Source organism: Glycine soja, chromosome 16 (genome assembly GCF_004193775.1).
Source record: "Glycine soja cultivar W05 chromosome 16, ASM419377v2, whole genome shotgun sequence".
In the NCBI taxonomy this organism is placed as follows: Eukaryota; Viridiplantae; Streptophyta; class Magnoliopsida; order Fabales; family Fabaceae; genus Glycine; species Glycine soja.
Window position 1 is genome coordinate 10,518,274 of NC_041017.1, and position 72,089 is coordinate 10,590,362.

General features: G+C 35.0%; 1 protein-coding gene and 1 long non-coding RNA gene across 7 annotated transcripts; both read left to right on the forward strand.

The window, feature by feature from the left end:
- The first annotated feature begins 602 nt into the window (after positions 1-602).
- On the forward strand, positions 603-7,606 carry LOC114390272. Of its 6 annotated transcripts, XR_003661862.1 has the most exons (13): positions 603-794; positions 2,626-2,709; positions 3,601-4,138; positions 4,507-4,544; positions 4,807-5,485; positions 5,576-5,706; positions 5,804-5,917; positions 5,996-6,264; positions 6,376-6,513; positions 6,613-6,733; positions 6,868-7,032; positions 7,111-7,179; positions 7,280-7,606. It is a non-coding gene; the product is annotated as an uncharacterized LOC114390272 (long non-coding RNA). The 6 variants fall into 6 exon arrangements; XR_003661861.1 differs by having other exon boundaries at positions 5,996-6,540; XR_003661859.1 differs by having other exon boundaries at positions 5,996-6,513.
- An 8,742-nt stretch (positions 7,607-16,348) lies between these two features.
- On the forward strand, positions 16,349-59,258 carry LOC114389763. The gene is made up of 3 exons (XM_028350503.1): positions 16,349-16,903; positions 56,136-56,205; positions 58,996-59,258. The coding sequence occupies exons 1-3, from the start codon at positions 16,349-16,351 to the stop codon at positions 59,256-59,258; spliced, it is 888 nt and encodes a 295-aa protein (XP_028206304.1).
- Positions 59,259-72,089: the final 12,831 nt, after the last annotated feature.

Consider the following 72,089-nt stretch of genomic DNA (forward strand, 5'->3'; position numbering starts at 1 on the left):
TCACCAATTTTTTTAATTCTTGTAAATTAATTAAAGCAATCTTATAGAAAGAAGAAGGTAATAAATATATAGTTGAAGAATTTAAGTAGAATACATGGGTTAAAATTTTTTTATGTTGTTATTTAATTATGATAGTCATATATTATAAAATTACTATCTTTTATATTAATTAATTTAATACTTATATTTAAATAATTTCTTTTTGAAGACTGACTTTATTACGCAAGTGTTTATCATGCATACATGATGTATCTCCCTCTTTGATATTCTTTTCATTGGTAATACTTGTCGAAACATGGGAATGATGTTCAATTGCAATTACTGGAAATTTTAAATTGATTTTTTCTTGAATTTTCACTTACTTTTTTTTTTTTACATTTCTCAAAGAATAAATATTTTTTAGAATAAATAAAAGTTATGGTAAATTCATTCTTGTTAACTCGGTTGATTAAATATAATATATAAATGTTAAAAATCTCTTCATAATTCGTATTATGTTTAATTTATAAAAAAAATATTTCTAGTAGGTTTTTATTTCCTCCTTCCTCGATGGAATAAAAATAGATTACTAACCTTGTTAGGGTTAGTCATATAAAACAGAATTAGGGTTTATATCGCGCATAGTGTGGTAGCAGCAGCTGAGTTTGTTTCCGTTGCTGCTTCACCCACCTCGCTTTGACGGACAAAGGAGATTTGGTGGTGACTATGATGGATACCGTGGAGGTCCACGCGGACCTAGTGGTGATTTCGGTGACAAGGGTGGAGCTCCTGGTGACTACAGGCCTTCTTTTGGAGTAAGCTTTTTGTAATATATCAATTAACATTATTTGCTATTATTCTATATCAATCAATATTATTGTGTTTCTATTTGTTTATTTATTGTTTGCTATTATTCTATATATGTTCAGTATCTTTTCTTCAACCACAGATCCACGTCTAATTCGAAGCAAGTTTATAAATTGAGTTTTTATATGATTTTGAACTGAAAATTAAAAAATATGCACGTTCTAAACTTGAAACGCACCAAAAATCTTTGATGTGATGTTGAATCAAACAGTCACTTTTGATTGCATGTTCCACGTTTGGGCTAAAGCATAACAAGTTATGGCTTCTGTTCATTTCTTGATGATTAACCTGGAAATTTGGCAAAACTTGAGTCATAAACTTGTGTCCAAACATAGTTAATGTGTTTGAGTGAGAGATAGATAGAATGCTAAAAACAACATTCTCTTTATTAAATTATAAAAATGCATTTTAAGAAGTCCAATTCTATTTTTTTAATGTTGACTGGAGATTGCTAATATACACTATTACACCTATTAAAAAATTAGAAGATGGATCTTAGAATTCACCAATTTTTCTTAAAATACAAAAATATATTACTCAATTCTTTAAAATAAAAATTAGGTGAAAATTCAGGTAATTCTCGTGTATTAATCAATCTTAATTCTCATCATTATTTTTTTTTGCTATCATGTTGTTGGTATAGAAAATTCATTAATTTTGTTGACTATTAATCTTTGTCCAAAAAACTGACGGACTATAATTAATGAAATTATTTTCTTTTAATCATGTTTTTTCATTTAAAAGGTTTGAATCAAGACTTTACTTAAAAGAGATTGTACTACTCGGACCAATCATTTATTGATTTCTCATATCCAACTTATGCATTCAAACTCAGCATCGAATGCCTTGACAAGAGTCAAGCTGTTGAATGTTAATTAATCATATAGAGGAATTCTCTGCATTAGAACTTTTTTTACTTAAATGAAATTTCTTGCATTGTAACTGAAATTAAAGATAATGTGATAATCGGCCCTACCCGAGGACGACGGTTATATTATATCATGCTCGTATTTTTTTCACACTTGCTATTAGCATCCCCATTTTTTTACAACTCCTCCCTTCTCTATATTTTTTATACCAATTATACCTTTTATTTATTAAAACATAGTTTTGGAAATTATTTTTGGAACAAATAGAAACAATAAATAATAGCAAAAAAAAAATATATAGCTTTTTGCTATTATTGAATGAAAATGATTTTCATTCATTCATTTACCAGAGGGCACTACATAGGTATTTATACATAGGAAGGAGTAATTTTAACTGCTTTTCCTTATTGAATAACTGAATGTGCTGACATAGTACATTCAGTTTTTGATTACACGGAACCTGTTACTACCAGTATACTAGCCATACTATACCCTTATACTTACTGAAGTGTTTATTCAAAACAAGCTTGTCACATGTGAGCTATGTTATAAGTGCTGAGTTCAATAGCTTGATAAGTTTTACCATAAAGCTTATTAAATAAGTTAAGTAGAGCTTATATGATGATCACTAACCTCACACCTTCAATTTTCAAATTCAGTCTTTATATGATAAGATAACCCAAATAAACTTCATAGGAGCTTTTCCAAAAGCACACATAGTCATTTTATAAGATCTATATGGTGCCATTTTCTATTTATTGATTGATATGTTACTTTTCCATCCCTACTCCCATTCTTGATCTTCTTTCTCTTTATAGTGTTACATTGTGTGCATGTAATTGTAGATTTCATCCTCATTCCACAAATTTGTTCTAAATGGATAGCTTTTTTAATCATTGTCCATGTATAGGGAAGAGGCTAAAGACTTAGAATCACGACATCAAAAAAGTGAAATTCCACTTACTTCTGGTGATATTCCTGTTGGCATTAAGAGGTACATCCTTACATTTGGCTTTGAAGACTTGGATGAATTCCCATCTTGTTTTGTTTGACATCTTGTATGAGATTAAACTTTTTTTGTTAAATGATATGTCTTGGCTTTAAAGGCTTAGATCAAATGCTTTTTTTGTCTTGTTTGATGTCTTCTGTGAGATTAACATTTTTTGTTCAATGATTTGCCTCCACTGAAACTTTTTCAGGGATCTTTTGTATTGAAAAATTTATAATTTATTTACTTTCTCTTTAATGTGCTTTAAGATTGTTAATTTTAGTAAATATCTTTATTGTAGTAAATGCCAACCGTATTAAGATCCTTTGCAGTAATGTGGTGTCTGTGTCTTGGCATTATTTTTCTTTTGTATCCCATCCTTTGGGTTCTAGGAATGAATTGTTAACATAATTACTTCTGAAAATTTGTTTAGCTTAGTGATTTCTTTGGCAAAGAAAACATGGTTCTTTTGATAAAGTTCCACCAAGGATTTTAATTCAGAAATAAGACTACTATAGATCTAAACACTCAACTACCATCACCCTTCTATCCGAACACAAGGTTTGAGGATGTGGTCATGGGTGACAAATTTAATGTTTATATATTTGCATGCATCTTATTGTGGCATTTTTTTTACAACTAACAATCATGATACCTTGAAGTCTTGAGAACTGGAGTTCTATTTCAGTTGCAAAGATTTATATTTTAACCCAATATAAATATAGAAAGAGAAGAAAAAATAGCAATGAATAACAATTATGGGATTCACTGCTATTAGTTCGCTGCCATTTTGGCCTTATTGAAGTTGTAAAATTGCGTATGGAATGCTGGCCTTGTTTTGTAATCTTAATTTCTAGCATGATATCAGATTAATAGTAAGGTTTTTTCTTTTATCAGAAAAATAGATCGGTCTTACCAAGAGTTGGAAGCAAGGAGGGGTAGACTTAGCCAACTAGAGAAAATCTACATGGATATGACAATGCAGAAGGATAACTGATGGAGGTCGTACCCGAATCAAATCATCTATCATTATACAAACAAGGCCCTGAATGGCCTACGTGTCGCGCTGTGGTTAATCTACTTTCCCGCCCAAAAATGTCATATCCTGCTACAGTGCATGGCCTACAAAATGATGCGTTCCCAATTCCAAGTGTTTCCAATAGTTTCCAATAAACCATTTGTATACCGATGCATTTCCATTACCCATGCTTTTCGAATACCAATGCTTCTTGAATACCGACAATAATTATGACCACTTGACAAGACGTTTACTTTTGCAGATTGCAGATGAATGAAGGGTTTTGGTTATACGCTTTGTTTCTTTTGTTTTATTTTCATCCTCTGTTTTTGGTTATACGTTTGGTTTCCTTGCATTTGGCTCCTACTTTACACAGGTGCATTTGAAGAAGAAAGGTTCATTTGAACAAAAACAAAGGTGCATTTTTTCTACTTTCCATGTGTTAGATTAACACGTATACGCTTTTTTTTTTTTTTTTGCTTCGACTTTACCTGTGAAAAAAGAAATTTGTTGCTGCATGTGTATGATTTCGTGTTTTGTTTTTGCTTCTTCTTTGTTCTTTGGTTTTTTTTCCTACTTTGCACAGGTGTATTTCAAGAAGAAAGGTTCATTTGAACAAGAAATGTGTGTTTTTTTCTACTTGCCATGTGTTACATTAACACGTATTGGTTTTTTTTTTGCTTCGCCTTTACCTGTGAAAAAAAGATTTAGTTGGTGCATGCGTATGATTCCGTGTTTTATTTTTGTTTCTTGGTTATTTGTTTTTTTTTTCGTACTTTACACAGGTGCATTTGAAGAAGAAAGGTTCATTTGAACAAAAAAGGTGCATTTTTTTCTACTTTCCATGTGTTAGATTAACACGTATTCATTTTTTTTTTGTTTTTTTTGCTTCATCTTTTGGTTTTGGTTGTTTTGGTTCTTCGTTTTCTTTTGTTTTGTCCGTTACCTGTCTATCATTTTCTTATTTGTCTATGTATTTTTTTTTTGTTTCCATGTGTTTATTGGTCTCTTTTATACTATTTTTTAAAAAAACTTCAATGCTCTGTTTGATGCGCTGTTCATGTTGTTTCTTTGTGACATTGTAGCGATGTCTCGAAAAGAAAATCTTATATCTGAATTGCATCCAAGGAAAGGGACATGGAAGATAGCAGTGCGTATAACCGATATGTGGGATGTTAAGAAGCACAATGGGAGACAAGCGATTGACATGGTCTTCATAGACCAAACGATAATTGTTATGTTATTTGCTTTCATTCTACTATGTAGTTAGTGAAGAGGGTATTTGTAGTTATGGATTGTTTATAACTTTCAGGGTGTAAAGATTGAGGCAACGCTATGGCAAGAGTTGTTCCCTGAATTTCAACCGAAGTTAGCTTTAGGTTGTTCCTATTTGATCCAAAACATCAAAGTTGTGGACAATCAATCTGAATATAAAGTAAGTCCAATTTCATATTTGCTTTACTTTGTGAAAACAACATCTGTGAAGGAGGTTGAAAGACCTGAAATTCTTGCTAATGTACACGTGATAACTGAAATTGCTGATATTATTTCTGGCATTGCACCATGACATACTTTAGTTGGTAAGTATATTATAATGTTTTCCATTACATATTAGTTTATATATTCAACCTATGTTCAACACAACTTAATTCTATTCATTTATGTTGGTTTGAAAATAGATGTCGTGGGTGTTGTCGCTAAAGTTATTGAACAAAAAATAGTGAATCCTGCATACAAGGTTACGGTGAAGTTGAGAGATAATAGGTTATTTTCATTATATTTTTAAATATTTAGAAAAACCATAATAAAATATATTAAATCACAAATTAGTATGTATGTGTTATGTTCTGTTAGTGATGCTGAGATCCTCATGACACTGTGGGAGGATTATGCTCTTCAGCTAGATGATGCTATTGAAAAAAACCATTTTGTTAGGGAGCCGTTGGTGCTTATGTTAACATTGACTAAGATCAAAGATGCCAAAGGTGAATATAATGTATTTTTTTATTACTTCTTACATTTGCGAATCAATCTTATGTGGCATTGCATATTATTTCATGTACCTATAATGTTTTTTTGCAGACAAGTATCCCCTCAGTGTCCAAAATATAAAAAATGGTTCCAAGTTGTATGTAAACTCCGATGATATTGCTGAGATAAGGATGATATTGCTGAGATAAGGAAATTCCTTGATAGGTATGATAACTGCAAACAATTTAAGTTATATATTTTGTTTATAATAATACTCTAATGTCATGACCTTCCTCATTGCAGTTTTTGTGTTCCATTTTATGTTGGTGGATTAACAGAAGAAGGGAGTGGTTTGCAATCCCAGTATACCAGTAATTCACAAAGAGGTGATCGTGATAAGTTCTTGCATAATGCTCAGATGGTCAACTTAGGTGACATAAGCAGACTGAGAGACGTAACAACAAAAAATTTTAAATGAAACACCATTTGTATTGGATATGGTGTGGTTCCCGAATTGGATTTGGTGTGGTTGCCGGCTGTTTATGGTGAAAGTATTGTTGTTGTTGTTGTGTGTATGATTTTTTTTCATACCTTTTAAATGTCGTTTTACAATTTTTGCCCGTTTAATTTTTTTTTTGTTTGATCTGTCCACTTTCATTTGTTATATATTTTAATTCAATTAGGACTGTTTCTGTTTGACCGTTGCTACGGTGGATGATGTCCTGATTGATACACCATGGAGTTATGATAGCTTTCCAAATTGCACTACAACGTTTGATCCATTATAAATAGTGGGTGCCTGCCGTTCGTGCCAGAACCAAGTTAGTCATATGGTTCCCAAGTAAAATGTATTTATTCCCAAATGAGTTATAATGTACTTAACATTCGAGTCTTTATTCACATGGATATTGTTGTGTTAGGTATAAATTAGTTGTGAAAATGGAACACAATGGAGAGAAAGCTAACTTTCATTTTTGGGATGCAACGTGTATCAAAATGTTCGGTAAGACAGCCGAGGAATGTTGACATGAATTGATTGCGGTATGTATTGTAACATACCCTGATGGATGACATGACAATTCAATATGAATTTACTATATTGCATTTAAATTTATTTGTTTAAATTTATTCATAATAATTAAATTTATTTGTTTAAATTTATTCATAATTATTAGGGTGGTGACAAGATCAAAGTGTCCCCTGAGTGTGTGGATGATTTGGTTGGTAAGACATTGGCGCTCAGGTTCAAGTACCGTGTAAACATGCGCCAGTCATCTGTGATGGATGTTAGCCAAGAAGAACATCATATCCAGACATTGACTTTCAAAATTGGTCTACAGGTAATAGTTAACTTATCGTAAGGGTGTATACGAAAATTTAAAAACATTTGATGTTGCCTCTGAATGTGGTATATGCAGGATGAACAAACTATAGGGAAGTCACCCGCATCGTGTGCTGAGACTTCATCAAGGGATTACCATCCGACGGTATGTAAATTTGTTACACCTTTCATTAAGTAATTAAGTACAAATTTGGTCTAAATATGTTATTGGGGCGTCATAATAATACTTTATATTTGTTTTGCAGCCTTCATTGTCCCAGTCAACTGACTATGACCCTGGGAACACTGCCTTCATCACCCCTGCCAAAAGATTGAGCGGTCAACAAGCCACAAATGAATTTGATTCTAAGGATACTACTGCGTATGAGCTATCCACAAACAAACATATTAAAACTGAGTAATCAGTTGACAATTTAATTATATATTGTATGCTTAAATTTTATATACGTTTGTTGGGTTATTTTGGTTTACGTTTGTTGGGCTATTTTTTGGTGATGTTGTACCCACTCAATTAGTCATGTATGGACAATGAATTCTATCGACATTATTTCGTATGGTTAAATTTGATATCAGTAATCGTTGTCCATTTAAGATCGTGATGGGAACTATATTGTTAATGATTAAAACGGTGTCTTCGAATTAAAATCCAGACAAATAACATACGACTAAATTTTGTCACCAACGGACATATATTTATGTCTTTGAATTTGAAATTATCAATTGAAAGAAAACAAAGTTTTTATCAATTCTTTAAACCATATTATGTATGTTTACTTAAGGTACATTGTAATTGTTGTTTTGTACACATGCGTAATTAGTGGGGTTAATTTGCTAAATCCAAATAATGTCATTTGTATTTGTGAAAAAGTAAAACAATTGTATTTTGTAATTAAATGATAACATTTAGTACGATTTCCTGCAGGTTGACAAGCCAGGATCAGCTTCTGGACTTACGACGGATTTAGTACGATACATTGTAATTATCATTTGAATTTGTAATTTCGTCTTTCAATTTGTAATTATCAATTGAAAGAAAACAAAAGTTTTATGAATTCTTTAAACCATTTTATGCATATTTCCATAACGTACATTGTAATTATTGTTTTATACACGTGCCAAATTAGTGGGGTTAACTTGCTTAATGCAATTAATTTCTTTTGCATTCGTAAAAAAGTAGAACAGTTGTATTTTCTAATATAATGATAACATTGTGTACGATTTTGTTGTAGGTGGACAAGTCAATATAAGCTTATGGACTAATGATGCCCTTATGACGGTAACGTATAGACTTATACAAAATCACTGCCATATAAATTGTTGGAATTGGTGCCAAAGCAGGTACTATTTAACCTAATACTTTATAGTATATTATTTGCCATATTAGTGTTAGGTTATACTGTGGAGTACCTTTCACATATAATACAAGTATATATTAGGTATTAGACGTGACCTGACCTGCATATTCCCAATACCCGGTACATCGAAAAAATTCATATGTGATTGAAAGGAGGAAAGTAATGTATGATTGAAAGGATTTCACCAAAATTTTAATATATGAATAATTAATATCTAATGCATTTAATTAAGGGTTACCGGAAGAGTAAAAGGGTGTCCATTAATATACATAGTATTCGAGTATATGTTACATGCAATTTCCAATACCAAGTAATTGCTACGGCAGTTACATTAACTACTCATTACCTATTTTTGTTAAAATAATTGAATCATTATCAATTGCAATATATATACAATTTGTATGTGGTAATTACAAAATCTTCATTTGTCTCTCCTTCTCTTTCTCCTCTCAACATGAGTACAGAAACATCTACAGGCTCCAATGTTGTAAGTTTGTCTACTTTCGCTTTCTTCTTCTTTTGCTTTTTATATGTGAATGTTGAATGTAGTTTGATCATTCATCTTGGTGATTGTCATGCTCTCAAGTATCATGTTGATGCTTATCTGTGTCATATTTCCAACATGTCATTATGTTATACTTTTCCAAAGTTTACACTATTGGGAACTTGCAATGTATATGTATGGAATGCTTTCAACATTGAACTTCATATTTGTCATGACAATCTGGGATGACATATTTGTGTTTTTGTCTTCATCTCATTTTTGCGTTGTAAGTTTGTCTACTTTTGCTTTGAGGATTTTTTGTTTTTTATATGTTAATGTTGAATGTAGTTTGATCATTCATCTTGGTGATTGTCATCCTCTTGGCTATGATATTGTTCGTACTTTCATCATTTTTTCAACATCTAAGACTGTTATACTTTTCCAAATTTTACACTATTGGGAACTTGGAAATGTATATGTTTGGAATACTTTCGACATTTTTGTGTTTTTGCCTTTATCTCATTCATAATTCTATGAAAAGGGTATAATTTATAATATTTATTTGGGGAAATTTTTTCATTCAGGCCCCACCTAAATTCTTGGGATGCACAGTTATATATCAATTTTAGGCTGCATTCCATGTTGATAGAGTAAGTGTTTCCCCACGTAATTATTTTATCATTCCTGTAATTTATATTGCTATTGTGATATTGCTGAATCTTTAATTGCAGAACTACATTGAGATACCCTCAAAATATCATCAGCAATGGGCTCCTGATTACCCACCAAATGTTCTCTTTGATTACAACGGCCACAAACACATTATACAGATTAGAAAAGATAATAACATATACTATTTTGCTGATGGGCTTAAACAATTTAGAAGAGAGTTCGATATATATGAAGGTGTCATGGTTCACTTTATGGAACCCAACAATAATACAACTTTTCATCTCCATTTCACTCCACCACTGGAAAGATAGACATGTGGAAGGCCTCATAGATCCACCAGAAATTATGTGTTAACCATAGACATTACCCAACCTATGATCTCAAATGCTACCCCATTGGTACGACTTTATTGATATCATAAATGTTTGTTTTATTTATTAATATCATAAACCATATATGCTTGTTTTTTTTATTAATTAATAATGACCTTGCAATCATTAGTGACTACTTTGCTTTAAATGTAGTTGCTGCCCCCCGAGGCTCTCAATTTGGTTGGGCCATCATCACTATATATGACTATTCAGCATAGTAGTGGGCGTCGTTTAATATGGACGATGTCAGTGGATAATGGCGTTCGATGTCTGGCTGCACCTTGGTACCGGTTTTTAATGGACAATAACGTAATGACTAGAGATGAGGTCGCCTTCTATTTCCGGCCCAACCAACATGTATGGGAACTTATCTTGAGGAAGCAACTCATATGGGATGATCAAGGCCAGTCCCATTGAACAATCCAGTCCACAGTCCAATATAATTTATTTGCCCTTTTTTGTTAAACTTATTTTATTTTGTAAGTTTTGATCAACCCGAATAATGTAACTTAATCACCATGGGTGATTAAACAATATTTAATTACATTCGAATATTAGACAATATATAGATTGGGAGTGTTTTATTTTCATCCATGTTACCATAGTAAAATGATCAAATGCCAAGGGTGTTAACCAAAATTTGGATTATTACACAACGCATTTTCTAAATTCACTACTCTAAAATATATTGGTGTACACAATTCAATACCAGTGAAGCGTAACTATTTAGAATATCAAAATTCTAAATCATTTTCCACTTATTTAATAACAACAGAAATACAATAAATATATATAATCAATAGTTTAAACAATTTGGCTTTTGTGAATGTAACTTCAGAAATATGGAGCTTATTATTCTTTCAATGACCACACGTGGTTATAAAAAGCTGCCAACGCATTTAATGAACACAATTAATAATGTGTACTTGCAGGCACTATAGCCAAAAGTGAAGCAATGCAAAGTGCCACCCAGTGTCGAATCAACAACTTGGGCTGAAAGAAAACACAAGGCAATGCACGAGAAGGGCTTCTTCTTCACTTTTAGTAGGTTCTCTTAATCGGAATCAATTTGATAATGTTGTTTTTCTATCATCATCACCATTGAATCAAATTCACAACAAACAACATGCAGAACAACTTAAACGCTGAACCAAAACGCAAGCTGGGAAGCTACATTGAGACAACAACACAACATTGGCAAGAGACAACTAACCCTCAAGTGAAGTTTCTTTGCTTATTTTTTTTGTTGGTGAAAAATAAGTTTTAACTCATTGTACAATACTACATGCACTATCAATTTTACATGTTGCAATTTTGATATGTTTATCTTAAATTGTTATTTGCAAAGACTTACTCAATAATGTAGACTTTATTCACAAGTAGAGTTTGAAATGGAAAATTCTGTCGAACGGAGGAAACGTAGAAAAAACATATTGCAAGAGAGAAGACAAAGTGATGACTGTCAAAATAATTATGTACCTAACGGTAAAAATGTATATCAAAGCACATTTCATTTATGCTTATGTTTTATAAATGCTAACACAAATATAACAATTGTTATTGCAGAAAAGCGTAAACGTATGTCACCATGTGATACACAATTTAAAGGGCATATTCCCATAGTACATACGCAGTGTACACCATTATCAAACATCATGTTGTCTACATATCAATGTGAGCACAATCATGCAAGAGAATCTGCTATTCGGCCGAGGCATTCATTCAACCAACGTACCATCGATGCTTCAACTATCCAGACGAATCTAATGTCAAAGTTTGGAAAAGAAAATTTAACTCCATCGATGTTGAATCATCATGCAAATTGTCCAATACATACAATCTCAGATGTTGATCCCATTCACACTCCCTCAACAACTCAGCATATACATTCAGGAAGATATACAATACAGAAATCCAGACTAATAGAGCACATCTCAGATGACAGTGATGAAGAAATCAACAAAACAGAGGGGGTCATTGATACAGGTCAAATGTTGTTGTTGTGTTTAATCAAAGAAACTTTATTTGAATGTTGTTGTTGTGTTTAAATTATGTCAACTTCCCAGTCATTATATTTAACTTACAATGTATTTGAGTTACTTTTTTAGGCAGACACAATTTATTTTAGATTAAGCAAACAATTTTGGTGTCATATAGATTACTCATTTGACGACCCACCAACAGAGGATGATGTAGAAACTGATAAAAATGGGAATTTGGACATACCATATGAAAATCAAAATACAGGTTTAGGCAATCAACTTTCCACTTTGATGGTGTTTTGTTTAATTCCTTTTGGTTGATGGTTGAATGTAAACTTACACATTAATGTACACGTATAGGTTACAAAGATGTTGGAGATCTAGTTTGGCAATGCAGACACTATAAAGCTATGATGTGGTATGATGAGAGGATTAACAAAGACAAACAAACCAAAAACCCAAAGTTTGCATTATGTTGCGGTGATGGAAAAATACAACTGCTTGTGTTAGAAGATGCTCCACAACCGTTGAGGCAACTACTCTTTGATTCTAAAGACTCTCAAGCTAAGAACTTCTAGCAAAACATTCGATCATATAATGTAATGTTTACATTCACATCACTTGGTCTCCAACTTGACATAACGTATAATACAGGAAGAGGGCCTCCTACATTTTGCATACATGGTCAAGGTCATCATCTTATTGGAAGCCTCCTACCTTTGGCAAATAAGTCACCTAAGTTTGCACAACTATATATTTATGATACAGACAACGAAGTTAACAACAGGCTTTTGCAAAACCCGTAAGTGTTACAATCCAACCAATAAATGTTACATTACATATTTTTAAATTATCTTTTAACAATGTATACCATTACCACTTGCTTTTTCTCCTTCATCAATGTACAACAACAAAGATGTTCTTGATGAAGACATTATCATTGCCATGAAGAATATGCTAGATAACAACAACCATTATGCGCAGAAGTTTAGAATGACAAGGGATAAACTACAATCTTCAATAGTCTCTGACCTAAAGCTTAAACTGGTTTATGATAGGCAGTCAGTCAGATGGAAGATTATGCAATTTGCCAAATACTACTGAAGTTGCTGCTTTTATTGTTGGTGACGAGCACACAGGTAACCACAGGGATATCATAATAGAAAAGCAAACAGGATTGTTGAAAATAATCAATGAACTTCATCCTGCATATTTGTCGTTGCAATATCCCCTGTTGTACCCTAGAGGGGAAGATGGCTATAGGCCAGATATTCCTCATAAGGATAATCCAAATATCCATGCAGCAAAGAGAAAAAAGGTTACCATGCGTGAATATTTTTGTTACAGACTGCGATCAAGGAACAATGAAGCCCAAACAATACTGCATTCAAGAAGATTGTTTCAGCAATGAATTGTTGATGGTTACTGTATGATTGAGTCGCAAAAACTAAATTATGTTAGGCAACATCAACAACAACTCAGAGTTGACAAATACATCAATTTGAATGTCTGTAACAATGCCCCTGAAACACTTGGCAATGAAAAAGGTAAGAAACTTATACTACCCAACTCCTTTCTTGGTAGTTAGAGGTATATGGAACAACTGTATTTTGATGGCATAGAAATTTGTGGTCATATCGGATTTCCAGACCTATTTTTGACATTAACGTGTAATCCCACATGGCCTGAAATACAAAGAAAGGTTAGGAAATCCAATCTCACACCTCATGACTGCCCTGATGTTGTCTCAAGGATATTTAAAATGAAGTTAAATCAATTGATGAATGATCTCAAACGTGGACATGTCTTTGGTCCTATTCTGGGATGTAAGTAATTACCATTTCTATCAATGTGTTCTTACAATTGCAATGTTAAACTATAATTACAATTATTCATTATTAATGTGGCTACTAATATTTTATGTTCATTGCAATTATTTACACTATTGAGTGGCAAAAAAGAGGATTGCCTCATGCTTATATTTTAATATTTTTGCAACCTGCAAACAAGTATTCAAATCCAGAAGACATTGATAAAATTATTTCTGCAGAGATACCAAATAAGTACATAGATCCAGAATTGTACGAAATTGTCTCCAAACATATGATTCATGGTCCATGTGGACTCCCAAATAGAAGTGCACCATGTATGGCTGATGGGAAGTGTATTAGATTTTTCCCTAAGAAATTCAACGAAGCCACAATTGTAGACCAAGATGGATTTCTAGTATACAGGAGAACAAATGATAGGCGTACGGTTCAGAAGCATGGTATTGAACTTGATAATCGCTTTGTTATACCATACAATCCACAATTGCTACTCAAATACAGGACACACCTGAATGTCGAATGGTGCAATCAGAGCACATCCATCAAATACCTATTTAAGTACATCAACAAAGGTTATGATCGAATTACAACATCTATTGTTAATGTGCAGAACCAAAACAGCAGACAACATCAGCAGACAACATCAGGTTGACGATGAAATTAAACAGTATCTTGATTGCCGGTATGTGTCAAACATATATTCTTAAATGCATAACATTCATCTACACACAACACACCCTTCGTTTATGCTTTTCATTGTCTGGATAGTCTTTTTTTGATTTTTATATGTTCAACTTCCATATTTTTGTGTTTTTGTCTTTATCTCATATTATGGTGTTCTCTGAAAGGGTATAAATTATTATATTTAATTCAGGACATTTTTGTCTTTATCTGTCAACTTCAACATTACTCGGTAGAAATTATAATATCAACCATATGTTCATTAAATGCATAACATTGACCTATACACAACACACCCTTTATTATTACATTAATTGACCTACTTCTTATGTGTTTATGTTTTACTAATCATCCTCTAGGTATGTCTCGCCCCCTGAAGCATGTTGGAAGATTTTTGCATTCCCTATGCATGGACGTGCACCAGCAGTTGAGCGTCTTTATTTCCACCTTGAAAATCAACAGCCAATTTACTGGACAAACAACCAACAAATTGGGACAATACTATCTAAGAGTACCATCAAAGAATCAATGTTTACAGCTTGGATGCATTCAAATAAAATATACCATGACAGAAGGGATCTTACTTATCCTGAATATGTGTCCAAATTCGTTTATGTTGCACACAAGAGATGCCGGCAGCCAAGAAAACAAGGAAATACAATAGGGAGGCTGATATGGGTATCGCCTTTAACTGGAGAGTTGTTTTACATGAGGATGATGCTTTCCTCTGCTAAAGGCTCACAATCTTTCAAAGATATCAGAACAGTAGACAATGTTGTCTACCATACTTTTAGAGAAGCATGCTTTGCAAAAGGTTTCCTAGGAAGTGATCAAGAATTTGTTGGTGCTTTGCGAGAGGCTAACACTTGGGGAACTCCACACTTCCTTCGAAAGTTATTTGTCAACCTGCTATTTATGAATACAATGGAGAGACCAGAATATGTGTGGCAACAAACTTGGCGGTGGATGGCAGATGATATTGTATTTAATCATATAAGTCAAGGTAATTTCGTAAATCCTAAATAACTATATACCATTCATTCATAGGAAACAATGTACTTGCTAACAATGTGATTATTTGACTATTCATAGGCATTCAACTCACTGACAAAGAAACAATGCATATTTGTTTGACTCAAATTGAAAACATGCTACAAGCCAATAGAAAAAGTCTACGAGATTTCCCTTCAATGCCATATCCTATAGGCTATGCTGCCAACCCACACCAAAATAAGCTCATCTACAATGAAATGGCTTATGACAAGTTTTGGCTGGCAAATTTAACAGATGTTATCACTCAATGACAGGTATGTACACCCCATTTCAGTTTTAGCTGACAAAATATTCATTCCTAGCAATCCTTACTGTTAATTATGATTTTTACATTACTAATTTTAGATGAGTAGGCTTCTATTTTTTATAATATTATGCGTGTTGTTGCAAGTCAATTAGGGGGAGTTTATTTTCTCTATGGATATGGTGGGATTGGCAAGACATTTATGTGGAAAACTTTATCATCTGTTGTGCGCTCTAATGGAGGTATTGTTTTAACTGTTGCTTCCAGTGGGATTGCTTCATTATTATTGCCCGGAGGTAGAACAACACATTCTAAGTTTGCCATACCTGTGCCTGCAACACAAAATTCAACATGCAATATTCATCAGGGGAGTGACTTGGTTGAATTGTTGCAGAGGACAAAGTTAATAATTTGGGACGAAGCTCTAATGTGTCACAAATTTAGTTTTGAGGCACTTGACAAAAACTTAAAAGACATCATGCACAACGACAAACCTTTTGGGGGAAAGGTTATTGTTTTTGGTGGTGATTTTTGACAAATATTACATGTTGTTCCAAGAGTTAATCACTCTGATATTGTCCATGCATCTCTAAATGCATCATACATTTGGGATCATTGTCAAATTCTAAAATTGACAAAAAATATGTGCTTGCAATCCAATCCTTCTAACCATAGCAGCACTTATGAACTCAAACAGTTTTCTGATTGGTTACTAGACATAGGTGATGGCAAACTTGGCCAACCTAACGATGGACATTGCAAAATCATCATCCCAGATGAGTTTCTTATAATGGATTTTGAGGATCCTATCCAAGCAATTGTTGATGCAACATATCCAGATTTATTACAAAACTACAACAACGCAAATTTCTTGCAAAAGAGAGCTATCCTAGCCTCAACAAAAGATGTTGTTGACAAAATAAATGACTATGTCCTGTGTTTGATTCCTGGTGATGAGAAAGAGTATTGTAGTGTTGATAGTGTTGACAAATCTGATGAACTACTCAATCCTGCTTTTGGAGTACTAACACTTGAGTTTCTTAACACCTTGAAAACATCAGGGATACCTAATCACAAGCTAAGAATCAAGATTGGTACTCCCATCATGCTACTCCGAAATTTGGACCAGGCAGATGGTTTATGCAATGGAACTCGGCTAATTGTCACCAAACTTGGAACCAATGTAGTTGAAGCAGAGGTAATAACTGGACCCAATGTAGGTCATAGGACATACATACCAAGAATGAATATGTCTCCTTCCGATTCTCCATGGCCATTCAAATTAATTAGAAGACAATTTTCATTCATCGTTTCATTTGCAATGACTATAAACAAGTCTCAAGGACAGTCCTTGGCACATGTTAGATTGTATTTGCCAAACCCAGTATTTTGTCATGGCCAACTATATGTTGCACTTTCACGAGTGCAAAGTAAAAAAGGACTATGTATTCTTATTCATGATAAACAAGGAATTGCAAAAAATACTACCATTAATGTGGTATACAAAAAAGTATTTGCAAACTTATAAGCAGGTGTGCTTACCAAATTGTTATACTTACAAGTCCTACATCTTTTGTTGTTTTTTTCTAAACATATGTCAACATTATTATCATTCAAATAAACATCGTTATTGAACTTTGCATATGTGTTGGTAATATTGAAATAGGAGTATAGCTCGAGCGCCGGCACGGGCAAAACACTAGTAAACATTAAAAATGCAGTATCTAGGAAGTGATCCTAGGTCGTCTCCCAACGAGCAATGGTCAACCAACGTTCATAATAGATAGTGATAAAACAATAACGAATTGGGGGGGTTGTTTGTTTTTGTAATTTAAACAGCGAGCAATTTTTAATTAGAAAATAACAGAATTAAAACATGTTGTTTTCCCTTGATTCACAAGCAAGTCTCTTATCCTAGGTTACGAGGATTTATCCCTAACTTGTTCAACCACTTAATCCAATCCTAAATTTAATTACTGAGTGAAAATTAACATAAGGCTGTCATTATGTGATTAAGCAATACATACACCAATTAATCATGAACGAAATTGATCATTAAGCATGAACGTAAATTAAGTGCAGAGACAATTAATCAAGCACTAAGCATGCATGGATTAATAGCAACAAATATAGAGTAATTGGTGAAGAGGAAAAACTGATCAGAATTCAATAGTAATAACAAAACCTCAAAGAGAGTTGTGCTTGATCCTCAAGAGAAAACAACGCTGGAGACTTAGTCTTCCATTAATCAGCTGAAAATGAAATTGTAGATTGAAGTAGAAACGAAATTGCAGAAAACGAATTTTATTCTACGTGAACAGTGTGCATGAACAGTAAAAACTGGAATTCTAAAACCCTAGAATTATTCTCCTCCCCCAAAAAAACCTCTCAAAACTAAAACCCTGGTGCTGTTATATAGGTCCTCAGCCCCAAAGCTTACAAATCTATTTTAAGTCCAAGCCCATAAACGAAATAAAATAAAATCTGGACAAGATAAGATAAGATTGGATGAAATAAAATCTGGACGAAATAAAATCTAGATGAAATAAAATTTGGATAAGATAAGATTTGATAAAATAAAATTGTCTGTTCTCTTCAAGTCCAAGCCCAATTCCGGATTCAAGCCCAATTGCTTATAATTCTCCTGAAATTAAATTAAAAACACAAAATTAGTCAAGTAGGCCCAAATGATAAAACTGCATAATTAATTTGACAATTAAAGCTAATCAGTAATTAAAATGGTGACAAAAAAGGTTAAGAAATAGGAGAAAATAATGACACATCAATAACAAAAAAAAAAATAGTAACAAAAAAAAAATTAATAACAAAAAAAAAACAAAAGAAAAACTAAGGCGGTTATAAATGACCGTCGTAGTATGCTTGAGATTCTAAGACGGCGGTTATAAGTATAACCGTTGTAGAAAGTCAAGCTCAAATGACCGTCTTAAAATCTCAAACATACTACGATGGTCATTTTTAACCGATTTAGAATGTTTAACTTTTTAAGACGATTATTGAATAACCATCTTAAATTTTGCATGCTGTGGATGCCATTTTAAGACGGGTGGACTGAGAAATGCCTTAGTATCTATTGGATTCTAAGACGGTTGTTCACATAACCGTCTTAGAAAATGCTACTATCTACAACGGTTGAAAAACTGATTTAGAAAGCACAACACCAAATTATGACGCCGCTTTCTAAGACGGTGCAAAACCATTTTAGAAGGTCATATAGGACCGACTTAAAAGACACTTTTTGTAGTAGTGAATGACTAATCTTGGATTTGTATTACTATCTTTGCCATATTATTTGTATATATTATAAAGGCTTGAAATTGATTCACATAAGGATTAGGGAATCTATATTAGTGTTTTATTTACACGTAGTAAGTATATATCCTTGTTTGTTTTATTCATATTTTGGAATGTACTTATATTATTTTATATTATATATATTTGTATACTACCATGTTATATATATATATATAAAAGCTTTGAAGTTAGATATATTTTTATTATTATAATACAATGTTTATCTATTTGTTAAGTATATTATGTATATAGAGGTTGAAGTGTGCTTGGAGGCAATGGATACTAGACATGATCAGAGATGTGAATTACTTCCTTGGATACCTCTCTTATACGCGAACGTTTGTTGACCTATGCCTTTTTGCTTGCATTGGGTTAGGCATTATAGATGATTACTCTGAGTGTAGAACCTTTTTATTTTATATGTATTTGATCTGAGTGGATCTATGCTTTAGGACTTTAGTTTATGTATGTATTTCGTTCATCTACTTTGTCACCATATGAAGTTGTATTTGTACTTGAGGTTATACTCACCACCTTTATTCTGGAAAACACTTATGCATATTTATATATATTGTAGTTTGATATGTTCTATTTATTTAATTCCGCTTTAATTGTTTTGAATAAAATGTTTTATCTACTACGAGTTATCAACCTTAGAAAGCAACTAATGAAAGGTTTAAAAAGAGGTCACTAAAATTCCAATTCAAGTTTTCTTAACTTTAAAGGATCGTGAAATTAAATTGACTAACATGCATTAACAAATAAAGAAGTAGAATAATCAAAGCATAATTACAGTCTTAGAGATTAAGGTATTACATACTATCACTATTTGAAAATACACTTTCAACATCGGTTATTTACGACATTTTACATTGGTTTTAAAACCGATGTTGAAAGTACCGATGTTGAATGTATTATTGTTAACATCGGTTTTTAAAAATCGATGTTAACATAAAAATGCTGACATCGATTTTCTAAATAACTGATGCTATATATAAAGAACTACAACAAAATAAGTGTATACATGATGAACGTTGACATCAGTTTTGATATAAAACTGATGTTAACTAATAAATTAACATCGATTTTTTATGTATGACCGATGTGAACGTCCATCATCTTTACATTTATTTTGTTGTAGTTAGTTATATATAATATCGGTTATTTATAAATAACTAATGTTAACGTTTGTATATTAACATCGGTTATGTATAAATAACTGATGTTAACGTTTGTATATTAACATCAGTTATGTATAAATAACCGATGTTATTAGAAATAACCAACATCGATTTATTGAAAAATCGATGTTAAGGTGTATGTTGACATCGATTTTTCTAAATAACCGATGTTGTTTACTATATTAACATTGATTTTTGTTAATAACCGATGTTGTTTTCAAGTTTTTTTTTATATAAACTTTCTGTTTTTACAATCTACCCAAAATTGTACCTATAAAATGCAATTTCAGACCCAATTCACAGCAAATAAACATTTTATTCTACTTTCAAGCAGTTTTAATCACAATAAACAATGAATAATTTATTTATTATTAACAACTATCAACAAATGAATTCAATGTTCAAATAACATAGGAAATGGCAAAAATGTTAAACCAAAGTAAACTAAGCTAAACTTAATGTCCCTAAATCCTAGCTTTGAGCTCTAACTCGGAGATAATACTGTGCTCACTGGATCCGAAGCGCCTTTAATCTCTCTGGCTCCAATGGTCTAGGATCGTTAAAATACTACATGATGAAATAAATGATAAGTTAATTATGTAATACAAATTATAAAAAAATCAAATTTGTTTGAGATAAACGTACCGCTTCCCAGTTATTCCTGAAACTTCCTAATATGATGGTGGACATCTAATGCATGACATAATAGCCGCACTTAGTGTTTCCTTTTTGTCTATTACACTAAATACATAATGAAATTTGGATATTAATTAAACAATTAGTGTACACACACATAAGAAGTATATATAAGTGGAAGTTTTATGTAAATGACGTACCTTGACGACAATCCACTTAGCAGCAGCCTTTGATTTAGGCTGGGGAGCATCATCAAGACCTTTTAAAGCATTGTTCCAGATTAGTAACAATTAAAAACTGGTATTGTTGAGGTATTTCAATGCAAACGTATTGAAAAGAACACTAACCTGTTAATTATCCCCTTAAGGTAGTTGTCCGGCCTGTTATGCAATGAACAAAATCAGACAACTAGGTGTTCCTTGGGCAGGATGACCACCATCTGCTAGTGTCCACTGCAGTGGAGATGAATATGGGTTAGTATATTAGTAAACATTAATTAAATTCAGTTATTTTGTATGACTTACCCATTCAGGTAGGCTCCAAGGTAGACATCATGTTTTGAACTCTACATCCAACTCTTTATGTAACTTTCAACCTCAAACTGCGATTGCCTAGACCTCTGAATGGACTGTTGCTTGAGGAATCCATACAGATTAGAATTCCCTGCTTGCATACTTGTTTCAATCAGATGCCTATTTATGTTAAGTCAAAGTTAAATATTTATGAATTGAAAACAATAACTTAGGTAATTAAAAGTAATCTAAAATGACTTACAGAATCCACAACTGTAACACTGATATGCTGAGACATTGACCACCATGTGCGATTTCAGAGAGGTCTTTGTGCTTTATGTAAAGTGAGAAGTCTGGATTAAAGACCCCGAACACGGTGACATCCCATGTAACCTGGTAAGGCCTCAAGAAAAGCTCTGGGATGGTCAATGTCATCAGATAAAGTGGATCATCGACCTCCATATCTGGCTTTTGAGGTGGTTTTGCCAGAGACACAACTATTTGCTCATGAAACAAAGTTAAATGGCCTAATTTGAGGCACACTGAATGAATTAATTGAAAAAGAAGAAACATATAGTAAGAGTAAAGTACCTGGTATGATAAAGGCTTGACCAGATGTGTCGACCAAGCAAGGAAGGTGTGAATTGTCTGCCCCACTAAGGAAACCTCATCAGTGGGTACAGGAACGGGAGCATCTAGATCTTTAACCTCCTCCACACCTACCTTTACATGGTCAGACAACAAATGAGTGTTATGAACAACAGTGGATCCCTCATAAACTCTTCCAAGGGCAACTAGGCGGGCAAGATTTGCTTCGATGTAAAAGCCGCACCTGTTTGAGTCACCCGTCTCAGGATCGTTTCCTGAGGGATCAACAAAACTCTCCTTTGTGCTTACTCGAGGACCTGAGGGACCAACCAGAGGCTCTAGAGGTAGTGCAAGTCCCTGAGATTGCATCAGGGACTGAAATTGGGACTGCATCTGGCTGAATGATGCCATGAGCTACTGAGTCACTTTTTCTGTGATCGACTCCTCTAGCTAGTCCCTGATTTGCTGGGTCAGCTGTTGTAATTCTTCAAGAGGCAGCGAGGAAGAGCTGCGGGACATCCGTGGAGCTAATCCGAAGTATTTCTTGATGGTGACACCGACTCCAGCAGCATGGACACGTCCAGGGTGCTCTGGATGTCCAATAGCAGCGGTGAGAACATCCGGACGTCCATGGGGGACGAAGGATCCATGTGACGCCTGTTCCTCAAAGGAATCATGCACAAAAAAGACACATTTGTACATGGCATTGACAAAATAAAGAAATATAATTCTAATGATTAGTTGAAAATGACTTACGATCTTCTCAGTGATTTCCTTTGCGGCCTCAGTCGTCATCTCCCTTGTTTTCTTGGTGTAGGCCATCTTCCACTTCACGTGGTGTCTGACAGGGGATGGAGGGTCGATGATGCCATCAATGCTTCCTGATTGTGCAGCTTCCTCCAGCTTTTTCTTCGTCTTCTCAGCCAGGAGCTTCTGCTCCAAATATTCATAACCCCCACGAGACAAAATATGGGGGGCAGTGTTCTATTTCTAGATGGCCTATTCCTTTTCCGCACATCCTGAAAAAATAAAACAATAATCTTTCAAATTGCTAGAATGAATTATAACAAGTTAATGTTTTTTGAAAAACAACTTAAATGGCAAGGTACATACCTCCCAAGAAAGGTCTCTGCAAGTGGAAAAACTGGGCCCATTTTTCCTTGCTTATTTCGTATTTCTCACAGATAGTGTCGTCCACACCATCCTGATTGGCTGCAAGGGCCCATTTCCTCGTGAGGTCTAATTTAAACTTCTTCCATCTCTCGTCGACAGTCTAAAGTAGCTTCTTTTTCGTCCTACTGTCAGAAGCCTCTAGGATTTCAAATTTCGCCTGACAATAACAAATAAGGTTTATTTGTTACAATAATGTATTTTTTGGCTATTAATTAAAGAACATCAAATAAGAAAAGAAAAATACCTGAATATCCTCCCAAATCAAGTCCTTCTGAGCAGTAGGGACCTCCTTCTAGTTCTCGTACGTGACGTACACCTTATCACGCGCCACAATCCCCAAATATGTTTTTAATTTCTTCCTGTGGGGATCGTCAGCCTTGCCGGTAGTAGGATCAACATGGACCACTGGTCTCTCAGCACCAGGTGGTCTAGTAGACAAGGATCGTAGACGTGAGGCTTTGTGTGTCTACTTCACGGCAGACGGCAAAGCACATGTGTCTGAAGGAGGAGGAGGAGGAAGAGGCGAGCCAGGTGGAGAAGCCATGATCCTTTATACAAAAAAATTAGGGTTAATAAACATTACAAAAAATAATTGTATGACTTATGTAAATCAATCTAGCAAAATCAAATATATAAATAGAAAATTACATTAGATGATGTTAATTAATTCTCCTTCATCATGATCATTACGATTAGCATAATCGTCGTCAGCTTCTTCTTCTCCGACAATGTTAGGAGTGATTTGTGTGGAGAAAGGACTAACATAGGTGTCCATGTATGAATCATCATCTTCTACATTAACACCAATTGTTTTGCCCTGTAGAACCACGCACCACCTTTCATCACAAGGGTCTTGCACATAAAATACTTGTCTAGCATGTTCTGCCCTGATGAAAGGGTCATTGTGGTAACCAAGTTTCTTTAGGTCTACCAACATAAATCCTATATCATCGATGCGCACGCCGGTGTTGTTGTCAACCCATTTACATTTGAAAACACAAACAATAAATTTCACATAGTTAAGCTCCCAAATTTCATCAATGAACTCAAAGTAAGGGATGTAATCTATGTAGAAGCAAGGCTTCATGGTGAATGTGATTCAAATGTGTTTTGATGATAACAATGATGACAACAAAAGATGATGACAAAGGTGATGAACAAAAAGCTCAAAGATCAAAGAACATTTCAAGTGAATCAAGAACAAGTCAAGAGTTCAAGAATCAAGGAAAATTCAAGACTCAAGAAGAAAGCTTAGAATCAAGAATCAAGATTCAAGATCTCAAGAATCAAGATCAAGATTCAAGACTCAAGATTCAAGAATGAAGAAAAGACTCAATCAAGATAAGTATTAAAAAAAATTTTCAAAACTTTGAATAGCACTTGAGTTTTTGAAAAAACCTTTACCAAAGAGTTTTTACTCTCTGGTAATCGATTACCAGTAGCAAAATGAGTTTGAAAAAGTTTTCAAACTGAATTTACAACGTTCCAATTATTTTCAAAAGGCAGTAATCGATTACAATGTTTTGGTAATCGATTACCAGTGCCCTTGAACGTTGAAACTCAAATTTAAATGTGAAAGAGTCACATCCTTTCACTCAAAAGCTTTGTGTAATCGATTACACTTATTTGGTAATCGATTACCAGTGACTGTTTCTGAAAAATCAAAAGATGTAACTCTTCAAAAAGGTTTTGACTTTTTCAAATGGGTTTTAAGTTTTTCTAAAAGTTATAACTCTTCTGAATGGTCTTCTTGACCAGACATGGAGAGTCTATAAAAGCAAGGCTTTGTTTTACATTTCAATAATCTTGAATACTTTTGCTTTTCCAATCAATCCTTTACAAGCCTTGAAATCTCTTTGAACTTCTTCTTCTTCTTCTTTGTACCAAAAGCTTTATGAAGTTTTCTGGTTTTCCAAACCTTGAAAACTTGTGCTATTCATCCTTTTCATTTTCTTCTTCCTTTGCCAAAAAGAATTTGCCAAGGACTAACCGCCTGAATTCTTTTTGTGTCTCTCTTCTCCCTTTTCCAAAAGAACAAAGGACTAACCGCCTGAATTCTTTTATGTCTCCCTTCTCCCTTGTCAAAGAATTCAAAATGACATAGTCTGAGAATTCTTTTGATTCTTCCCTTTCCCTAATACAAAAGTGTTCAAAGGACTAACCGCCTGAGAATTCTTTTGTATCCCCATTCACAAAGTATCAAAGGTTTAACAGCCTGAGATCTTTGTCTCAACACATTGGAGGGTACATCCTTTGTGGTACAAGTAGAGGGTACATCTACTTGGGTTTGACTGAGAACAAGAGAGGGTACATCTCTTGTGGATCAGTTCTAGTGGATGTTACATCCACTAGGTTCAAAGAGAACAAGGGAGGGTACATCCCTTGTGGATCTTTTCTTGTAAAATAATTTTTACAAGGTTGAAAGAAATCTCAAGGACCGCAGGTCGCTTGGGGACTGGATGTAGGCACGGGTTGTTGTCGAACCAGTATAAAAACTCTTGTGTGTTTGTTTCCTTCTTCCCTACTCTTTTACTTTCCGCTGTGCATTTAATTTCCGCTTTTACTTTCTGTTAAGTTTTCTCTTCTACTCCTCATTCTCTTAACAATTTAGTAAAAGCCTTAAAAGAGTAATTTTTAATTAGTAAAGGTTTAGAAATAATTAATTCAACCCCCCCCCCTTCTTAATTATTCTGAGGCCACTCGATCCAACAATCTACATAGGGATTGGCATCATGCATACTTGTGAAGGGTTGAGATTCAGCCCTTAGGGTGACCCCGCTATTCTACATTGTACTTTTGTCGTCTTGTGCTTTTGTGTAAAATGAATACTTGTTTATGTCATATCCTTGCCAAGTTATAACATTTCTTTTTGGCCCATCTGCTAGCTTTCTTAGTGTTTCTGAAACATTTTCATCTGCAATGATTGTATCTTTAAACCAATCATAGAAAGTCTTGTTATGCTTTTTCAACACTTAATTCTTTGACATTTTTGGATTATTCTGTTTGACTAAAGCTTCATGCTTAAGTATTTATGGCAAAACTTCATTACTGTTGTTCAAGACATACAAGTGAGTTTGTAACAAATCTTCTAGACTTGGAGTGATCACATGCAGTCCTCTTGAACCCTTACCACCCACTCTGTCATCATGCCAAGACTCAGGAAGGCCAACAGGTTTAGCCTTCTCAATGTATGCTAAACAAAATTCAATGGCTTCTTCTGTAATATACCTCTCAACAATAGATGCCTTTGGATGATATAGATTCTTTGTATACCCTTTTAAGATCTTCATGTATCGCTCGACCGGGTACATCCACCGCAAATAAATAGGATCACAACATTTGATTTCTCTTACCAGATGCACAATCAAGTGAATCATGATGTCAAAGAAAGTAGGGGAAAAATACATCTCCAACTGGCATAGTATAATTGCGGCCTCATTTTCCAACTCATCAAACTTGACATGATCAATGACTTTGCTACATATGGCATGGAAGAAAAAGCTCAGGCGAATTATGGCTAACCTGACTTTGTTTGGCAAGATGTCTCGTATAGCCATAGCTAATAATTGTTGCATTAACACGTGACAATTGTGAGACTTTAACCCTACAAGCTTAAGCTCCTTCAACTGCAAAAGACTCTTAATATTTGAAGAGTATCCTTGTAGAACCTTTACCCAACGAAGACACTGACAAAAAATTATCTTCTCCTTTTGGACAAAGTATAACAAGCTGGGGGCAAGTAAATTTTCTTCCCATCAGACCTTGGATGCAACTGTGATCATATCCCCATCTCAGCTAGATCTTGACGGGTATTCAAGCCATCCTTCGTCTTGCCTTGAATGTTAAGGAGCATCCTAATCACACTGTCACATACATTTTTCTCCATATGCATAACATTAATACAATGTCTAATGTCTAGATCAGACCAGTACAGAAGATAAAAAAATGGATCTCTTCTTCCATATGCAAGTCTTACTTTTATCTTTCTTTTAGGTCTTTCCAAATACAGTATTCAGAGGTTGAACCCACTAGTATACCTGCTTACCACTCAATGGTATCAGCGCAATATCGTGCTCTTGACTTCCATTAAAAGCTTTTTTTAGTTGTCTGTAAGGATGATTGGGTGTTAGAAAACGGTGATGCCTACTGTAGAATGTTTTTCTTCCATGTTTTAGTTGTATGTAACTTGTGTTTTCTTCATAGATGGGGCATGCATGATGACCCTTAACACTGTAACCGCTGAGATTCCCATATGCTGGAAAGTCATTAATGGTACAAAAAAGCATTGTACGCATTTCAAACGTCTCCTTGCAAAACACATCAAACACTAAAACCCCTGTATCCCACAACTTTCTCAGGTCTTCAATCAACGGGCTTAGATAAGCATCAATGTCATTTCTTGGCTATCTTGGGCCCGATATTATCATAGACAACATCATGTATTTTCGCTTCATGCACAACCAAAGAGGCAAATTGTAAATTACTAGCAGAACTGGCCATGAACTGTGTTGAGGTGCCATATGGATTCATTCCATCACTGGCTAGTCCAAGTCTAAGATTTCTTGGCTCTTTCCCAAAATCCAGATACAAACCATCAATCTTCTTCCACTGCGAGCAATCAATCGGATGACGAATCATTCCATCAGAAATCCTTCAATTTGCATGCCATGTAAGGTCTTTTGCATCGTCCTCGTTATAAAAAAGATGCTTAAACCTTGGAATGATTGGAAGATACCACAAAACCTTCGCTAGAGGGCCCTTCTTTGAGTTTTCATCATAACTGCTTTCCTCTTCATCCTTTACTTTGTATCATGAAGTCCCACAAATAAGGCATTTGGACATTTTTTGGAATTCATGCATGTATAGTATGCAATCATTGGGGCAAGCATGAATCTTCTGATACTCCATACTCATTGGACAAAGTATCTTTTTTGCCTTATAGTAATTTTTAGGTAGCGTGTTGTCCTCTGGAAGCAAATTGTGCACTACCTCAAGCAGTAAGGTAAAACTTTTGTCTCTCCACCCATACCTGGCCTTCACATTAACCAGACTTAACACTGCAGACAATAGGGTTAAGGAATTCTTGCACCCCGTATACAAAGGTCTCTTTGAATCACTCTGCAATCCTTCATACACAGGGGTGTGTGCTTGCTGAAAAGACTCTTGACCAAGGTCACGAATCATGTCCTCCAAGCGATCTCTCATTTCTACATCAAACAGTTCAGTTTGGGACCCACTATGCATGTCTGTCACTTCACCATGCCATATCCATGTCATGTAATTCTTCTTAATCCCATCACACAATAGATGCTCTCGTATGTCGTCCAATAGTTGTCATCTTCCGTTCAAACAGTTGATGCAAGGACAATAATATTTTCCTTATTCATTCGGTCGACCTCTTTCTAAAGCAAATTGCAAAAACTGCTCGCCGCCATCCTCATATTCTGGGCTCATGCGACTTTGATTCATCCAACTTCGATCCATCTAAGCAATTCAATGCATGAAAATCTCACTTTTTTATTTATAGGTGTGGCCCTATCCCATTTAGGAAGACTGTCTTTTATGTTAGCTTCATACATTAGGGTTAACATTATTTTGAAAATTTTGACTAAATTTCGGTAGCATTTTGCATTGGTCTCCAAGTACACGACATGACATCGGTGAAATTAATTTCCCGATAATCAAGTATGCACTTAGAGAACAACTTGAAATGAATTGTACCGAAATTTCATCAAATTAAACAAAATAATAATAACCTTAACGAATGAATCTAACATAAAAATACCAGTCTCCCCAAACTGTCCAAACGGACAATTCAAGACTAAATACAATGAATAATGCAAACTGTCCACAAGAATCATTGCATTCAGTCTCAAACGGGAATCTAAGGTTCACTCAGCAAGAACAACAGTTGTTTATATAGCAAATTACATTGATGACGTACAAGAACATACAAAATCTAAATTTCGATTACAGACAAATATCAACGTGCGTGTAGTGAGTGGTAATAGTATGGTTTTTTCTTTGGTGGACATAGGAAGGGTGTGGGTGTGGGTGTGGGTGTGGGTGAGGATGGGGGTGAGGGCAAGGGTACACTAGAGGTAGGGGAGATGGGTACTTGTAGGGATTCTTAGGAGGAGATGGTGGGGAGTGGATGTTTTTCTATGATGAGTGTGTGTTGTTAGCATTTGTGTGTGTGTGTGTGTGTGTGTATCTGATGAGGGTGTGTGTGTGTGTGTATGATGAGTGTGTTTCATTGGGGTTTATGTGTGTCATGAGTGTGTGTGTGTGTGTGAGTGTGTGTGTGTGTGTGTGTGTGTGTGTGTGTGTATGTGTGTGTCATTAGGGTTTGTGTGTGTCTGTGTGTGATGAGTGTGTGTGTGTGTGTGTTTATTTATTGAGTGTGTCATGGGTGTGTGTGATGAGTCTGTCTGTGTGTGTGTGTGTGTGTGTGTGTGTGTGTGTGTGTGTGTGTGTGTGTGTGTGTGTGTGTGTGTGTGTGTGTGTGTGTTTGTATGATGAGTGTGTATGTGTGTCATTAGGGTTTGTGTGTGTCTGTGTGTGATAAGTGTGTGTGTGTGTCATTAGGGTCTGTGTGTGATGAGTGTGTGTCATTAGGGTTTGTGTGCGTCTGTGTGTGTGTGTGTGTGTCATTAGGGTTTGTGTGTGTTTATTTATTGTGTGTGTGTGTGATGAGGGAGTATGTGTGATGTGTGTGTGTGTGTGTGTGTCTGTGATGAGTGTGTGTGTCTGTGTGTCATTAGGGTTTGTGTGTGTGAGAGAGAGAGAGATGAGTGTGTGTGTGTGTGTGTGTGTGTATGTGTGTCATTAGGGTTTGTGTGTGTGTGTGTGTGATGTGTGTGTTTGTGTGTATGTGTGTATGTTTTAGAACATGACATGCTACATTTCCTTCAATGTCAATAAATTGTTGGACGATGCATTGTTTCTGTTGTAGACATGGCTCATAAATTTTGAGCCACATTTTGTAATCCATTATAATCAATGGTCCTCTAATCTTAGACTATGCTTTGGCTAGGATCTATTATGTATTTGGTTGTCAATTCATATTGATATAGTCAGTTTTTGGTTCTTTTTCAAACTGTCTCAAGTCTGATTTTGGAACCATTTGCTTCACAATCCTTCCTTGTAATCTGTGTACCTCTGGTACTAACATTACTATATATATCTATCTTTGCCGAGCATAAAAAAAATGATTCCCTCTAACTAACAACATGTGTAGCAGTCTACCAGTTTTCATTAAATTGCCACATAGCCAATGCAAGAAAAGATTGAAAGGTGCAAGGCTTACATGTGCTTTTCAAGCAGAGACTGGCTGGGGCTAGTCTTGTGCTGATGCTGGATTGTACTGAACAACAGTGGGTTACAATATGCTGCAGTAATAGACAATAAGCAGCAATTAATAGACAATAAGCAATAATAGTTAATTTCATGATTCATGAATGCCTGTATTTCTAAGCATATAAAGCTAAACTTGTTGAAGTGCATCTATGTATCTATACATTCAGTTTGCTTAGAGTTTTTAATTAGTGTTTGTATAATGATTTTCTTTTGTTGGCTGGGTTATTTGAATATCATATTATTATGTCATTTTTATTTGATTTTGTTTTTAATTAATTATAATTAGCACATGCCTCCCAAATGGTTGAACTTGCATGACCTCAATCGTCAACACCAGAAAACAAAAGACATCGTCTTTATGGATTACCTAATACAACTTGCTTGCTAACAGCAAACTAACAAAAACACACAAAGATATTAAAAGTAAAAAAGCTTTATGTTGAAGATAGAGAAGGACCAGAAGAACATGAAAAAAGGTCCAATCTTACCAACACCCATCATAAACCTTAAACACCAAGTAATACAAGTGCCAACACCCAGAAGAATCACCACCATAAAATAGTACAACTGAAACAAAAAGAAAATGAAGGGATTACTCTAGGCCAATCCCAATGCCATAAAAAGCTTCCAAACCCAGTTCCAAAAAAAAGTAGAAAATGCCATATCAACCCAAAGGGACCCCCAAATGACAAAGAATAACAAGTAAAACTTCAGCCACAATGGCTTTTCCATGGAAATTTACAAATTTTGGATGATTGAGTTCATAATTACAATAGATTCAACGCCCCAAATGCAGAAAAGGAGAATGCAACATAGGTTTCAAGTTTCAACGTGTTGATACAAAGAAAAGGGAAAAGGGGATCATACTAACATTTTAGGAACAAGATCAAAAAGTTGTGATGCACATTCACAGTTCTACCTGTGAAGAAATGGAAGCTAGTGATTGATTTAGTTGAAAAAAAGTTCAACAGTTTCTTTCTTTCCTCTTTGGGAAGTGAAGAGTGGTGGCAGAGTTAGTGAGAAACTAGCCATGGCTTATGGATTAATCACTACTGGTCAATGTATACCCATACGGGTAGTAAAAAATCTTCGAATGTGTTCTCATTGCCATTCATTTGCAAAATTAGTGTCAAAACTATACAATAAGGAAATTACAGTTAGAGACAATAACAGGTATCATTTTTTCAAGGAAGGATTCTATTCTTATAGAGATTATTGGTAATAGATTTATTGAAAGGGAACTTCTTACCTCTGGTTTACAAATCCTTTTATTCCTCTCGATGCAGCTAAGAAACGAACAAATGTGGCTGCCAACTCAAAGTTCAATGTACAAGCAACTGATGCAACTCCTTCAGCCACCTTTTCTATGAAAAGAGTGAAAGACTTAAAAGAACTTAGTCACAAGCTCAATGAACGAATGCTAGATGCTGCCAGAAGTGTTAAATGTGAATGGCAGCATTAATTGGATTTAGAGAGAATATTTCCAAACTGGTATATAGACTAGCTGTGACTGAGAGTGAGTGAAGAACAACCCTTTTTATACATTCTACAGCTCTCTCTCACTTACTTGTGACCTCTTTTATTATTATTATCATTGTAGTTGTTTATTTATTTTGGTTAGTGTTTACCTTTTTAAGTTCAAAGTTGAGCCTACATAGACTTTTTCGAATACATAAAGTGTTTAAGGGTAGACACATGAAAATGGGCACTATGATCTAATGTGACCACCTCTTGTCTAGATTGATATCCCCCATATAAATGAAGACAAAGCCTGGCAACAGGATCATAACTGTATTCTCCATAAATTAACACACCTAACAACAACGGGATTCTGAACATATATATGCATTTAATTATTGTAGGGTATGGGGCACCTGCTCATGAAAAGAGTAAGGTCACTAACATACAGTTAAGAGGGAATAACTTGACTTAAGGCATGATCAATGTCTGAGTTTTTGGCAGAACTTGAAGCAGTATTTTCTCTCCCAAGATCTAGAGATTGGCCTCTAGAATGGTTAGTGTCAGCAAAACTTGAATGGTTCTTGTTGAATTTGGAGGGAGTTAAGAGGGAATAGCTTGATTGATATTGGTTGTGGGTGTAGGGCTTTTTCAGAGCATCTATATATATAGATTCTTAATAGACTACATACAATTTATGCTTATTTTGCTTTGACTTAACCCAATTAACTAGTTGCTTGACAGTCTTATTTGGTGTATCAGGTTCTCCAACAAAGATAACCATTGTACCTTTATATTAGGTTGCCAATAATACTCAATATGTCAGTTTACCTAGTTGCTTCACAGTCTGATTTGGTGTATTAGCTGATTCACACCTTTACAATGTTTTCTATTGTTTCTTTTGATTAATCTCTCCTCATTGTCTCTTTCTATATATAACCTTTCTTCTAATTTTTTTTACTTGATTCTCTTCCAAGTCATTGATTCAATTTCACTATTTCTTTCTTATTATCTTATCTCTTATGCTTATTTCTTTGGAAAGGCCCCGAGAGAATGAGATATCTCCTTTGGAAGATAGGAAATTCAAACAAATGAGAGGATGGAAAATGTGGGATTGGGCCTAATCCTCTCTGTCCCATTGGGGTTTAGCAAAGACAAACACTTATATGGCTGAAGTTCTTATACTTTGTAAAAAGATATAGCCACTGCAATGTAATGGCACGCCAAAAAAAAAACAAATAATAACCAAACAATTTAACATGTTTCTAAGTATTTGCCTTTTAACATCTATAATCAAAATTCAGCTTGGCCATTTAGTTTTGCTTTAGTTTCATTGAATCCAAATGAGAAAACAAAGTACTCTAGACTCTAGTAGTTTACCTTTGTATGAATGAAGTTTTCAATATTGGTTCAGACTATTAGATTCAGAATATGCACAAAAAAAGAAGTTTCTATTAGTACCTTAGAAACCCGAAATGCACACAAATTGGGAGAAGGTAAACAATTGTGAATACTGACTATGGGATAAACAGAATAAAGAAGTAAAAGACAAATTAGAAAGGTCACAATGCACTGTTATCAGACACTCATCTCAGACTAAGAATCAAGCACAAAACAATACCCAAAACTTCAAACATTTTAATCAAGCAAATTGCAGAGGTCACAAACTCATAATGCACTGTCACCACATATATTAAGTTACTATCACTAAGAAGATAACCGATTAAGGTCCAAAAATGGTTGTCCCAAAGGAAACAGTATCAAACCCACCGCACTGATTAAGAACTTACTAAGAAGAGCAACAAACTAAGGTAGAGCTCATACCTTGTTAACTGGCGACAGCTGAGGCGAGCTGCGATGGTAGCTTGAGCCGACGAGTGCAAGTGCGCGGCTTAGTGGAAGGACGGCGGTTCGAGCCTTGGAGGTCGACAGCGCCGGTGGAACCTACTTGGCTGTGAAACCTACTTGGGTTAACCCAAAATAGACACAACTACTTGGCAATGAAACCTAGCTAAGTTGCAGAAACAAAAAAACCTACTTGGCAGTCAAACGTACCTAGGTAAGTTGCAGATGGACAACCAAAAGGCAAGTTGTCACGGTCTTCAGCGCAATGGAGAACAAGTTTCGATGGAGAACAACCTTAGGATGCAAAGGGTACACGCACGAAGAAGAAGAAAGCACGAGCAAAATATGTGGCGTCTAATATAATTAAAATTGTAAGTTCAACATCGGTTTTCAATAAAAAAAAAACCGATGTTAACAAATTCATGTTAATGTTAACATCGGTTTTATTCAATAAATTGATGTTAAATGATCATACATTAACATCAGTTTTTAGAAAACCGATGTTAACGAGCTAAGGTTAACATCGGTTTTTTGAAAACCCGATGTTAACTAATTAATGTTAACATCGGTTTTTCCAGAACCGATGTTAAAGTCACTTCGTTGACATCGATTTTCTTCAAATCCGATGTTAACGTATACACAATATTCACAATTATGCCACGTCGTTTATCTTAACATCGGTTTTTTTAAAAACCGATGTTAATAAAGTCTCGTTATTTATCATTTTGCCACCGCGTTTTTGTTAACATTGGTTTTATCAAAAACCGATGTTAACTTAACGATGATAAATGTAGATTTTGTAGTAGTGTATGTCTCCATTGCCTCTGTTGATATTTCCCATTATCACCTTGCTCATTCTAGCTTGGAAAAATTGCATATTTTGGTTCCTAGTTTGCCTACACTTAAGTCCTTACAATGTGAGTTGTGTCATTTAGGTAAATATGTTGGTTGTTCTTATAGTCATCCAATCAATAAATATGTTGTGTCATCTTTTATTTTAGTTTACTTTGATATTTGTGGGCCTGGACGAGTCCGTTCAACTTTAAAATATTACTACTTTGTTATTTTTATTGATGTCTTTTCTCATTGTACTTGGGTTTTTTTTAATAAAAAATCATTCTTATATTTTTTTTCCTATTTTTAATGTTTTTCACATGAAATTCATAATCAATTTGGGATGGCCATTAAAATTTTATGCACCAATAATACCAAAGAGTATTTGTCTTCCCAATTTTAGTTTTTTTAACCTCCCATGGATTCTTCATCAAACTTCATGTGCTCACACACCACAACAAAGTGATATTGCTAAACACAAATCATCACCTGGTTGAAACATCCCATACCATCCTCCTTGACTATCATGTTCCTCTCCACTTCTAGGGTGATACTTGCCGCTTATTATTTGATCAATCGCAACTAGGTCAAAGGTTAATTACTTGGGCCCCGATGTTGGATGTTAGCGTCATGGTCGAGTAAGCACCTTTCTATGGGAGGTGGTTAATAGAAGTTTGGCGTCATCAGTCCTCAATGCTATTTTGATCTATTATCTTTCTTTCTTGAAAGCTCCCACAGATATTATCTCTACTCTTGGATGTCTCTTTCAGTCTTATGGGGACCGGGGTGAGGGGAAAGGTGAATTGGGTTGCGTGGAAGGTAGTGTAAGGAGAAACAACAAAAGGGGTTAGTGATTAGAGATTGGGTGCTTCTTGTAACAACCTAAATCGATCGGGACTATACATATATACGCATAAGAACACCTTTTACTTACAAAATATCCCAATTTAATTTATTAATATTAAGTCTCATAAGTATAATGAAGCCATATATGAAAATTTGTGGAAATTTTAAGACTTTTTAACTGAACGATTAGAAACTTCATTTTGCTTAAAAAACTTATTACACGAGTTATCATCACTATTTATTTTGCAAAACGCCACTTTCATTCAAAATTGATCGCTTTGAGAAATAAGCGTGATCCCATCGCTATATACAAAAAACATCATTGAAAGTACATTCATTTAATGTGACGACTTGATTTATGAATCGTCATGCTCATGGAAAACTACTGAATGTAATTCATCACATATATTAATAAAACAATAATTTAATAAATAAGATAAAATACAATGAACTTCAATGCACATTTACAAACATATTCAAACTGAATCAATTGAATTAAATGAATACAATAAACTATACATCCTTGGTCTACCCCCTTATTTACAAGAAAGTTTAGGACTCACAATATAGTGACTCAATCAATAACAATAATATAAATCCACCCAAATTAAAACCATGAGGCAATAGGAGGAGTGGAGGACTTCCTATTTCTTTGTCACGTATGTAACATTCCAATTTTTCGTAAACAAATTTAAAAAGCTTTTTAGTAAAAATAAATAAATAAATATAGAGCAAATAATAGGCTGAGTACCCTAGGTATAAATAGCTATGATAAGTCAGGTGTCTCCTCTTGGCCTCATTTTCGTTTCTCCCCTTCTCCTCTCTTTCTTTTACCCGCAGTCTACCAAACCTATCTCAGAAAAATTACAATCTCGAACTCATTCATCGTTGGATCGTCATGAAATTTAAACACTAGGTTCGCAACCCAATTCTGAGCATTTTCACCATTGGGAATTTCAAAATCATGTCTGAGCTTATAGTAAAACCCTTCGCATTGTAGCCTTTTATTTTCCCGCAGAAACCCAAAACTGTCTTGGTAAAACTACGATCCCGGTGAATTATATATGTTTGATGAACTAGTTGATGTCCCAATGAGAAATTGCTATGAAATTGATGTATTTTTGTGTTGAGTGTGAACCCCTTAGAAAAATTAAGCTCTTTTTATTAACATAAATTATATTTTAAATAATATTATTCAATGACTTATTTTATATAAATTATTATCTTGTTCTAATTTTTCTACGACGATGATCAACATGTTATGTGTATATAATTATTGTAATACTAGAATAATAAATTAAAGAAAATTGTAAGGTTAATGTCTAGTGATAATTCCTTTTGATGTAATATTAAATTAATTGTTATAGAAATCCTTTGATTAAAAACAATGTAGTTTAATTTACTATATACATATACATATATATGTTTTTTATCATGCAAATATTATTATCGTGTGATGTGTGTGTATGAGTTATAAGGTGTAATAAGTTATTATAATGGTATTATAATATTATAGTGAAGATTGAGTAGTACAAAGTTGAATGTGTCAATTTGCGAGATACATGTAAAAATAGATGATTGATGTGATATTATGAGATGTTAAATTGTGGGCATGATATTTGATTGTGAATAAGTGTGTGTATTTGACACTTGATGTGACAATAATTATATTGTGAGCTATGAATTATGCAATAACCCGACCAATGTTATCTTGAGAAAAGCGTTGATGCGCAGTGTTTAAGAGAAAATGTAGGTTTCTTATTCAGGAACCAGTGTTAAATTGTAGTGCAATGTATTAAACGTGTTTGAAACACGAGTGTGAGGTTGGGGGTATTGTATAACTCATGAGCAGTGCTTATAAATGAAATATGTGATGAATTGTGGAATAATATGTTGCTTTGAGATTATAATATTGTTATTGAGATTGAGTAAAAGTGTAAAGTAGAACAGGTGTTGAATTGTGATATACGTGAAAACATGTGATGGTGGATTGTGACATTATGAGATGTGAAATTGTGAATGAGTTTTGGTTGTAAATAAATGTGTGATTAACTCTTGATGTGACATTATTTGTGTTGTAAGCTGTGAATCGTACAATAACCCGACCAGTGTTATCTTGAGAAAAGTGTAAATGCGCAATGTTAAAGAGAAAGTGTAGCTTTCCTATTTAGGAACCAATGTTAAAGAGAAAGTGTAGGTTTCCTATTTAGGAACCAGTGTTAAATTGTAGCGCAATATGTTGTACGTGTTTAAAACACGAGTGTGAGGTCGTGGGTATTGTATAATTCACGAACAATGTTTGTGTGCTAAAATGATTTTAGGGGTTGGACCTGAATCAGGAGGGAGAGGCCCTGACGAACTCTTCGGAGTGTAGGCCTTGGGGGTCACCGGGTTTGAGTGCTCCTTTATGTCTATGCTAATCCCATATGGTTGGAGCATTCTCGCAAAACATCGTGACCCTGACTGGTCTACTTATGATCTTACTTAGTGAGAGTGACCTGACAAACCCATTGTGTGGTGTGTCTTGTTATGTACTCCTAAGCGCCCCAGGGTGGTTTTTCACTGACATGGTACCACATTGCATATAGGCTTGAGTCTTAGCATAACTGTCTCATGCGCTTGCTAATTGTTTATTATGAAATTGATGTGTTATTATGTCTTGATCAGAGCGTGTGATTCTTGTGTAATGTGATTGATGATTGAAAAGTGTGATTAATGGATGAAAAGTGAACTTTGGATGACAAAGTGGTGGAATTACGTGAATTAAATGTAAGTAAGTTTTATTTGGTTTATATGATATGTATATCTAGTTGTCTTGTTTCTCTATTAGTTAGGAATGTGATAACTTACTCCCAGTTTGTTGTTTGTGTTTGGATCCTGTGATGATCTTGAACTCTGTGTTCAGGGGAGCAAATGACTAGGTGAACTGCTTTAAGGAATATTGTGCTGAAGGATGTCGAGACACAAAGTTCTGATAGGATGTGACATTAGGGTATAAGGTTTTATATTAATTGTATGAAGTCTCAAACGACCTTGTTTGAGCCGATGACTTTATTATTTATTTGGACAAGTTTGAATATGATGTAGAAAAAAGTGATTGTGAACCTTTTATCCCTTTGAAAGGCTTGTATTTAAAAATGTTAAAAAAATACTTTTAATTAATATTTAAATTTTTATTCCTTTGTTAGTATATATGTGAGGGTAGAAGGTGTCACAACGTCCATTGCATCCTAGCTAGACTCTTCTTGTAGATCCTCTACTCCATCTCTCCACCCTCTCGATGGTCACATAAAAAATATAAAAATATTATTTTTTAAATATATTTTTAATATTTTAATAATATATTTGATCTATTATAATATATCTTAAAATATAATTTTGTATATTTTTTAATTGATTAGTCATACTATTTGGATCATAGTTATTTATAATTTCTATTTTTTTTTATTAATGTTTAATAAATATATTATTAATTTAAATTTTTTTAAGACATATATATATATATATATATATATATATATATATATATATATATATATATATATATATTGAATTAAGATATTCCCGTATCGGATATGTTAATATTGTATCCATGCATCATAGCTTGTCATACATGTGGAAACCACGACATTACAAAACAAATAATACGTTAGAAGCAAAGCCAGAACGTGAAACGGTAGCGTGGAGAGAGCACCGAGGGAGATAGAGGGGAGGTCGGCACAAGCTCTGAAGGAAAAAGGGAAAGTGTAGTGGTCAAGACTCAGGGGTCCACCCCAGTAATTTAATCTCCGACGGTAGAGAGCGAAAACTTCACGAGGAATTCTGAGATGAAGGACGCGCCTTATGAGTTAGTTCCACCAGAAAACTGATGAACTCAAACAATGCACGTCTCAACCTTTCATGGAATCGCACTCCTCTCTCACGCGAGCTATCTGAGAAAAGGGAACTGTGAAACGTGATTTTTCCTTTTCTATTCTTGTATTTTTTTATAATTAAGACAGGACCATACACGTAACAACACAAAGTGTTATTACTGGTGGATAATATATATCCTTAATATACCTATATGAATAAAAAAATTATTTTTTATATGGACCTATAACAATAACTAAGATGCAAGCTGGTAAGCACTTACGACTATTCACCAATTGCTTTTACTGAAAAAGTAAAAATATAAAATAAAAAGTGGAGTTTATCCGAAAAAGGAAGTTGCTTTTATCAAGCGTGGATGAGAACAAAAAAAGTAATTTGTTGCATTATTAATTAATTGGTAACATCACGTGGACCCACCAAAAGTAATATATTGGTTAAAGAGACCACTAACCTTGCCTTTTCCTTATCTAAATTGGTGCTACCTATCCGGAGCAAAAAAAATATAAAAAGCAAATAAAAGAGGTGAATGAGGTGACTTGGGTAAAACAACCATGGCCAAAGTTATCTACAATAAGATTCACCGTACCGGAGATTTAGGCGTAGCAGTTTCATTTAAAATATCAGAGAAGTTTGTGAAAACATAGTAGAGGGTGTATTTATTTGCAACAACTTGTTTCTGAATCCTAAATATTAGCGTCAGGATGGGGATAATTGGGATCGAGAAAATGTTCTCTATGATTTATACCAGTATACTGAAATTTACATTTAGTATGAGAGTCAACCTAGTCTCTGTTTTGCTTATGTTTTGGAACTCATACATTATTATTATTATTATTATTATTATTATTATTATTATTATTATTATTATTATTATTATTATTATTATTTGAATACTCTATATTTTTAAATGTTTTAATTCATATTAAGACAAAATTATATTAGAATCAATTTTCCCTTTTGTCTATGATTTAAAATGATAATTTTAGTTTTGTAAATGACTGAGAACCATTGAATTTACATTCCAATCTGTAGGTCGCAAATGGATTAAAGTGAGCTGGCTTAAGGTTAAAAAAAGAGGTTATTACTTTGGGCACCCAGCATTTTTGTTGGGACACCCAGCAACGAAGGTGAAAAAACTAAAATGTCTTTCCCCATTTTTCCTACTAAAAACAAGAGTGACTCGTTTGTATGAGTTATTATTCATGGACCGTTTTCGTTATTCTTCTTTCCTTCTTCTTCCTCTTTCCTGTGTCGTTTCACTCCATTGGTGCTTCTTCTTCTTCCTTCGAGGGTGTTGGTCCTCCGTTTGTGATTTTTCTTATTGGTGGCTCCTAATCCCTTGCTACTGGCCTTGTCTTACTTATTTTTTGTGCATTGTGTTGCTACTCCTTCGTTGTTGTTGCTTTTTTGAATGAATGATTGTATTGTTTTGGATGTTGTTAATATTGGTTTGATGTTGTTGTTTGAAGAATGTCGTAGACAAAAATGATATTTGTTTGAAAAAATTTCATACGGATCAGTAATTTGTATGAATCATACAGATCAACAATCCATATGGGTTTTTTTGTTGAATAATTTTTTTTTCTAATATTTTTCTAAATTTGTTTTTTTTTTAATTTTTGTTTAGATTGTAAACATATATTTGTCAATTATTATTTAATTTGTTTGGTAGTGTAATATTATTTTGTAATGTTAGTGAAATTTTATAATTTTTTATGATTTATATGTTAAGTATTAATTTTATTTATAAAAAAATATATTAGTTATTACTAAGATTAGATTGTTGAAACTAAGATTAGATTAGATTGCTAAAATTAAGATTAGATTGATGAAACAATTAATTTTCATTATTGTTATATTATATTTGTTTAACTTTAAAAAAAATCGAAACAAATATTTAAAAGATATTAAATTTGTTACTTATGAAAAATATTGAAATATAATTTTTAATAGTACAATAAATTTGTCAATTAAAAAAATTATGAAACCAAAATTTAAAATTTAATTATTAATTATTATAATAAACATTAAAATATATAATTTCGTTAAACATGTAAATACATTATTCAATTAAATGTTTTGGTGCCACACTACTGATGGGACTATTTACTTTCTTTTTTTGTTTTGGAATCACCAGTTGGGTCAGCCCACATCTTCCTTAAGGTTTAATAATTGTTTGTAAAAATAATAATAATTTGGGCAACGTCATTTATTTTCTAAGGTCCATGTATACGGTTAGATATTTGTATATGTGTCTGTTTTGTTTTTTAATTTTATAAAGTGTTTTAATGATTGTAATTAGTATGTCGCTCATAATTAATTTATTCTTTATGTGTTTGAGATTAATTTAATTATATTAGTTTGCATGGATAATTTTCATTAATAATTATACATATAATAAATAATTAAATTAAATGGTTTAACACATATTTTTATAAATTATTTAGTGCATTTTAATGTGTTTAAATTATTTATTTAATTAGTTTATGTAGAAGCATATGTTATATGAAGTTTTGATGATGCCAAAGATGAATGCTTTTCAAGTTTGATCCAAGTCAAGAATCAAGAAATTCAAGAAGAACGATGAACTTAGTCTATAGGATGCCAAAAGAATTCTTTAGATGGGGTTGCAGGGGTTTAGCTAAGGATTAACTCTTTAAAAATATCTTACAAATCTTTTTAGTAGAACTATGTTTTTAAAGTAAGATGTTTTTTCTCTCTGGTAATCGATTAACAGAGGATGTAATTGATTACCAGTAGCTAAATGCTTTCTCAAAACAGTTTACAAGTCTTGAATTTGAATTTTAAACTGTGTAATCGATTACACAATAAATGTAATCGATTACAAGAAGTTAAATTTGTTTGTAAAAGCTTTTAGAAATTTTAATTTTAATTTTAAAAGCCTGTAATCGATTATAACAGTCATGTAATCGATTACTAGACACGAAAATTTCAAATAATCGATTACAACATTTATGTAATCAATTACCAGCAAAGAAATTTTAAAAATAACTCCCGAAAGTCACAACTGTTCAAAAAAGTTTCTGAATGGCCACCAAAGACCTATAAATAGGTGGCTTGGGGTACGAATTTATGGAGAGTTTCACTAAACCAAAGTGTCTTATCCTCTTAAAACAAGTCTTGGTCAAACATTTGCAAAATCAATAAGGATTCTTTTGTGATCTTCATATTGTAATATTCTTCTCTTCAAGAGAGAATTTATCTTCTTCATATTCAAGAGATTATTGTTCAAGAGACCGAGGGTCTCTTAAGTTATAAGGATTTCTGAACACAAGGGAATGGTGTCCCTGTGTGGTTCAGACTTTGTAAAAGGATTTTTACAAGATAGTGGAAATCTCAAGCGGATTATTTGGGGACTGGACGTAGGCATAGGACGTGCCCGAACTAGTATAAAAATCGAGTTTGCATTCTCTCTTTCCTTAAACTTCTTTTATTTATTACAGTTTATATTTTGCTTTAAAGAAGTTTATTTTGAATTATTTTTTGAGTAATTTATATTAAGGGTGCATTGTTAATCCAAAAGAGAGTTAAAATTTTAATTGGGGAAAGTTTTGTATCTTAATTTAACCCCCCTTCATAAGATACTGAACCGCTTGTTTAATAATGATATGCATATATTGCTTATTTATTTCCTGAATTTTATGTGATTTTATGATTATTGTACATGTAAAATAATATTTTATGCAATGTTATTCCATTATTTGCATTATTGAGAATGTTATGCAAATATTTATCTGTTTATTCGGAATTAATTGATGTTAAGTGATTAGTATAATTTAAATTATTAGAGAATAGCCACGACATTGTTAATTGATTAGGTTTATATATATATATATATATATATATATATATATATATATATATATATATATATATATAAAGTGTTGACATCACATTTAAAATATTAGTTGTGATTTATAATCTGCCCACAGGAATTTATTATATTTATATGACTAATTAGGATAAAATATCAAGTTATATTTCTTAATTTACCTCCAGGAATTTAGGAAAAGGGAACATAATTTGATAATTTTATCCTAATTTTGAATCTAATCTAGTAAGACTTTAGCCCACAAACAAGTTTTATGTTACTAGGTTCACAAACTAATACATGTTTTACATTGGTAAAACATAAAATTTTATTTAGTCTCAAACTATGAATAATGAGAATGTATGTTTGAACTTTGCAGTTAGTTAATCTACAAGTATTTCTAATATTAAGTGTGATATTCCCGAATTAATATGAGACAATTATAAGGTTTGGAGGGAAAGAATTCTCCTTCATTTAGGTTGGATGGATATTGACTATGCCATTAGGAAAAATGAACCACCGAGTATTAGTAAAACTAGCACTCCAAATGTTGTTGATCTTTATGAAAAATGGGAGAGATCTAATCACCTCTCTATGATGTTCATAAAAATCAATATATCTACTAGTATTCGTAGTTCTGTCGATCAGCATGAAAAGGTCAAGGATTGAAGGATCTTTTGAAGGCCATTGATGATCAATTTGTAACATCTGATAAGGTCTTTGCTAGCACCTTTATAATACAATTCTCATCCTCAAAGCTCCATGGGATAAGAGGAGTGTGTGATCACATCATGCGCATGAGAGATATAATGGCTCAGCTGAAAGCTTTGGAAGTTACCATGTCATATTCCTTCCTAGTATGCTACATTTTATGCACTATTCCTGTGCAATATGCCCCTTTCAAAATCTCTTATAACACATAAGGATAAGTGGTCAATTAATGAGCTATTGACTATGTGTGTTCAAGAAGAGGAAAGGTTAATAATGGAACAGGGTGAAAGGGTATATTTGATTGCTCAGGGAAAGAAGAAAGGAGATCAAGGCAAGATTCCTACTCAGTTGGTCATAAAGAAAGAATCAAAGTGTTTCTTTTGCAAAAAGAAAGGACACATGAAGAAAGACTGCTCAAAATTTAAGACCTGGCTTGACAAGAAAGGTACTCCATTTACTTTTGTTTGTTACAAATCTAATATGGTTAATGTTAATCATAACACATGGTGGATTGATCAGGGTATGGAAAACCTCAGGAGACTAGTGGGAAGTGAGCAGTACATCTATTTAAGAGGCAAGATGAGCTCACATGTGGAAGCCATTGGGACATGCAGTTTAGTTTTAAGCAACGGTTTTATTTTGTGTTTAGAAAAGACATTTTAAATTCCAAGCTTTTCTAAGATTTTGATTTTTGTATGAAGACTTGCACCATTGGGTTTTTTCTTTAAGTTTTTATTTTGGTTTTTCTTTAATTAATAAATCTGGAATTATTGGTTTCGAATCATTACTTGATGGCTTTACTTTATTGGATTGCAAAATGATGTTGCTTATAATTCTATGCATGTTACTATTGGGTTAAAATGATGTGTTGTGAATGAGGAATCCTTTATGTTGTGTCACTGAAGATTAGGACATATCTCTATCGAGAGAATTAAGAGATTAATAAATGAAGGAGTACTTATTGCTTTGGATTTTGCTGATTTTGAAACTTGTGTAGATTGCATTAAGGGTAAGCAAACTAACAAGTCTAAGAAGGGTGCAAAGAGGAACTCAAACCTATTAAAAATCATACACACTGATATTTGTTCTCCAAACATGGACTCAAGTGGCCCAAAATACTTTATCACTTTTATAGACGATTATTCGTGATACATGTATATCTACTTCATTCTACACATGAAGCTTTAGAAGCTTTTAAAGTTTTTAAGACCAAAATGGAGAAACAATGTGGAAAGCAAATTAAGATTGTGAGATTTGATAGAGGTAGAGAGTACTATGGTAGATACACGAAGAATGGACAAGCACCTAGTCCATTTGCGAAGTTTCTTCAAGAACATGGGCTTGTTGCTTAGTACACTATTGTCGCAACGTGCCCTTTTGCGGGCGAGCGAAGGCGAGGCTCACGGGTGCGTTTTCCAAAGGAGGAAACATGTGCGGAGTCGCCACCATCGTTTATTTGTGGAAAACGTCAGAAAAACCGAAGGAAACCGGTCGAAACGAAAATTCTAAGTTTGGGAGTTGTATTTACGTTTGAGGAAGGTATTAGCACCTCTCACGTTTGTCTTAAAGGACAACAGCCTATTTTTAGAATTGTGGAAATTGTGTTACCTTAACTTTATTTCTTTTTATTTTTTTGAGGTCGACAAAAGCGAGGCTCTTGCTCCTACGTACCCTCCATCAAAGAGGAAATCAGACCTACGTAGTTCTTTTTGAAAGGTGATCACTTAAAGGTGTTGGGCCTTTAAAAATGATCCATTTAACTTGGTAAGAAAAGCTGAGATAAAACTTTCAAATCCTATTTTTTGTGGACGAGCTTGACTAGGCGAATTGATTTTAGTCTTAGTTTCACTTTAGTTATTAGTCAATTCAATTAAGAATGAAAAAATCCCAAAGAGAAAACGTCCGATTGATTTTTCCGCATCATTTTACTAAAAGATATTTTTTATTATTATATTATTATTTTACCTCTTTTTTTATTTCCAACGTGGTTACGACACGACCGAACGGTCAGAATTCATTTTAACAAAAATTAACGGATGATACAATTCAAATAATCGGTGGAAATTTATTTTATTTTTAGATTAAGCAAGAAATGACTTAAATAAATGACTGAAGCACGTCAAAAGGGGGTATAGAAAGCGAATGAAAAACGAGAATAAAAATACATGAAACAAAATGTGGACCACCATGGGTACATAGAATGAATTGAAAAGCTCGGTTTGAGGTACTTACCCGTTGAAGACTGAAGAAAACGAAGAACGAATGATGAATGTTGAAGAACGGTCGAGAATCTTCGCGGAATTACTCACGGAAACGTTATGAAAGCGCCTCAGCTTGGATTTTCTTCACGGAAATAATTTTTCTCAGCAATTTCGAGAGAATAAGAGGTGCCAAGAAGGCTGAACCCCTTCTCCCTTCACTCCTCCCCCTATTTATAGCAAAATAGGGGAGGAGCTTGCCACCCAGCTCGCCCAGGCGAGCAAGGTTGCTTCCTCCAGAAGCAACAGCCTTCTGGAGGAAGAATCTGGAAGGCCCAAGTGGGCCTGATTGCTATTTGTACCCCCCCTTTTTACTAAATGCACCCCCTTTACCTTTTTTGGTAATTCTTTTTCCGTAACGTTACGAAATTTTACGAATTTCGTAACGATACTTATTTTCCTTCCGCAAGGTTATGAATCCTTACGGATTATGTATTTACTCTTTTTCAGCTCTTGAAGAAGTTACAAAAACTTACGGATTGCGAAAAACACCTCCTTTCGATTTTCGTCACATTACGGAATTTTTACGGATCGCGTAAGCCTGCTTCCTTTTGATTTTCGGCACGTCTCAGGACTTCACATATTGTACAACAAAGGGTGCCAAGTATCTCGAAGTGGCCAATCAAAGGTTGTATATCATCAAATAATAATCCCCAGACGAAATTAGGGTATGACAACTATGTCTGGTTCTTCGGATCAGAATGGTTTGTTAGAAAGAAAAACCAAATTTTAATGGACATGGTGAGGAGTATGAGGAGTAATAGAAAACTTCCTCAATTCTTGTGGATTGAGGCACTAAAGACGACTGTGTATATATTAAATCGAGTACCAACCAAGGCTATCTCAATGACACTTTTTAAGTTATTCAAAGGTTGGAAACTGAGTTTGCGACATATACGTGTTTGGGAATGTCCATCTGAAGTGAGAATTTATAACCCCACAAGAAAAGAAACTAGACCCAATGACTATCAGTGGGTATTTTATTGGATATGCAGAAAGCTCCAAGGGTATAGATTCTATTGTCCATCACATAGCACTAGGATTGTGGAATCGAGAAATGCAAAATTTCTTGAGAATGACTTGGTTAGTGGGAGTGGCCAATCTCAGGATATTACTTATGAAAATGATCACTATGAAGCTCAAACCTCTAGCTCCAATGATAGATTAATTGTCAGTCGCACCCCTTAAGTTCAAATGGATGTTAGACAACCAATGATTGAAATTCCACAAATTTTTGAAAATGATCTTTTAGATCAAGTTGCTGATGAGGAACAACAAGTTCCTTAAGAAGATCACGAAGCAACATTAAGAAGATATACTAGAGTAAAAAAGCCATCATTTCCTAGTGATTATATGGTGTATCTACAAGAACCAGACTACAACATTGGAGCCATAAATGAACCTAAATCATTTTCATAGGCCATGAGTTCTAAGGAATCAAACTTATGGTACAATGCTATGATAGATGAAATGGATTCTATGACATCTAACCAAGTATGGTATCTTGTCGAGTTGCCTAATAGTGTAAAAGCCATTGGATGTAGATGTATCTTTAAAACAAAGAAAGACTCATAAGGCAACATTGAGAGACATAAGGCAAGACTTGTTGCCAAAGGGTTCACTCAAAGAGAAGGAATCGACTATACAGAGACATTTTCTCCTGTATCTAAGAAAGATTATTCCTGAGTAATTATGGCATTAGTAGCTTATTTTGACTTTGAGTTACATTCGATGGATGTGAAAACATAATTTCTTAACAGTCATCTAGATGAAGAGGTTTACATGAAACAATATGAAGGATTCTCCTCTAGTGATAGTTAGCACTTAGTATACAAGCTTAATAAATCCATCTATGGATTGAAACAAGCCTCCCACCAATGGTATTTAAAATTTTATGAGGTTATCACTTCATTTGTTTTTGAAGAGAACATCATGGATCAATGTATATAGCAGAAGGCCAACGAGAGTAACATTTGTTTTCTTGTGTTATACGTGGATGATATTTTGCTTGCAACTAATGATAATAATTTGCTATATCAGGTGAAATTTTCTCTTGAAGAACTTTGATATGAAGGATATGGGATAGACATCTTATGTCATTGGCATTAAGATATATAGGGAAAGGTCTTAGGGCATTTTAGGTTTGTCTCAAGAGACCTATATTAACAAAGTTTTAGAGAGATTTAACATGAAAGATTGTTCACCAAGTGTAGCTCCCATTGTGAAGGATGACAAACTCGATTTGAGTCAGTGCCTGAAAAATGATTTTGAGCGGGAACACATGAAGAATATTCATTATGCTTCAGTTGTTGGAAGCCTTATGTATGCTCAGGTTTGCACCAGACCTGACATTGCATATAATGTTAGAGTTTTGGGAAGATATCAGAGTAATGCAGGTATTGACCACTGGAAAGCTAAAAAAAAGTGATGATATATCTTCAAGTAATAAAGGATTACATGCTCATGTATAGAAAAACTGATCGTTTGGAAGTGATTGACTACTCTGATTCAACTATGTTGGTTGTGTTGATTCAAAAAAATCAACATCTAGTTATATTTTTATGCTAGTTGGTGGAGCTGTATCTTGGAGAAGTGCCAAGCAAACCTTGATTGCTACTTCGACTATGAAGGCTGAGTTCATTTCCTATTTTGAGGCTACCTCAAATGGTGTATGGTTGAAGAGTTTAATGTCTGGACTTAGAGTTGTGGACTCTATTTCTAGGCCATAGAAGTTGTACTGTGACAACTCTGCTATGATATTCATGGCTAAAAACAACAAAAGTAGAAGTCAAAGTAAGCATATCGACATCAAGTACTTAGCCATAAGAGAATGTGTTAAAGAAAAGAAAGTGGTCTTTGAACACATTAGCACTGAGTTGATGATTTCCGATCGTTTGACTAAAGGCATGCCACCAAAGAATTTTAAGGATCATGTAGTACGAATGATACTTGGTTCCATGATATGATTTCATTGTAGTATAATTGTTATTTTTGAAACCCTTTTTTAGTTTGATGTTTTCTCATATGGTTTTGTGCATACATTCATTTATTTAGAGAAACATCATTAAGTTTAGATCTAGAATAAATATATGGTTTATTCATAAAGTTGAGAACTGACATTTATAGACTTGATATGTTGTGCTACATGGAAGATAATACTCGCTATTAGAGGACCTATCGTCATGACTCATATATTTTGTTTCTTGTTATGACTAATGTTGGGTTAAATGGACCAAGTGGGAGAATGTTGCAATTTTTCAATTTTTCTGTTCCTTTTTCTCAAACTGTTTTTTGTTGCGATTTTTATGGGAAGTGTATTTCTGAACATGGCCCATTTTCTGCCCATATTCAACCCATTTGTGCAACAACTCATGATCTTAAAAATAATACCCATGTTTTGATTAGCTTTGTGATGGACAAAGATCTATAAATAGAACAAGGTGCTCTCAGTTTTGATTACCAAACTCACTATTCTCTTAAGATAAAACACACCTTTGAGTTTGAGTGAGTAAGGGTCTAGAAAGCTAAAATTGCGAAGGCTGGAGAAGGTTTATAGCATTGGCTGGAGGTAGGTACCTCTAAAAATTATTTTTTTCTTCTTTGCTTCCGTTGTTCGGTTTGAATGTGTTGCTCATGGTTTAGACCAGTATAATTTTACAGAAAAATTTTTTTTGGAAGAAGGCCCCTTATTGTACTTGATGATGTGACCGATGTTAAGCAATTGGAAGCCCTATCTTTAAATTGTGAATGGACTGGTGCAGGATGTGTGTTCATCATTATAACCAGAGATGTGTGCCTTTATCTCGTTTAATAATTGATAAAATGAATTTCAACCGATCATTTGTGTTGTAATCTCGTTTAATCACTGTTAAAATAATATCCAACCGATCATTCACGCTATAACCTCGGTTAACTCGAAAAAAGAAAAATAATAATAAAATCAAAATATCTTGAAAAAAAATAAAAAAATAATAAAAAATATCTTTGAATAAAGTAATCAAAAAAATCAATCGGACATTTTTCTTTGAAAGTTTCCTTGAATGAATTGACTAATAACCAAAGTGAAAGTAAGGCTAAAATCAACTCAAAATTAAGTTGTGTCTGCAAAAATCACTAAAATCGTTTTAAGGTCCAACGCCTTAAGCGGTCCTCTTTGCTTTTATCGGTTAACATGGACCGTTCAAAAGCATAAAATCAACACACCACTTTACCGCTTTTCGCAAGAACTACATAGGTCTGAGTTCATCATCGCAATTGAGGATACGTAGGAGCAAAAACCCCACTTTTGTCGACCCCAAAAGAGATCGTTCAAGGTCCAACGCCTTAACGTTTCTCACCCAAAAGAGATTGTTCAAGGTACAACGCCTTAACGTTTCTCTCTTTTCCAAAATCGGCAAGAACTACGTAGGTCTGAGTTCCTCACCACAAATCGAGGATACGTAGGAGCAAAAGCCCCGCTTTTGTCGACCAACCCTTTTCAAAAACCAAGAGATCATTAATGGTCCAATGCCTTAACGTTTTTCTTCTTTAGCAACCAAGAGATCGTTAATGGTCCAACGCCTTAACGTTTCTCTCCTTTCAAAAACAAGAGATTGTTAATGGTCAAATGCCTTAACATTTCTCTCCTTTCAAAAACAAGAGATCATTAATGGTCGAACACCTTAACGTTTCTCTTCTTTCAAAATCAAAAGATTGTTTAATGGTCCAACGCCTTAAATGACCTTTGTTCAGTTAAAATCTAACTTGCAAAAAAAGATAAAAACAAATTAACCAGCGTTTAGTTCTTAAAGAACTACGTAGGTCTGATTTCTTCATTGCAATTGGGGAATACGTAGGAGCGAGGAAAACACCATTGTCGACCACAAAAAGTAAAAAACATAAAAAGCACAAAAGATAAAAAACATAAAAAAGGGAAATAAAAACAAAGCGAAGTCATGATATTGCACATTTGATTAAAGGCTGTCGTCCTTTGTGGCGGACGCGTGGGGTGCTAATACCCTCCCCGTGCGTAAATACAACTCCGAACCTTTCACGATTAAAGTTCGTAAACTGCATTTTTGGTTTTTCCGACGTTTTCCTCGAATAAATGTTGGTGGCGACTCCGCGCATTTTCCTCCCTTGGAAGATGCATCTCGTGAGCCTTGCGTCACCTTCCCGCCGAAGGGTAGGTTGCGACAATATATTAACAATGACAGTAACATATATTCACTTATACTAGGTTTCTATCACAAACCAACAATGGCAGTAACATATATTAACTTATATATGACTTACTGAGTCAAATCCTTGAAGAGTAGCCAATGCAGTTGAATTTTCTACTCCAAGATAACTTTGTAAAAACCAGTCAATAGTTAATAGCATAAATACTAGATAGAGTTGCTGAAAGTAATTAAGCAGACTACTGTGGTATGAGCAGGTATATTCGGAAACAATAGCTCACCTAGATGGAAAAGGCTAATAAGAAGAAAAATGAAGGTAGTAGCTATATATAGTATCTAAAAACAAGGCGGTGCAATAATTAGGGGGAATGGAAAGGAAAAGTGGGAGTGGTTTGATGGGTTTGTGTTTGGTTGCGGCTTTGGAAATGGAAATTGAAATGATGGAGTGAGGAGCTGAAACTAGTGAGTGTGTCTGAGACATTCAGAGATGGGGATTAATCACTCTCTCACTAGTAGCAAGCAAAGCATATGGGGGAGATAAAATGAATGAGAGAAAGCTAAGGGGTGTTGGTTTAATATGGGACAAAGTGAGGTTGACTAAGTGTGTGTGTGTGTGTGTGTGATTAGGGTTTATGTGTGTGTGTGTGTGTGTGTGTGTGTGTGTGTGTGTGTGTGTGTGTGTCATAAGGGTGTGTGTGTGTATTTGTCATGAGGGTGTGTGTGATGAGGGTGATGAGGGTGTGTGTGTGTGTGTGTGTGTTATTAGGGTTTGTGTGTGTGTGTGTGTGTCATGAAGGTGTGCGTGAGTGTTTATGATCAGGGTGTGTGTGTGTGAGATTAGGGTTTGTGTGTGTGTGTATTTGTCATGAGGGTGTGTGATGAGGGTGTGTGTGTGTGTGTGTGCAACGGCACCCCGTGTTACGAGTGACTTTTGTGGCCAACATTCCATCAAAAGTTTAACTCAATTAACTAAAATGATACTTCAACAATATTCCAAAGAAATAATTATAAATTGTGACATAATTTAGAAACAACTGGAAGCATAAGAATACTAAGTACATTTAACATTCAGAAAACTATATGCTACAAACTACTATGCTCTAGCAAGTGGACGAGTAATTGGATTTCAGACTTTCTGCCTCTATTGAATTTCAGCACAAAGTAGGTGGGCTATTTGTTAGCAATTGAGAAAGAGACATATATAGGTAACATAAATTAATTAGCTTTTAATCCCATAAGGGTTTTTTGATCAAATTGATTTCATTAGTGAAGATGGAGTTTAAGTAATTAACAAAGTGGTATATGGGGGTTACTTTCTAGATATATGTGGCTTTGCACAACTGTATAAGGTCCCGATTATGTATGAAATTAATCTCTCTTTCCAAAAAGCATTCGAATATCTCTCTCTACCTAGTTAGCTGGATGTATAGACTAGAGTACAAAATGACTTGTTTTTATGATGCAGGCTAAGAATTTTCTAGCATGTAGGAGGGAATTCGAGCCATGTTACTCAATTTAATTGACAAAACTTTAGCTACCACACGAGTTATGTTTTTTACTGGACTTAGATATCTCATAATTGAAAATGACCTGCTGGTACACAATTTAAAATGTTCTAACCAACATAAACAAAATTAGTTTTATTAATGATTATCCTAAAAACTAATTAGTGGGGTACTAGAACAAGTTTAGCCTAAGAAGAAAAAAAAATGGAGTGCCACCAAAGACAAACCTTAAGGCAATCCATACTACTAATTAGCTTTGGACAGCTTCTGCAATTCAGGTGTGTGTGTGTGTGTGTGTGTGTGTGGTTGTGTGTGTGTTTGTGTCCAATGATGAAAGATTAGATCGTCCATACTTAATAATGAACCCCTGGAGAAGCTTAGGAAAGGTTTAGATACTTGCCTAGGAAAACTCCCACTCATGGTTTTGATGAAGCTCTCAAAATCAATGTGTTTCTAGGGGGATTGAGATCTCAAAGTGAGCTTATGCTTGATGCTTCAACTAGTGGGAAAATCTCTCTCAAGACTCCAAGAGAAGCTATAGAGATCATTGAGAACATGGCTACCAATGCTAATGAATTTAAAAGTGAGAGCCATGGTTCCATCAAAGAGACTAATTGAAGTAAATACCCAAGATGACCTCTTAGCACAACAAAAATTGCTCACTAGGAAAATTGAAGAGCTTACACAACAAATCATTGATCTTCCTCAGCACTTCAAGTTGCAATCAACAACCTCTATTCCCAAATTTAAATGTTTTGTTTGTGAATCTTGTTGAGGATGCCATACAACAAATGAGTGTGCTATGATTCAAGAGGAAGTTCAGTACATGAATAACAAAGGTGAAGGAACTACAACAACTACAACCACCAAGGATACAAACCTCATCCTAGCATAGGACAAGATCTAGATCAAAGGAGTAGTTCCAATGCCATGCTATGCACAAAACCTTCATGAGAAGACAAGCAAGTTGGTGGAAACCTCCAATTTTCCAACCACTAGATTATGGAAGCCTCCATTAGAAGCTTGGAGTTCCAAGTAGACCAATTGGCAAAGCAGCTAGCTGAGAAAAACCCTACATTTTCACTTTGTTTGTCATCTCATCTCCATTTCTCATTGTCACTTTTTCCCTTTCCTGTTTAAGTAAGTCTATTATATGTTTTAAAGTAGTTTATAGTTTTCATACCCTAATTTTGTTCGGGGACTATTGTTTGTGGATCTTTTGATCCTCGCTAGTTGACTTGTGGTGTTAAAGGCCAGTTATAGTGCGAAACAGATGATCATTCAATGTTTTGATCAATAATACAAAAATACCCAAAATGGAGGGCAAAAGGGTCATTTTAAGGATTTTTCTGAACCTTGGCTTGCCCAGGCTAGCCTCTGGCTCGCCTGGGCCACCAAATAACTTCATGGTGAAGTAAACAGCTCGCTTGGGCGAGCTTTCATGACCCCAAATGCCTTGTTTTGCTATAAATAGGCATGAAGAGGGGTTGAGAGGAAGGTTCTAAGGTCCAAAAGTGAAATAATTGAGAGAAAGAAGAGAGAAGAAATAGAAAGAAGAGAAAACGAAGCTGAAATGCTGATGAATCACAACCGTGATCAACTTCTACATTGTTCTTCATTCGTCATCCGATTAGTTTTTGTTTTAAGGATCTAAATGCGATCTATGCACCCTTAGGGGTGCTCCTTCTTGTTTTGTGCATCTCCATCTCCTTCTTCTATTATCGGTAATCGCTTTTCTTTTGTAAAGTAAGTTTTAACCGATCATTTGTGCCACAAGTTCTCTTTAAAAAAAATTGAAGGTTAATAAACAAAATCAAGATACAACCAACTCATAACCAATTTCTTTTTATCAAATACTGCTTGAGATTGTTTTAAGGTCCAACGCCTTAATGATTCTCTTCGCTTTTCAAAAAGGCAAAACATCATTTTGAGGTGCAATGCCTTAAAAAACTTTTGTTCACAATTAAAATCAATCTTTCAAAAAAAGATAATATCAATGTAACACACAAAATTTTCAGACTTAAAGAACTACATAGGTCTGAATTCCTCATAGCACCTGAGGATACATAGGAGCGAGGGAAACACCGTTGTCGACCCCAAAAAAAATAATAAACATAAAAAGGGAAAATACATAATGTTGATGTCATGTTCTGCACACTCGATTAAAGGTTGTCGTCCTTTGTGACAGGTGCGTAGGGTGCTAATACCTTCCCCATGTGTAAACAAATCCCAAACCCTTATTTTCAAAACTCACAAACCCCTTTTTGGTTTTTCTAAAGTTTTCCTCAAATAAACATTGGTGGCAACTCTATGTGTTTTCTCCCTTGGAGACAAACGCGTTGGCCTATTTATTTTGGCCTTTTCGCACCCCTGTCGAAGGGTAGGTTGCGACAATAGTTCTTTTAATTTAAAAGATGAATATTTGATAAATTTTCGAAAACAAGTTGTGAATAGGTTGTTGATTACATTGCTTAGAGTTAGGTTTTATTATTTGCAATTATTTACCTTTTCAGAACTCTAGGGTAAGAATTAGGAGTCTTAAACCCTAGAATGGTAGATAGGCTAGTTTCAGAAGCTTTGTAGTTGATGGTTGTACATAATGTGCTTGTTAATGTTGGTTTTTGAAATTTTTGTGATTGCTTTTGCATAATCACATCTGAAATGCTCTTGCCATGGCAAGAGCTTACAAAATAAGGTGAGTTAGTGTGTTTGTATGTAAATGTTGCTTGTGATGTTGTAGAGTAGTTCCCTAGAGTAATATTGTGTTTTTTTAATAATAAAGTATAAAATAGCAATTTTGTTCAATTTTTCCTTCTTCCCATGCCTTACATGTCACTTCTCAGTTAGGCACAATGTATGCATTCGTTGTAGCAAAACCAAGCTCACTACAATGATCCTATCGAGTTCCTAAAATTTGATCCCAAGTTTGGGGTCACTATGGCAACCCATGCTAGTGCCTAGGTCAAATGAACCACAAAGGATGAGAAATATTTAGGGGTTAATTTCTCCATGGCAAGATTTCATCTCGCTAAGACAAAATGACTTCTTAAGACTTTTTTTGCTTTCAGGGTCCATTTTGCTATAGCGAGGCTAGCCATTGCCAAAGCAAAACGACTTCCAAGTGCTATTTCAACTCGAGGGGTCTAATTTGCAATGGCAAATGTATGCTTCACCATGGCGGATGCACTTCCAAAAGTTTTGATGCGCTTCAGGGGTCTCACTAGGGCAAAATGACCCATCTAATGCAAAACATGTCATTTTCCACTTCTTTCTGACTAGTCTTTCATTGCTCTTTCTTCTCGAACAAGCTATAATATGTATATTCTTTTGTTGTGTATAATTTTGCAGATGGAAAGAATAAACAATCAGTCCTACAATAAGCAACCTCCCTCCAAGAAGAGAAAGCAACATGATGATGGTTCATTTCCAAACCCCCTTCTAAAAATCCTAAAGCTCAACAACAATAGATGCAACATGAGCCTACTAATGAAATTGAGAGGTTTTCAATAAGTATGTTGTATTGGATCAAGTGGCCTCAGAATAATTAAGAAGGGGGGTTGAATTAATTATGAACGTGTCTTACTAATTAAAAATCTATCCTTCTTAATGTTACTAGATTCAAATAGGCTTTTACTACTAAGTTAAGAAAGTAAAGAACAAAAATAGAAACTTAACCAAAAGTAAAAGCGATAATTAAAAGTACACAACGGAAATTAAAGAGTATAGGGAAGAAGAAGACAAACACAAGATTTATACTGGTTCGGCCACAAACCGTGCCTACATTCAGTCCCCAAGCAACCTGCGGTTCTTGAGATTTTTTTCAACCTTGTAAAATCCTTTACAAGCCAAAGATCCAATAGGGATGTACCCTCCCTTGTTTTCTTTGAAAAACCAAGTGGATGTACCCTCCACTTGAACTGATCCATAAGAGATGTACCCTCTCTTGTTCTCAGTATAACAATCCCCAAGTAGATGTACCCTCTACTTGTACCACAAAGGATGTACCCTCCAATGTGTTGGGACAAAGAATTCTCAGGCGGTTAGTTCTTTGAATCTTTGTAAGGGGAAACAAAAGATATCTCAGGCAGTTAGTCCTTTGAAATCTTTTGCTTAAGGGGAAGGGAAGAATCAAAAGAATTCTCAGGTGGTTAGTCATTTGAATCTTTTGTAAGGGAGAAGAGAGACATAAAAGAATTCAGGCGGTTAGTCCTTCGTTCCTTTGGCAAAGGGAGAAGAGCAAGAAAAAGATGAATAGCACAAGTTTTTGATCAAAGAACTTTTCTTGGAAGAGAAAGTGTTGAACAAAAACTTTCAGAAAGATGAAGAGAAATGAATCATAAAATTTTGTAGAAAGATATTGAAAGATTGATTGAAAGATGTTGAGAGATGATGTAAAGATTGAAAGATAGATTATTCAAAGATGATTGATGATCGATGATTGATGATTGATGAAACTCATGTCATGGTCACATATTTATAATCTCTTGATGACTCAAGTCAAAGCTTGTGACTCTTGGCAATTTTTTTAAAACTAGTCACTTAAAAAAGTTGTGACTTTTGAAAAAAAAATCTTCAAAAACAAGTCACTTGAAGAATTTTGACTTTTGGAAATGTATTTTTCGAAATCAGTCACTGGTAATCGATTACCATTAAGGTGTAATCGATTACACATCAATAGATGTGACTCTTCATTTTGAATTTTGAAAATTAAAACGTTTAGAAGCTCTGGTAATCGATTACAAGTATTGTGTAATCGATTACACAAGTTTAAAATGATTTAAAACTGTTTAAACACAAGTTGTAACTCTTGAAATTTGAAATCTTAATGTTTTAAAACACTGGTAATTGATTACTTCCTTCTGGTAATCGATTACCAGAGAGTAAAACTCTTTGGTAATGATTTTGTGAAAACTTCTTGTGCTACTCAATGTTTTTGAAAAACTTTTTTAGTACTTATCTTGATTGAGTCTTCTCTTGATTCTTGAATCTTGAGTCTTGAATCTTGATCTTGATTATTCTTGAATCTTGATTCTTGAAACTTTATTCTTGAATCTTGAATCTTTGGAATTTGCTTAACTCTTGATTCTTTGGCATCATCAAAATAACCTTGGAAGACATTGCTTCCACATGTTGTAACAAGGTACTATGTTAGCCTCAAGAAGGAGGTATATATTGAGAGGAAGGTAGAGCTCAAAGATGATGAGTTCACTGTGATTTAAAAATCTTTTAAAGATAGAGGATGGACCAAGCTAATGGAGCCATTTGTTTGTAGTGAACCCCTTGTTGGGAAGTACAATGCTAATTTCGTCCTTCAAGATGTTACAAAGAAAGAAAGTCTTGGGTCAAAGGAACAATTTCAAATATGACTTAGTGACCATCAACAATCTTCTTGGCTCAACCTAGACATTGAGGAAGGACAAACAATTTGGCTATAAGGAGTGGATAAACAGGGAAAAGAAGTAATGAGATAGAGCAGAAGGCTATGATTGCTAAAATGGAGGAATTTTTGTGCATTCCCAACAAGCATATATAAACAAACCCTTAAGGAAAACCCATGAGGTTGCACAAGAAAAATATAATGACTCTTGCTTAGTTTTGTAGTGTGTTTTTACTTGATAACATTGCTCCCAACAGCCACAAATCTAATATTCCAATGAAGAGGGTCCAACTCATATATTCAATTATTAATGGGCTCTCAATTGACATTGGCCAGACTCACTCTTAATAAATCTTTAGCATGACTATAAAGAAGAGTTCTCTTCTTGGTCTTCCAGCTCTAATAACTACTTTATGTGTGAGAAATGGATTGGGCATTACTGATGATTGGGCCCAAACTTTTGTTGATTTGCAGCCAACCATTGATGCTCGTTACATTTAGAAAAACTTATGGTAAGATGATAACTCCTTGCTAGGAATAAAACCTCCCCTTTCGAAACCATTGACTCTCCATGGGAAATTAAAAATGATGCATGGGGAGATGACCTCAGAGTTGGATGCCAACCACAAATCAAATATTTTCCTTTTTGAGAATTTAAGAGGTTTGGCCACACACTTAGCCCTTTTCTATCCATTTCCATCCTTGGAAGCAATTGTGTCTGCCATCAAGTTGTCTGATCATGCTGGGGACCAAGCAGCACAAGGCCAAAGAGTGGTTAGGTAGCCACATCGGAGGATGGAGCTAATGATGCTAATGGTGATACTGCTACAGAAGAGCCTATAGAGCCTAAGATCAAAATTTTTTTTGAGGGAATTGATATTGGTGGCAATAATGATAACCAAGAAGCTAATGAGCATATGGAGCCTACTACTAAAGTTGTACCTGTTGTAGATGTAGAGCCTAAAGAGGGTGAGCTTAATGATGTTGTGGTTAAGGAGAATAGTGCAAAAGGTATCATTGTTGTTGAAGTTGCTTCTAAGGAAATTGATGAAGTTGATAGCATTATTCGAAGTGTCATTTCTTCCATTGATTGAGAGACTATTGCTAGTATTAATGAAAAAGAAGCTGGAAAGTGTAAGGGAGCAACTGGTAACATTACTAAGGGTGTTATCAATGCAAAGAAAATGGAGGAGGAGATTATTCAATGAATGATGTTGCTTCTCCCTTCTTCTCTTTCTCTCCCTTATCTCTTCTCTATCTCCTTTGATTTTGAACAATTTCATTTGATTTTGGACAATATTTTGTAGAATTTGGATAATTTTGTTGTGATTGTGAATGTTTTCAAGTTTGATTTTGTTGTTGTGTATGCTTTTAGTTAATTTTGTTTTTTTTTTACTTTTAATAAGTTCGCCACAGCAAGTGGTGAATTCACTACAACAATGTTTCGCCAAAGAGGAGGAGGATTATTCCACCAAGGCACCTAAAAGATTTTATTTGACCAAATCAAATAGTTAGGGGGAGTGTTGAGTTGGCTAGGTACTAGTGACCTTAGGGGACATGTTGTCTGCCATAATTTTGTTATTTGCATTATCTTTTTGTTATTTGTATTTTCTGATATTTTACGTTAGTTGTCTACACCATGCTATTGTTTTTAGATGCTATAAATCTTTTTAATCTTGTAATAAGGAAGTCAAGAAGAATTATCTAGTTTTCTGCCTTTCTTTTGTGTTAGGATGTCCCTAGTCTTCGAATTCTAGGAAAATTTACCTTTTATTTGTTAAGAACATACCAAAATGACTAATAAAAAGATAGCTACCTATCTAATATATGGTCTGGCAAAGCCAATTACAATGAGAATGGAACCATCACCTAAAGTGAGTGTGTAACCATTACCTGATATGGAAATGGATCCATCTCTTAATGTCTAAATAAAGCCATCAAAGAAGCCAAGGAAAAATATCATTACAAAAATTACAAATAAAATGAGCGTATGTTCTTGCTTGACACCTAGAATAAGGGTGTCAATAAGTTTTGATTGGACACTCATTTGTCTTCATATAGGGTTCAAGTGTTCTCTATCTAATATGATAGTGGAATATTTTTCTTGTATCACAATTGGCTTAGAGGTTTGTTTTTCTTATCTCATAATTATCTTAATTTCTATTGTTCATATTATTTGATGGGAGAAATTCAATGTCGAAAGCTATCTAGTTCTTTTATATTTCTGCAACATATTAAGTGTTTACTGTATATAAAGCAGCTCTCTTTATTTGAGGAACTAGTTGACTTCTTCGTTGTCTCCTTCTATTCAAATTTGGCTCAACAATATAATTAATATCTTTTAATTTTTCAAACTGGATTTGCTTCTCTTCTGCAAGTTCTCTTTCTTCCCCCTTACAGATCTATTTGATATGGTTGGTTTATTAATGAACTTTGAATTGCACGTTTGTAATTTGACAATGATAATTCTATTCTAATCAATAGTCCTTATCATGTTTAATAAAGAGTTATTCTTCATATATCTCCTTCCTTCCATAATATTGAATGTTGAGTAGAAAATTTTATATTATGTATGATTTGTAGAAACTGTTGTGGTTCCAAATATTTTTTAATGTTCGTTGGCCCTTTTAACAGATTCAGGTGAAAAAGAAATGGTTCTTCAAAATCTTTTTAATCTTCATGCTGTCTGGAGTGATGAGCATTTTTATTTCAACATTTGTTATTACAGGAAGCAATTATTAAACTTATACCTTTTTGTTTTTCTTGAAATTTTTTATAGTACTATCACTATGTGTTCTTACCAAAATCCGGAATCGTGACATGTCAAGGTGGACGTGATTGAGTGGGTCCCAAACTTCACACGTCGGCTTGGAGAGGTATCTTTGACAGAAGAGGGGACCTGGAAAACAAAAGACTCTGATGCTAAAGTAAGAATATGTGTTAGGTAAGCAAAGCAAGTAATGTTGTAAAGTAGCTCGTGTGAGCGAGATAGAGAGAGGGTCACAAGCTTGTTGTCGTGTGTTGAGTGTGTATGCAAGTCATGTAAATGAGTTCGATGGAACCTGTATTTATAGTAGATGATTGAGGGTGTTGGTCCTTGTCTGTAAGGGCTATTGTTAGCCTTGTAGATATTTCCCGGCTTATAGATAATAGCCGGGAGCTTAAAGATAATGTTAGAGATAAACCTTTGAATTAAAGATAAAGGTAGAAGATAATCGTACCTTGTAGATAATATGGCGTTATAGATAGTTTAATACCAACAAATAGATAAGATATTCAAATACATTTGAATATTAGTTAGGTTAGAGATAACATGTTTGTTGGGGAACCCGACTACTAAGGGCCAAGTGTCTGTGCTCCTATAGTAGGGCTGATGTGGAGGGTTGACACGTGTCTATAAGTGTCAAATAGGAGGCCACATAGGTTTTGTGGGTCCTAAATAGTATATAAGCCCCCCAAGCTCTAAGCTGGTTTGTGGGTGAAAGAGGTTATCCAACATTGAGGAAGCTTGTCCCGTGTTGAAGGAGCATGTCTAATGTATGGGATAGTAGTCTTGACAAGTATAATGTAACGAGTTTTTTGAGACCCCCAAGTGTGGATGAGTGTTTTCTAGTGTCAAGCATGGTGGTCTCGACGAGTTTGAGCGTTGTAGGTCGATATGGCTTGTCAAGCCGCTGAGCCTGGACATATGTTATCCGAGCTGCTTCTGTTAATTCGTCCGTGATGGACTTGTCTTTGGTGTGTTAGGTGAGGTATGTCATCGCACTTGACAACTCTGCCCTTTTACTGACAATTGGAGAATGCATTTAAGATAGTTCGTAACTGCTATCTATTGTAACGAGCTCGTGCATCATATGCACAGTACTCATGCATACGTGTTACATGCGAAGTGGGCATGTACTAGAGTAACAGTCGTACGTGAGTAGGGGAGCATTATGGTGCAAAATTTTAGAGCACCTCTTTAGCTCCCGTCAATTACCAAAAATTCCATCTCCTCTATAAATGGAGTAGACGTTTGATTCGGGAGTCATTATTCATTGTCTTCTTACTTCCTTGCATTCTTGTTTTCCTTACACTCTCCTTGCTTCCTTGTGTTTTTTTATTTCTGGTTTTCCCCTTCTTCTTTCTTTGATGTTTAAGGTACTCCCTTCCACTCTAATGTCTTCCTTCTTGTCTTATTTTGACATAGGCCCTTAGACTTGTCAAGTCTAGTACGCAAAGCCCTGAGGATGACTCTGTTAGCTGCATCTGCCTGTCTGTTAGTTTGAGGAGGCACAACAGAGGTGACTAGGTGCTTGATGCCTTGCCTTGTCATGAAATCTTTGTATGTCTGAGCTTTGAATTGAGTGTTTGTTTTCGGTGACAATGGCATATAAGAGGTCGTACATGCAGATGAGGTATTTCCAAGTGAATTTTTCCACCTCGTAGGTCATGATTTCCTGTAGTGGTCTTGCTTCTATCCATTTGGTGAAGTGGTCGATGGCGACTAGTAAGTATTTGACAACTCTTGGGGCTTTTGGCAATAGTCCCAATATGTCCATTCTCCACATGGCGAAGGGCCAAGGGGAGCTCAGACTATGAAGGTTATCAGCAGGAGTGTGTGGTACATCTATAAACTCTTGACATCGTCTACATCTCCTGGTGAAGTCCAGGGCATCTGCCCTAAGTGTTGGCCAATAGTAGCCTGCTCGCACTATTTTAGTGGCTAGGGAGCATCCTCAGGTGCAGAGTCCACAGATCCTTTCATAAAGTTCTCTCATGATGTAGTCTACTTGTTGGTTGTTTAGGCATTTGAGTAGGGGTGTTGTTAACCCTCTTTTGAATAGCCTTCCGTTTAAGGTGTCGAGCTTTGCCCTCATTCATTGGTAGGACCCCCCCTGTATTAGGAAGTTTTTGTAGGGGGTCACCCAGTTTAGTTCCTCCTCTTCTCCGGTCATAATCTCCTCAGCATCTATGGTGGGATTTTAGAGCGTCTCCTGGATTATGGTCTTTAGGTGCCCAACCTTCTTGGTGCTAGTTAGCTTGGAGAGTAGGTCCGCTCAGGTGTTGATGCAATCCTCCCTAGGAAGGGACCAATCACTAGAACCATGAGCAAGAGGCTCCAAGAAGATTGGGCTAGAGCTGCTGAAGAAGGCCCTAGGGTTCTCATGAACCTTAGGGTAGATTTCTGAGCCCATGGGTCAAGGTTGGGTCCAATTATCTTTGTACATATTAGACTAGGATGTCATTATATTTGGTCCTTGTATTTAGGGCTCCATATTGTAGGTAGGGTACCCTAGAAATATAGGATTTTTCAGCCCTTGTATTTTTGGGCACCTAGACTAGTTTTTGTATTAGGGGTAGTTTTGTAATTTCACATGCACTAAGTGGATATTTGATGTGTGTGGTTGGAAATAAATTTAATTGAATTGGTAGAAGCCCAATCCAATTAAATTTTAGAGGGGGAGGTGAGCATTTGCTTGCTACACCCCATTGCCACATCATATAGTCACACTTTGTGCATGCCCTTCATGCTTTTCATGCCTCATGACACCTAAGCACACTTAGTGGAGAATCTTGGAATTGATCTTGGATTAGTGGGCTGAACCATAAATAAAATTCACTAATCATAATTAGTGAAATTTTGGCTCCAAAGTTTGGCTCCACAAATTCAATTTCAAATTCAAGTGAAATTTGAATTTTCCTCCAATTTTGTGTGACACTTAGGCTATAAATAGATATCATGTGTGTGCATTTTTTTCAACTTTGATCATTTGAATATTAAACTTCAGATTTCAAAGCTCATTTAGAGCACAAAATTTCGTGCTCTTCTCTCCCTCTCCCTCCATTCATCTCCTTCTTCCTCCAAGCTCTTATCCATGACCTCCTATGGTGGTGAGCTTCTTCTAGACTCATCTTTTCCTTGAAGTGGCGTCTCCTCTCTCTCTTCCTTTTCCATTCCGTTTCCATTTATCTTCCAAGAAGCAAAGGAATCCATTGATGAAGAAGATCCTAGGCCTACAAGCTCCAATGGAGCTTGCATCATGTGGTATCAGAGCATCTTCATCTAGGTGATGTTCTTTTGCTTCCTCTATCTTTTTGTTCGGTGAATTCTCTTTAATTCCTTGTTTTTCATCTTATTCTCCATGTATATCCTCCATTGTCTTGTGGTTTGGTGCTGTTTAGAGTAGATTCAAAAAAAATAAACCGATTAAATCTTAGATCTACACTTGTTCTTGCATTTCTATGGTTCAAATTTTGTAGATCTACTCTTGAATCTTGTTTTTGTGTTGATTTTAGGTTCTATCATTTTTCATTCATAATATTCTTGTGCTGAACCTTAGATCTAAATTTTCTTCCAAAATATTGATTAGAAAAAAAAAACACAAAAATCTAAGTGTAAATCACTTAATCCATGTTGTCTTAGAGTCATGTTTAGTCATAGTAATTGTCACATTATGTTCTAAGTTTGTGTAGAATTTTTATTTTGTTGATTGAATTCTAGATACATTTGTTCATGTATTCTTGTCATTATTAGCCTATCTTTTGAATTTTGAGTCTAATTCATGCATGTTATTTAGTTCATAACATGTTCTAAATCAATTCCTAGAAGTAGTCTTGTTGTTGAACTCTTTTTTTTTTTGTTTTCTAAGTTTCCTACATGATGCCTATGATGAAGTTGAGTTGTGGTGCTGAGTTGTGGCTGGATTTGTGAATCAAAATAAGTCTTAAGCTCTCTTTAATTGTGTTATTCAAGATAATTGAGCATAAGCAAACACAAATTGTAACTATCCAAAAGCCTTAAGCAACATAAACACTACTCTTGATTTCTAGGTTGAAATCGCTGGTGCTGGCAGCTTGAACATAAGAACTTGTATAAATTACTGGGAATTGGTCACTACGTTTTTTGAGCTGAAACTTTTACTGAATTTTCTAAACATCTGGACCAAAATTATAAATAAAGAACCAAGCGATTTGGATTAAAGGAAAAAATAAGAAAAATCTCACAAGTTGGCAGAAAAATCAGTGTCCAGGAAAAAAAAAAAGAAAAGTGAAAGAAAAGTGTGCTTGTTGTTTTGGCTCAAAATTTGTTCTATAATTGGTGCCTATTTTATACCAATCCTAGTTCTGAAATTTCAATTGAAAATTATTGTGAAAACAAGTGCCAAAACTAGAGGTTTCTTGAGTCTTTTTTTTTTAGAGTTTTTCTACTCTACTCTAGAGCCATTCTAGGTTTCTCTTTGAGTCCTAGCTTGCTCTTTTGTGCTTTTTATTGCTTTAATTGTTGAATAATCCTTGGAAATTTGTCTTGTTAAAACTCTATTGGTTTAGCTTTCATTTAATTTTTTTTGTCTTTGGTTATTGCTTGTCTCTTTGTTTCCTTGGTTGTGAGTTGCCATATAGGGAATTGGAAAGGAGGATTGGTGTCATATCTTGAAGAATTTGAGTCAAGAAGAAAGGGACCAACCACCTTAAGAGCTATTGGACTAAGAAGCACTCCAAATTGAGTGAAACACTAAAGAGAGAATAGCCACCACAATTGAGGACTTTTTTTTTCTTTGTAATTTTGTAATTGGCAATTCGCTTTACTTTCAAATTTTGTAACAAAAAGGCCTTTCATTGGAAGTAAGTTGGGAGCCTCTGCTAGGTCACCCTACTTCCATTTGTGTGTAATAATTTAGGCAATTTTCCCTTAGGATAGTGAGTGTTTTGTTGGGAACCTTAAATGAGGTCATCCAAACACTCTTAGGATCCGCCTAGTTTGCATTTCTTGCACTTTAATTTCTTGCTTACTTTCATAGCTTATTTCTTTTACCCTCCATTGTCAAACCACCTAGATAGCTTGCCTTTTACCAATTAGTTTTTACCTTATCTTTCACACCTCTTATAGTGTTTATTTTGGCTAGTTTCAACCATATTTTCTTTTACCTTTTGTTTTCAAACCCCCAACAAGAAAGAACCATAACTTAGGAACCAACATGAGTCTTCATTCTTCATCTAGTGTTAATGGTGAGGGTTCTACTCCTAAGGACCCCTTGTATAAGATATTAGATGATTTGAGATCCCTTAAGTTGTGGAAAGAAAAACAAGAAAGAAAAGAAAAAGGTAAAAAAAGAGTGGAAGAAATAAGTCAAGATGAAAGAGAGAAAATAAGAGAGGAAGAAAGAAGAAAAATAATGAAAGAAATGAAAAGAGAAAAACATGCCTCCTATAGTAGTCATGACTCTTGCAAGAGTTTAAGTGAAGAACTTAGCGACTATTATAGAGGGCGTCATAGTTCACATACTAAACATCACTCCCAAAGAAGAGAAAAGGATAGAAGGCTTCAAGAGGTTAACATTAGCCTCCCATATTTCCACGGAAAAGATAATGTTGAGGCCTACTTAGATTGGGAAATGAAGGTTGAACAACTCTTTGCTTGCCATCATATTAGCGAAGAGAGAAAAGTTCCATTGGCTACCCTTAGCTTTCAAGGGTATGCCCTCTATTGGTGGACTTCCCTTGTTAAAGAACGAAGGATTCATGGGGATCCTCCAGTAGAGTATTGGAATGATCTTAAGAGTGCCCTTAGGAAGAGGCACATTCCCTCCTACTATGAAAGGGAGCTTATGGACAAGCTCCAAAGGCTTAGACAAGGGAGTATGAGTGTTGAAGAATATAGACAACAAATGGAACTACTCCTTTTAAGAGTTGAACTTAGGGAGGAGGAAAGAACAAGCATAGCTAGGTTCCTTAGTGGGCTCAATATGGAAGTGAGGGACAAGGTTGAACTCCTTCCATATAGGGACCTAGATGAGCTAGTCCAACTTTGTATAAGAGTGGAGCAACAACTTAAAAGAAATCCTTCTTCAAAATCTTATGGCTGTCACTCTTATCCAAGGAAGGACCAAGCCCAAGGAAGATAAGGGTAAGACCATAGAGAAATACACCTCTAAGACTAGTTCCCAAGAAAGGACTAGCAACATTAAATGCTTCAAATGTCTTGGGAGAGGTCACATTGCCTCTCAATGCCCCACAAAGAAAACCATGATCATGAGGGGTCAAGACATTTATAGTAGTCAAGAGGAGACTACTTCTTGCCCTTCCTCTAGTGGAAGTGAAGATGAAGTAAGGGGTGAAGAGTCTAGTGAGGAAGTCTACCCCCATGAAGAAGGTGACCTCTTAATGGTTAGAAGGCTCCTTGGAGGCCAATCTTGTGATCTATCTCAATCCCAAAGAGAGAACATCTTTCATACAAGATGCAAAATTTTAGATAAAACTTGTTCTCTCATTGTGGATAATGGATCTTGTTGCAATTGTTGTAGCACAAGATTAGTTTCCAAGTTGAACCTCACTATCATTCCCCACCCAAAACCTTATAAACTTCAATGGCTCAATGAGCAAGGGGAAATGATAGTTAACCAACAAGTGAAGGTACCTTTCTCCATTGGGACATATAAGGATGAAGTTAATTGTGATATAGTTCCGATGGAGGCAGGACATATTCTTTTAGGAAGGTCGTGGCAATTTGATAGGAAGATCATTTATAATGGCCTAACTAATGAGATTACCCTCACCCATCTTGGCACTAAATTTGTGTTGCATCCTCAAACACCTTCACAGGTGGCCAAAGATCAACTAACTATGAAAGATAAGAGGGATGAGGAAGAAAAATTAGAAAAAAAAAAAAAGAAGGATAGTAAGGCCTTGTCTTCAAAGGCCAGGGGGAAGGAAAAAGAGGGAAAGGATTCCTCCAAGAAGATTGTTAAGAAGGAAAATCATTTTGCAACAAAAGGTGATATTAAAATAGCACTCCTTCTTAAACAATCTTTCTACCTTCTCCTATCAAGGGAAACATCCCTTAGCACTGCCACAATTCCTACATTTGAGACCTTACCCCCAAAGGTCCAAGAACTCTTACATGAATTTGGTGATATATTTCCCAAAGAGATACCCCCTGGGCTACCTCCTTTAAGGGGAATAGAACACCAAATAGATTTAGTCCCAGGAGCAAGCCTTCCTAATAGGCCAGCCTATAGGACTAACCCTCAGGAGACTAAGGAGATAGAGTCTCAGGTTAAAGAATTGTTGGAGAAGGGCTGGGTCCAAGAGAGCCTAAGCCCATGTGCTGTGCCAGTGTTGTTGGTGCCCAAAAAGGATGGTACATGGAGAATGTGTACAGATTGCAGGGCCATCAACAACATCACTGTAAAGTATAGGCACCCCATTCCTAGACTTGATGATTTGCTTGATGATTTGCATGGTGCCAATATCTTTTCAAAAATTGATCTTAAAAGTGGTTATCACCAAATCAGGATGAAAAAGGGTGATGAGTGGAAAACTGCTTTCAAGACCAAGTTTGGTTTGTATGAATGGCTAGTGATGCCTTTTGGGCTCACTAATGCACCAAGCACCTTTATGAGGCCATCATGTCTTAAGGGATTTCATAGGTAGATTTGTAGTTGTTTATTTTGATGATATTTTAGTGTATAGTAGGAGCCTAGATGATCACTTAGGACATCTCAGACAAGTTCTTTCAGTCCTTAGGAAAAACACCCTCTATGCAAATATAGAGAAGTGTACCTTTTGTGTAGATAATATAGTTTTCTTAGGTTTTGTAGTTGGTAGAAATGGGGTCCAAGTGGACCCTGAGAAAATCAAGGCCATCCAAGAATGGCCCACCCCAAAAAGTGTGGGAGATATTAGGAGCTTCCATGGGTTAGCAAGCTTCTATAGAAGGTTAGTTCCTAATTTCTCTACAATTGCATCACCTCTCAATGAGTTGGTGAAGAAGAATGTGGCATTTACCTGGGGTGAAAAACAAGAGCAAGCCTTTGCTTTGCTCAAAGAAAAGCTTACTAAGGCACCTGTTCTAGCTCTTCCTGACTTTTCTAAAACTTTTGAGCTAGAATGTGATGCCTCTGGAGTGGGAGTTGGAGCTGTATTGTTACAAGGTGGGCACCCTATTGCTTATTTTAGTGAAAAACTTCATAGTTCCACCCTCAACTATCCCACCTATGATAAAGAGCTTTATGCCTTAATAAGAGCCCTCCAAACTTGGGAACATTACCTTGTTTCCAAGGAATTTGTCATTCATAGTGATCATCAATCACTTAAGTACATTAGAGGGCAAAGCAAGTTAAACAAGAGGCATGCAAAATGGGTAGAGTACCTAGAGCAATTTCCATATGTTATCAAATACAAAAAGGGAAAAACAAATGTGGTAGCTGATGCCCTCTCTAGGAGACACACATTGTTTTGCTCCCTAGGAGCTCAAATTTTAGGATTTGATAATATTAGGGACTTGTATGCTTTAGATGAACATTTCTCTCCCATTTATGAGAGTTGTAGGAAAAAGGCCCAAGATGGATTCTATTTGGCTGAGGGGTATTTGTTCAAAGAGGGAAAGCTTTGCATACCCCAAGGATCCATTAGGAAATTACTTGTGAAAGAGAGCTATGAGGGTGGGCTCATGGGCCACTTTGGGATAGACAAGACCCTTGTCTTACTCAAAGAAAAGTTTTATTGGCCCCATATGAAGAAAGATGTCCATAAGCATTGCACTAGGTGTGTGGCTTGTTTACAAGCTAAGTCTAGGGCGATGCCTCATGGGCTATACACACCCTTACCCATCCCATTTGCACCTTGGGTAGACATTAGTATGGACTTTGTCCTTGGGCTTCCTAGAACCCAAAGAGGTGTAGACTCTATCTTTGTGGTGGTGGATAGGTTTAGAAGGATGGCACACTTTATACCATGCCACAAGGTGGATGATGCTTCCCACATCTCAAAACTATTTTTCAAGGAAGTTGTGAGACTCCATGGTTTGCCTAGGACCATTGTGTCAGATAGAGATGCTAAGTTCCTTAGCCACTTCTGGAAAACCTTATGGGCTAAGCTAGGAACTAAACTTCTTTTCTCTACCACTTGTCATCCACAAACTGATGGGCAAACAGAGGTAGTGAATAGGTCTTTATCCACCCTTTTAAGGGCTCTTCTGAAAGGCAACCATAAGTCTTGGGACGAGTATCTTCCTCATGTAGAATTTGCCTACAACAGAGGGGTTCATAGAACCACCAAGCAGTCCCCTTTTGATGTTGTCTATGGGTTCAATCCCCTAACACCGTTAGACCTCATTCCCCTCCCACTAGACACTTCTTTTATACATAAAGAAGGGGAATCTAGGTCAGAGTTTGTAAAGAAGTTGCATGAGAGGGTTAAGAACCAAATAGAGAACCAAACAAAGGTGTATTCAACTAAAGGCAATAGAGGAAGAAAAGAGCTAGTTCTTAATAAGGGTGACTGGGTTTGGCTCCATCTTAGGAAGGATAGATTCCTTACTAAAAGAAAATCCAACCTTAGCCCTAGAGGGGATGGACCTTTTCAGGTTTTCGAGAGGATCAATAACAATGCCTATAGGTTGGACCTCCCAAAAGAGTATGGAGTCAGCACCACTTTTAACATTTCTGATTTAATTCCTTTTGCAAGTGAAGCTGATATTGAGGAGGAGGAACTAACAGATTTGAGGTCAAATCCTTTTCGAGGGGAAGGGGATGATGCAATCCTCCCTAGGAAGAGACCAGTTACTAGAGCCATGAGCAAGAGGCTCCAAGAGGATTGGGCTAGAGCTGCTGAAGAAGGCCCTAGGGTTCTCATGAACCTCAGGGTAGATTTCTGAGCCCATGGGCCAAGTTTGGGTCTAATTCTCTTTGTACATATTAGACTAGGATGTCATTATATTTGATCCTTGTATTTAGGGCTCCATATTGTAGGTAGGGTACCCTAGAAGTATAGGATTTTTCAGCCCTTGTATTTTAGGGCACCTAGACTAGTTTTTGTATTAGGGGTAGTTTTGTAATTTCACATTCACTAAGTGAATATTTGATGTGTGTGGTTGGAAATAAATTTAATTGAATTGGTAGAAGCCTAATCCAAATAAATTTTAGAGGGGGAGGTGAGCATTTGCTTACTACACCCCATTGCCACATCATATAGTTACACTTTGTGCATGTCCTTCATGTTTTACATTCCACATGACACCTAAGCACACTTAGTGGAGAATCTTGGAATTGATCTTGGATTAGTGGGCTGAACCATAACTAAAATTCACTAATCATAATTAGTGAAATTTTGGCTCCAAAGTTTGGCTCCACAAATTCAATTTCAAATTCAAGTGAAATTTGAATTGAAATTCAAATTTCCCTCCAATTTTGTGTGATACTTAGGCTATAAATAGAGGTCATGTGTGTGCATTTTTTTCAACTTTGATCATTTGAATATTAAACTTCAGATTTCAAAGCTCATTTAGAGCACAAAATTTCGTGCTCTTCTCTCCCTCTCCCTCCATTCATCTCCTTCTTCCTCCAAGCTCTTATCCATGACCTCCTATGGTGGTGAGCTTCTTCTAGACTCATCTTCTCCTTAAAGTGGCGTCTCCTCTCTCTCTTCCTTTTCCATTCCGCTGTCATTTATCTTCCAAGAAGCAAAGGAATCCATTGATGAAGAAGATCCTAGGCCTACAAGCTCCAATGGAGCTTGCATCAGGTGTTGCTTTCCCTGGGTATGTAATACATTTTGAAACATTTGAAATTGTCAATGAGAGACTTCACTATGTGAGAGTACTTGAGCATCACTGTTTCCTTGGTCTGGTATGTGTTGGCAACATGTCCTTGGACAAGCTACAAATTTGTGTAGCATCGTTGCTGCTTGACTCTGACTTCTTTGGCTAGCTTCAAACCTACAATGAGCGCCTCATACTCTGTCTGGTTGTTTGAGGCTTTGAAGTGGAGCTTGAGGGCTTTCTCTAGAGTAATGTTATCAGGGCCTTCGAGGATGGTCCCTGCCCTACTTCCTTTTATGTTGGATGCACCGTCAATGTAAAGGGTTCACTAGTCTGGGTGGTTGTGTCATTTCCAGTGAATTCTACCAAAAAGCCAGCCATGAATTGTGTCTTCATGGGACTATGT

Coding starts and splice junctions, on each gene's coding strand:
- LOC114389763 (XM_028350503.1), top strand. CDS start 16,349: ATGTGCTTGCAATCCAATCCTTCTAACCATAGCAGCACTTATGAACTC. Junction 16,904..56,135: donor CCAATGTAGTTGAAGCAGAG/GTAATAACTGGA, acceptor ATAATTTTGCAG/ATGGAAAGAATAAACAATCA. Junction 56,206..58,995: donor GAGAAAGCAACATGATGATG/GTTCATTTCCAA, acceptor ATACTGCTACAG/AAGAGCCTATAGAGCCTAAG.